Source organism: Pteronotus mesoamericanus, unplaced genomic scaffold (genome assembly GCF_021234165.1).
Source record: "Pteronotus mesoamericanus isolate MK-2021 breed Mesoamerican mustached bat unplaced genomic scaffold, CSHL_Meso_final scaffold_36, whole genome shotgun sequence".
In the NCBI taxonomy this organism is placed as follows: Eukaryota; Metazoa; Chordata; class Mammalia; order Chiroptera; family Mormoopidae; genus Pteronotus; species Pteronotus mesoamericanus.
The window spans coordinates 18,167,305-18,239,393 of NW_026555313.1; the positions used below are offsets into that span (position 1 = coordinate 18,167,305).

The 72,089-nt window shown below is 38.8% G+C and overlaps 2 protein-coding genes across 2 annotated transcripts; one reads left to right on the forward strand and one right to left on the reverse strand.

Moving 5' to 3' along the window:
• Window positions 1-11,981: 11,981 nt before the first annotated feature.
• Window positions 11,982-44,501, reverse strand: ZW10 (zw10 kinetochore protein). The gene is made up of 16 exons (XM_054592261.1): window positions 44,314-44,501; window positions 42,409-42,543; window positions 37,123-37,224; window positions 36,860-36,937; window positions 36,551-36,710; window positions 35,100-35,252; window positions 34,319-34,510; window positions 26,827-26,990; window positions 25,592-25,774; window positions 22,167-22,405; window positions 19,721-19,792; window positions 17,455-17,624; window positions 16,516-16,646; window positions 15,856-15,987; window positions 14,887-15,089; window positions 11,982-12,522 (listed from the first exon to the last, which is right to left on the reverse strand). Exons 1-16 carry the CDS (start codon window positions 44,416-44,418, stop codon window positions 12,402-12,404), a joined length of 2,340 nt encoding a protein of 779 aa, XP_054448236.1. The 5' UTR covers window positions 44,419-44,501; the 3' UTR covers window positions 11,982-12,401.
• A 2,735-nt stretch (window positions 44,502-47,236) lies between these two features.
• On the forward strand, window positions 47,237-49,549 carry CLDN25 (claudin 25). Its single transcript, XM_054592614.1, is given in 4 exon segments — window positions 47,237-47,254; window positions 47,621-47,739; window positions 48,891-49,470; window positions 49,472-49,549. Coding segments are annotated over 4 exon segments (795 nt in total).
• The last annotated feature ends 22,540 nt before the right edge of the window (window positions 49,550-72,089 follow it).

Sequence of the window (72,089 nt, forward strand, 5' to 3'; positions counted from 1 at the left end):
TCACTTCTCTTTCCCCCATTTCTGGAATTCCAGTAGAGTTCGCATTTATCACTCTATAAATTTTTTCCCATAGCACTTAAAATCTTCAAACACAGTACCTAATTTACTTAGCTTATTACTGTCTTTGTCACTAGAATATAAACCAAAATAGGGAAAGGGGATTTTTGCCTGGGTGAAGGGGGTTGGTTGTTCACTGACCGGATCCATGCCTGGCACCCAGTAAATATACATAGAATGAATGTAGGAGGTTTTAAAACTACTTAGAAGGCTGCCCTGGCTGGTGTGGCTAAGTTGGTTGGAGCATCATCCCATAACCAAAAGGTTTCAGGTTCAATTCCCGGTCAGGGCACATACCTAGGTTGTGGGTTGATCCCTGGTCCAATCCGGCCCGGCCAGTGTGACCCCAGGTCCAGACCCATACAATCCCAGGTCTGGGTGCTAATCCCTGGTCTGGTTGTGTACCAAAGGCAACCAACTGATCCTTTTCTCTTGCTACAATGTTTCTCTATTTCCCTTCCCTTCTAAAAGCAATGGAAAAAAAAAGTCCTGGGGCGAGGATTAAAAAAACAAAACAAAACAAAAACACCAGAAAAACTACTTATAAGACTGAGACAAGGGAGGTCACAGGTGTCTTTGGCCTTGATAATAGTATCTTTAATAACTGGAGGAGCTGAGACCCACCTACTGCCACCTCACTCTCGCACTACACAAGAAATCTCAGGCACATGATTTCTAAGTGAAGACCTTCTACATAGCTCATCAGAATTATTGCCCTCCTCCCTGATGTAAGCAGAGGTTTAATAACTTGGTTTTGAAACATAAGGGTATCTCCAGTTATATCATGTGACATCACAAAATTCTTAACCGAACTCCTTATGACAAAGAAATTCCTGTCTAAACTATATAATTGAAAAACTTCTCAAAATTGGAGCTTTCAGGAAATTTCAAGCTTCAACAAAATGTGCATTTTTAAGAGGAAGTTATCACAAAACAAATGTTCAAAATCAGGTCTATGGTTAGGAAGAATGTGAGCATCAAAACCCAATTTGAAAAGACTACTTCTTGCCAAGACTTTTTGTATATGAGGCAATTTCCAATAGCCTTATCCCTGCCTGCATTTATAGCTGCCTCCCTCTGCTAAGAAGTTACTCCTATACACTTTATTTATCCAAGACACAAACTAGCAGTAGGGCTTGGACACACTACTTTTGGCCAGTTTTCTTATGACAAAAACACCATAGGTGTGTGTGTGCATATGTACACCATTCAGAACTTTCAGAATATAAACACAATCTTGGGAAATCTGATAAATAGAATAAAACCCCACAAAAAGCTGGGAATCATTGCCTTAAGTGATAGCCTAGGTATTTGCAAGCATGGAAAGGGGATTATCCATATCTCCTTTAACAATGTTATTAATCAAATACCTTTTGACCTGTTCACTAGTGATTGCTCAGCAACATGCTGTAGTTTACAGAATGGATGCTGTTCACAGGCTAGATGACCTCCCTGGGCTGACCAAGGCCAGAATAGAAGCCCCAGGTTACACAGACAAGCTCCTGGCTTCCATTTCCACAGACCAGGCATAGACGCCTGGAGATGCTCCCAGGCCTGAGGAAAGAGTGCCATCTGGAGGATCTCCGTTTTAGAGAGAAACCTCTGTGCATCATGACCATGGAACATGTCACCAACAATTCAGGATTCACATAGTAATAGTAGGAGCCATTATCAAGTCACTTTATGAATTTAAGTTGTTTGCAGTCTTGCCTTTTAACCAAAACTTCCCGTTTTACTAAAATCTTGGGAAACCTTTTCTTGAATTTCATTTCTCAGTCATTTTTACAGTTCTGTTATTTGGAAAGAGGTTTCTTCTAGTTGACCCACAGATTCACTAAATGAGTCAGCCTCTCCCATAATTATGGGAGATTCCTCCCATAATCTATATGTTCTTCCTAGAGATACAAGGTTTTACTCCCATGTCAACTAAAGGTCCCCGTAAGAGCTGCCAAACCCAACTTCCACATGTTCAATCAGATGGTCCCTAACCACAATAAGCATCCACGTACTCATTAAGTATCAACTGCCTTCGCCAGAGAAGATGGAGTGTGCCCATCTGCGTGCCATGGTACTCACACTGTTCATTAGAAGAGGTAGTCCCAAGGGACATTCTACTAGCCTCAAAAGAACTAATGCAGTTTTCCGTGCCACTGGGGTGGGGGAAGGAGCAAGGAGTATGCTTTTCAATTTTAAGAAATCCCACCCCCAAAGTGCTATACCTGTCAAGCAACAGAAATAGTTTCTATTAACAAAAGAAATTTGCTATTTTATTTAAAAGTCTTGTGATACATTTACTTCAGTTCTGTCCTTAGTTGCCCATTCTCTCAATTACGGAGAAAAAAAATACTACCTAAAATTGTGTCAATTTTCAAAAAGAGGTATTTCCTTTACCTGTGAAAATGGCCCATTCCTCCTCTCTCAAGAAAGACATCTTTCTTGTTCTCAAAAAACTAAAGTTGCTTCAGGCAATTTTTTTTTTCTGTGCCTTCTCATAGTAGGACATGCTGAGTATAGACAAATATCTTCACATGTTATAACCACACCAAGTTCTGTTATAAAAAGAACACCAGTCTTCCTCTTTCTTATTTGTTCTTCAATGATTCCTAAATAGATAAAAAGAAAAACTAAGCAACCAGAACGACTAGGGGCTGAGCCACAAGTAAGAATGAAAGGGCAAAAGCAGAACACTTGCAGGAGGAAAAACAATTTGTTCTGTGTGTGCCAGGGATCAGGGGTTGAGGCCTAAGGAAACATGCCCGCTATATTGAAAACTTCCGCCAGAAGGCATCTTCTTCAAAAGCACAGAAAGATCTCACTCTTGGCTTCTTTCACAAGAGGAAATCGTATTTCAGGAGGAAGAGACACAATCTGGAGTTCTACAGATTTCCAGGATAACCTTAAAATAATATATACCTCCAACGGCTGCAAAGAGTTAAAAACACAGTAAGACGAGCTGATGGATTACCTACTCCACCAAGAATTAGGCTACAGGGCCCAGACTTAGTGTCTCATGGCACATACATGCCAAAGGAATGTTGCCAATTTAAAACCTTTGCCATTGGATAAGATACAGAAACAGTGGAGCTAGAGAAAACCAAAACAAACAAAAAAAAACCCCCAAAAAACCCCCGAAAACCCAAAACATAGCTTTTCAGAAAGAGAAGGATCTCAGCTGCAGAGCTCCCCTCTAAGGAAAAGCCCCACACCAGGCTCCCCAACCAAGGACTCCAATGCCAAGAAGTCCCCATAACTTCTGGCTGTGAGAACCAGCTTCTGGAGTCCCAGGTGTTTCCCTTAAAGGGCCTGAGCACAGACTTAGTTGCTCATGGACTTACTTGCTCTGAGCTCCAGCACTAGGGCAGCAGCATGAACAGTGTCAGGGATATACAGGGGCCAGGAAGAGGAAGACTGAATTGACTAGCTTTAGGGCGAGGGCTAGAGGGACAGGAGTCAGGGCAGCTCACTCCAGGAACAGAAGAGCCGGCGGGCACCACTGTTCCTTTGTTGAGCCCCTCTCCCAAATCAACTGGCAGGTGCACTGGCAGGTGCAAATAGGCACCAAATCTCAGTCTCCCTCGGGCTGGTGTGGCTCAGTGGATTGAATGTCAGTCTGCAAGCCAAAAAAGGCCGCTGGTTCAATTCCAGGTCAGGGTACATGCCTCGGTTGCAGCCAGGTTCCCTGCTGCAAGTATGTGAGAAGCAACTGATCGATGTTTCTCTCGCTCATTGGGGTTTCCCACTCTTTCTCCCTCCTTTCCCCTCTCTCTGAAAATAAATAAAATCTTTAAAAAAAAAAAAATCTGAGTCCCCATCAACCTGGCAAACATTATTCATTCTATCCTGGTGATTTCCTGAGACCCCCCACATCACCTAAGTTGAGCACCTAACCCAAACTTTTTCCAGCAAAATTTCCACACAAATGGCCTGTCTCTTGTCATGCAGAAGAACTTCCTAAAATTTCTCAAAGGTGGACAAACTCCAAACAAGCAATGTATGACCTCAACAGGCCCTGTAACTCTGGATAGGTGGCCCCAAGCCCAGCAACAGTGGCACCTGGCCTAGGATTTCAGCTTAGCCTCTCCCAGACTCCTCCAAGCCCAAGAGAGGTGGCAACCATCTGCAGACCACGTTGTAGCTTCTACCAGGTGGCTCTTGGCCAGGCACAGGCAGCAGCTCACCTTTGCCTGCACAGTAGCTGACCCAAAGAGGCCCCAGAACCAACACACCCTGTGGCCAGCTTAAGACTATACAAGAAAACCACCCAACAACCTCCAAAAATGAAACATGCAAATAGCAAACTGAGCAAGCACCAGAGCCCAGCTGAAGGAAGTCCTCACACACCTCCTCCCTGAGGGTCTGCCCCTGCACAACTTATCTGCTAGAGTCACCGACCTATCCCTCAGAGCCAGTCAGCCTGAGGGTCAATCCCTCCCACTGATATGTCAACAGCAATCAAGGCTAAATACAACAGGAGGTCACATGTAGCCTACATAGGGACACTTCTGGAGTACCAAGATCAGGTGACAAGGGGAGACCATGCCATTGGACCCCACAGGACACCAACTAAATAAGGCAAGTCTATCAAGACAAGGACATCTACCTATGCATAAAACAAACACAAGGAAGCTGCCAAAATAAGAAAACAAAGAAACATGTACCAAATGAAAGAAGAGGACAAAACTCAAGAAAAAGAGCTAAATGAAATAGAGACAGGCAATCTACCAGATACAAAATTCAAAAAGCACTGGATATAAAGTGTTGAACAAACTCAGAACAGAGGAACTCAGTGAAAACTTTAAGAAAGACATGGGAAACATAAAAATGAAGATAGAAAGCATTAAAAAATATCAGAAATGAATACAATAATTGAAATGAAGAATACATTAAAGAGAATCAACAGATTAGGTGAAGCAGAGGATTGAATCAGTGATATAGAAAACAAAGTAGCAAAAAACACCCAGTCAAAAAAGCAAAAAGGAAAAAGAATTTCAAAAATGAGGAGAGATTAAGCATCCTCTGGGACCACATGAGCATACCAACATGCACAGAATAAGAAAGCAAGAGATTGAAAACCTATTTAAAGAAATAATGATGGGAAACTTCGTTAACTTAGAAAAATAGACATGTAAGTCCAGGAAGCACACAAGTCCCCAAAAAGAGGAACGCAAAGACACATTATAATTAAAACGCCAAGGTTAACAACAGAGGATCTTAAAAGCAGCAAGACAAACGTAGTTATCTACAACAAAGCTCCCATAAGACAGTCAGCTGATTTCTCAAGAGAAACCCTGCAGCCAGCCAGAAGGAATTGGCACAAAATATTGAAAGTGATGAAAAAGAAGGATATACTGCCAAGATTACTCTACCAAACAAGGCTGTTATTTCAAAGAGATAAAGAGCTCCTCAGACAAGAAAAAGCGATAGGAGTTCATCATTACCAAAGCAGTATTACAATAAATGTTAAAGGGACTTTAAGGGGAAAAAATAACAAATATAAATAATAAAATGACAGTAACAATGTACCTATCAATAATCACTTTAAACATAAATGAAATATATGCTTCAATTCAAAGACATAGAGTAGCTGAACAGATGATAAAAGAAGACCCATACATATATTACCTAAAAGACACACATCAGGTTGAAAGAAACAGACAAACTAAAAGTGAAAGGATAAAAAATGATATCCGATGAAAATGGAAACAACATAACAAAGCTGAAGTAGCAATATATATACCTGACAAAATAAACTTTAAAACAAAGGCTATAAGAAGAAGGAAAAAATACATTTCATAATGATAAAGGGAGCAATCAAACAATTAGATATAACCCTTGTAAACATTTATGCACCCAACACAGGAGCACCTAAATATGTAAAGCAAATCTTTGTGGACACTAAGGGAGAGCTTCACAGCAACATAGTCATAGTAGAGGATTTTAACAATCCATTGATATCACTGGATAAATCCTCCAGAAAAAAAATCAACAAGGAAACAGCAGCCTTTAATGGCACACTAGATCAGATGGATTTAATTAATATTTTCAGAGAATTTTACTCTAGAGCAGCAGAATATACATTCTCATCAAGTACACATAGAACATTCTTTAGGATAGACCATGTTAGAACACAAAACAACAAGAAACAAACTGAAAAACACACAAACAAATGGAGGCTAAATAACGTGTTACTGAAGAATGAATGGGTTAACAAGGAGATCAAGGAAGAAATCAAAAGATACTTTGAGACAAATGAAAATGACAACACAACACCAAATCTATGGAATATAGCAGCAGAAGTGATCCTAGGAGGGAAATTCACAGCAATACAGGTCTACCTCAAAAAACAAGAAAAAAATCTCAAATAAACAGCCCCCCCCCACACACCGGCCCCCACCCCCATCCCCCCTCCCCCGCCAGCAAAAGAATAACAAAGCTCAAAGTGAGCCTAAACACACACACACCCCCGCCCCCACACCTCCCCCAGCCCCCGCCAGCAAAAGAATAACAAAGATCAAAGTGAGTAGAAGGAAGGAAATAATAAAGATCAGAGCAAAAATAAATGAAAGAGTCTTTAAAAAAAATACAAAAGATTAATGAAAGCAAGAGCTGGTTCTTTCAAAAGATAAACAAAACTGATAAATCTTTAAGGAGACTCATCAAGGAAAAAAAGAGAGGACCCAAATAAACAAAATCAGAAATGAAAGAGAAGTGACAACTGACACATAGAAATACAAAAGCTTAACAGAAAATACTACAAACTATTATATGCCAACAAACTGAAAATCTGGAAGAAACAAATAAATTCCTATAAACACATGCTCTTCCAAGACCGAATCAAGAAGAAACAGAAAATCTGAACAGACCAATTACTACTAACAAAATCAAAGCAAGTAATCAAAAAATTCCCAACAAATAAAAGTCCTGGACCAGATAGCGTCACAAGTAAATTTTACCAAACATTCAAAAAACAATTAACACCGCTCCTTTTCAAACTATTCCAAAAAATTCAAGAGGAGGGAAGGCTCCAAAGCTCATTTTACAAAGCCAACATTACCCTGATTCCAAAATCAAAGACATTACAAAAAATGAAAATTATATGCCAATATCCCTGATAAACATATGTGAAAAATCCCCAAAAAGTTATTAGCAAACTGAATTCAGCAATACATTAAAAAGATTACACACCATCACCAAGTGAGATTTATTCCTGGATACAAGGTTGGTTCAGTATCTGCACATCAAACATAAACAAAATGAAAAATAAGAATGTGTGATAATATTGATACAGAAAAACATCTGACAAAATCCAGCATCCATTTATGATAAAAAAAAGAACTCAGCAAAAAGGGAATAGAGGAAACATACCTCAACATAATATTATAGGCCATATATGACCAACCCACAGACATCATCAATAGGGATAAGCTAAAAGTGTTTTCCTTAAGTTCAGGAACAAAATAAGGATGTCCGTTTTCACCACTTTTATTCAACATAGTATTGGAAGTCCTAACCACAAGAATCAGACAAGAAAAAGAGAAATTAAGAATACTGTGATTATTTGCAAATAACATACTTTGTACAGAAAACCCAAAAGACTCCACCAAAAAGAATTAGAGCTGATAAATGAATTCAGTAAAGGAGCAGGATACAAAATTAATATTCAGAAATTGATTGCATTTTATACATCAATAATAAACTACCACAAAGAGAAAATAAAACAACTCCACTCGTAACTGCATCAAAAAAAATAAAATGCCTAGGAACAAATTTAGCCAAAAGACCTGGTAAAAGACCTGTATTTGGGAAACTGTAAGATATTGAAGAAGGAAAATGAAGAATATACAAATAAACAGAAAGGCATACCATGCTCATGGAAAAATTAACACCATTAAAGTGTCAATACTATCCAAAGCGATTTATAAATTTAAAGCTCTATCAAAATACTGACTGCATTTTCCACAGAAATAGAAGTAGTAATCCAAAAACTTAGATAGGCCACAAAAGACTCCAAATAGCCACAGCAATCTTGAGAAGGAACAACAAAGTAGGAGGCATCACACTATATGATACCAAATTATACTACAAGGCTAAAATAATCAAAATGGCATTGGCATAAAAACACACACAGATCAATGGAACAGAATAAAGAATGCCAAAACAAAACCATGCCTATATGGTCAACAAATCTATGATAAAGGAGGCAAGAATATACAATTGGGTAAAGAGAGTCTATTCAATAAACAATGTTGATGAAATGGAACAGACACATGCAAAACAATGAAATTAGATCACTTTCTCACACCATATATAAGAATAACTCAAAATGGATTAATAAAGACTGAAATGTAAGATCTGAAATGTAAGACTGAAACCATAAAATTCCTAGAGGAAAACACGGGCAATAAGTTCTTTGTCATCGCTCAGTAATATTTCCATATATGCCTCCTTGCTTAAAGTAAATAAAAAAAGTAAACAAATGGACTTCTGGTCAAGATGGTGGCATAGGCAGACATGGCTCACCTCTTTGCACAACCACATCAAAATTACAACTAAAATATAGAACCATCATCACTCAGGAACATCAGAAATTGAGCTGAAAGTCTGACAACTATGAAGTCAAGGTGAATGGAAGTCTGAAAACTATGGAATTAAAGAAACCACATCCATCCAGCCTGGTAGGAACGGTGCAGACCCAGAATAGACTGGTCCAACACCTATGTGGATAAAAACTCCAGAGTGGTATCTTGATAGTGAGTAGTCCCAGACCCACACCATGCCCCCCCAACCAGGATTCCAGTGCCAGGAAGATAAGTCCCCACAACTACTAGCTGCAAAAACCAGTAGGGACTGAGTTGGTGGAAGAAACTTCTGGAGCTCCAAGCAGTTACTTTTTAAAGAACCTACACACAGACTCACCTACTCAGATTCACTCCCTCTGAGCTCCAGCACCACTGTAGCACCTTGAAAGGCATCAGTGGTATACAGGGAGAAACTGAAACGCCTGGCATCTGGGCGAGAGGAGGCCAATGTCCCTTTGCTAAACCCTCCCCCCTACATAACCTGCAAGCTGGTGCCATATCTAAGACTCCAATCAACCTGGCTAATACTGTTTGATGTGCCTTTGAGATCCAGAGACTCTTTCCACCCAACTTAAAAGCCCACCCAAGCTGCTTTCCCATCTGAATGGCTAGTCTTGGCTCCTGAATCTTATCAAACAAGCAACAGTTGGCTTCAGTGAGCACAGCAGCCAGAGCAGATTCACAGCTTGGCTTCCCACCAGAATATCCAAGTCCAGCACACAAGTAGCAGCCTTCTCAGATTGCCTTACAGCTTATGCAGGGTAGCCTTGGGAAAAACACAGGTGGAAGTTAACCTTGGCCTGTACCATCTGAGAAACCCCAGGACCAGTGCACCCAGTGGACAGATACATACCACATCGGAGCACCACCACCCAGCCCCTGCACAGCTGATCCTCCATGGAAAGTGGTGGTTGGTGGTCAGTAGTCACAACCAGCCTTTACAGCTGACTGGCCTAGGTAAACGCCTTCCATTGATCTGCCAAAAACCACCAAGGCTCAACTACAAAAGGAGGGTGTACTCAGCCCACACAAAGGGCGCATCTCTAGTACCCAGCCTGGGTGATAGGGGAAGCTGTGCCACCGGACCCTACAGCACACCTACTACAGTAGACCACACCACCAAGACATGGAGTCAAAGCAGCTCTAGGTAATAAACAGAAACGATCACAGGGAGGCTGCCAAAATGAGGAGACAAAGAAACATGGCTCGAATGAAAGAACACATCAAAACTCCAGAAAGAAGAGCTAAACAAAATGGAGATAAGCAATCTATCAGATGCAGAGTTCAAAATACTGGTTATAAGGATGCTTAAGGAACTTAGCAAGGACCTCAGAGGCAAAAAAAAGACCCAGCCAGAAACAAAGGATACACTAACTGAAATAAAGAAAAATTTAAAGGGAATCAACAGTAGAGTGGAGGAAGCCAAGAATCAAATCAATGATTTGGAACATAAGGAAGCAAAAACGACGACGCAAAACAAGAGGGAAAAAGAATCCGAAAAAAAATGAGGATAGCATAACAGCCTCTGGGACAACTTCAAGAGGTCCAACACTCGGATCACAGGGGTGCCAGAAAAGGAGCAAGAAGTTGGAAATCTATCTGAAAAAAATAGTAAAAGAAAACTTCCCTAATTTGGTGAAGGAAATAGACATGTAAGCCCAGGAAGCAGAGTCCCAATCATGAAAGATGCAAAGAGGTCCACTCCAAGACACACTATAATTAACAGGACAAAGGTTAAAGATAAAGAGAGACTCTTAAAAGCAGCAAAAGAAGTTAGTTACCACATGGATGCCAGATGGGAAGGAGCTGGGGGAGAATGGGTGAAGAGGTGAGGGGATTAAAAAGTACACACAAGTAGTTACAGAATAGCCATGGGGGTGTAGAGAATAAGAAATAGAGTAGCCAAAGAAGTTATAAGCATGACCCATGGACATGAACAATGGTGGAGGGACTGCCTGAGAGAGTACGGGGTGCTGGGTGGAGGGGAGCTAAGGGGAAAAAAATCAGGGCAACTGTAATAGCATAATCAATAAAATTTTTTAAAAAAAGAAATGACATCAAACTAAAACATTTTTGCATAGCAAACCATTAACAAAATGAAAAGATAACCTACTGAATTGGAAAAGATATCGGCTAATGATACATCTGATAAGGGTTAATATCCAAAATATATAAGGAATTCATACAACACAAAAAAAAAACCCCAGAGGAAACAATACAATTTCAAAAATGGACTGTAGCTCTGGATAGACATTTCTCCAAAGAGGACATACAGATGTCCAATAGGCATGTGAAAAGTTGTTCAACACACCTATCATCAGGGAAATACAAATTAAAGCCACAATGAGATATCATTTCATACCTGTCAGAATGGCTATCTTCAGTAAAACCACACACAAGTGTTGACCAAAATGAGGAGAAAAGGAAACCCTTGTGCACTGGTGGTGGCACTGTTATATTGGTGGCCACTGCGAAACAGTACAGATTCCTCAAAAAATTTAAAAACAGAATGACCACATAACCCAGAAATTCTACTTCTCGGTATTTATGCAAAAAAGCCTAAAACACGAATTCACTGGAAAAGATGTATGTACCCCTATGTTCACTGCAACATTATTTGCAATAGCCAAGATATGGAAGCTCCTTAAGTATCCATCCATAAAAGAATAAGGAAGATGTGAGATATATATATCTCAGACCTAAAGGGTATTATGCTAATGACATAAGTCAGACAGAGAAAGACAAGCATCCCATAATATGTGTGGAATCTAAAACACACAATAAATGAACAAACAAAACAGAACAAATTCATAGATACAGAGAACTAATCAATGATTGCCAGATGGGAGGGGGGGTTGGAGAGATGGGTTAAGAAAGTGAAGGGGTAAGGAGTAAGAAAGTGCTAGTTATAAAATTAGTCAAGGGGATCTAAAGTACATCACATAGAACATAATCAATAATATTGTAATAACTATATATGGTGTCAGGTGGGTACAAAACTTATGGGGAAGAGCACTTTGTAAAATATATAAATGTCTAATCACTATGCTGTACACCTAAAACTAATAATATTGTATGTCAGCTGTGGTTATAAAATTTAAAAAAATATTTTAAAAGAATTTAGTTCAAATTGTGAAAATGTCAAAAATTATACTAAAAGTCCTAGGAGTCCTGGGAATTCTGAGAAATTATCAGATAGCATTATGAAGGAAGAAAATAAAGTCAGTGAGCCCTTTGTGAGGGTCCTGTCAACAAGAGTGACATCGAACGTGAGAAAAATTGGTCTCTTTTGTCAAAGCCCGCATGTTATTAAAGACACTCACCCTTCAAAGTATTATTTATTGGAAAAAAATTTTAAAGGAATTCTTATTAATTCCTACAAGGCCAAATACGGTTCCCCTACCTCCCAAAATATATCTCCCATTTGCTCACAAATCTCCTGGACTCCTGGATTGAAGTCCAGGGCCTACATTTACAATTAATACAATTCCCAGAGGACATGGAAACAACACGAAACAATGCAGCCCCGCAATTCCTTATCAGGGTACTTATCAGGGTAGTTAGAAAGTCAACAAACTAAGGTGCTTCAACTTGAGGTCTTAACACCCACAGGCCATAAGGTAAGGCGTTCTTAGGTGAAATTGAACTTCCATTATATAAGGGTTCACCAAAACCAATGAGTAATTCCAAGAAGTCTTTAAAGAAGTAATTATGTCATGAGAGGAATCCACATAGTCAAGACACGGCTTTCTTAGGAATATAAAGCTATTTAATCTTAGCAAGGGCAGCTGCTCTTCTTTCTGTATTCTGGAACAAGGCACGAATTAAAGCTTTTACTTCACTGGAAGAGAACGCAGCTGCCAAAGGTCCTTTTCCATCTGCCCACCTGCAAAATAAAAGATAAAAGTCTATTTCCCATTATGTCTCTGAAGTATAAGCAAGATTTAAAAATTGCTTATTTAATCCCAAATACTTGTTTAAATAGCAATAAAACAAATCCTGGCATCCTTCCCCTTCTTTACGGATCTATCACTCAATCTCTTTGACCTCGTCTGCTTCTTGGCTACAGTCTGGTATCAGCACAGACAGATGAAGAGAGCAAGTTATAAAGATAAGACTATTTTCCCCAATTTTATACTCACTAAGCCCTATGTGAAATCTGTAATTATGACCATATCTTCATATGTTACATAGAGTACTGGGATCTGTAACTACTTTATAAAGTGAACCACAGACAACAAATTTCAACTGACAAAGAATTGGTATAAAAAATAGAGAACTCCCACAAATAATGAAATCACAAACAACCCATTGGAATAAAGGTCTTTTGATAGGAACACGTATTTTACAATAGAAGAAAAATGATCAGTAAAAAGATGCCCAACATCATTAGAATGTAAGGAAATGTAAATTACAATGACAATGAGCAAAAGTCACACCAATTATCAAAAATTTAAAGTCTGATAATACCAAGTACTGGTATAAATGTGAAGCAAATAGGATGAATCAATTATGAAATATCTATAATGCAATAAGATACAGCAGTGAAAATTAACTGCAGCTACATACACCATTGTGAATAAATTTCAAAAGCATAATACTGAACAAAAGAAGCAAGTTGTAGGAGAGTCCACTTATAGCAAGCTCAAAAACAGGCAAGTCTAAACTTTATATTGTTCAGGAATATGTGCAAATGTGGTAAAACTATAAAAAAAGGCAAGGAAATGACACAAAATTCAAGACAGTAGTTATCGCTGATGGGGAGAATTTGGAGAGTTATACAAGAGTCTTCAAAGCTACCAGCAATATTTTTCTTAAGTTGGATAATAGGTTTATGAACATTTATTTTACTTTTTTTTTTAAACTGTGAGTATATGTTACACATACTATACTCTTTGATATACACATTTTAAACTACACAATGTTTAAACTACACAAGTGGAGGTAGTTTCTTTGGTAAAAAAATTTTCTCAATTAGTTATTATCCTTATATTTATCGAAAGCTCTGGAAGAAAAAAAAAATCCTAGACAGGAAAAAGAAGCTAAGATATACCAGTATTATAATTTTTCTCATGACAAGAAATTAATGATCAATCTTAGGCTGTAAGACACCCCTTTAACAGCAAAAGAAAAATTACCTGCTGCCCTCTGGTGTCTTAAAGGCATTTCTTATTACCAAGAACTTGTAAATAGCAAATAAATAAAACAAATTTTGTACTAAATATGTTCGAGGTATTTTGTTACGATTTTTTTCAAGTAGAAATCTCATTTACATTGTTTTAGAAAAGACAAGATTTGCTGAGAAAAATTCAGACCGATGTAGGTCTAATATAATTGAGGACTGTTAATAAACCAAACTAAAGCAGATAAACAAGTAGTTATAGAGATGGAAATGGACCTTAAAACCTATTCAGGGAACCCCGTATACAAGGTATACGTACTGGTTAATAATCTACCAAGACAATAAAGGCACCTGTGGACGTGTAACTAACCCACATCTATTCTGCTTTGTGTAGTATAAATGACCTCCACAACTCAGTGTGGTATGATACAGACAGCATACAATTACCAGAGAGCAATGTTAACTGACAGTGGTGAGATAAAACATCATCTACTACTTGTATGGTGCTTAATCTTTAAACCTACTGTACTCCCTGCAGAAAAACTGCTGTTCAGTCAAATGGTTTGAGGTTGAATAATACAAATAAAAGTCACTTCTCTATTAACATGTCAAAGCCAATGTTAAAAATGCATTCACTGTTGATTAAAATGGGCAACAATTTCCATCTAGGTGTCAGAAGGTGTACTTCACAAATCCAAGACTGCAAAGCAACACGTTCAAGGCCACAATCATGTGAAACAAAAATCTTATTTCACATGATTATCTATGCACATTATGATAGACAATGCAAAGGCCCCAACTACTGCTACTGAATATGAAACTCTTTCCTCTTAACATTAAGAAATAGGGATATTAATTATAGTAACTACACATAGTATCAGGTGGGTAGTATACTTAATCGGGAAGATCACTTTGTAAATTATACAAATGTCTAATCACTGCGTTGTACACCTGAAACTACTATAATGTTGTATGTCAGCTGTAACTGAAAAATTTTTAAAAAATCTTAAATAAATAAAAATAATCTTCCCATGGAAGGAAGGAAGGAGAGAGAAAGAGGGGCAAAGCATTGTTGTTAATGGCACTAAGACTCTTGGTTTCTATGAAAAGACATACGCCTCTACCCACCGATCCCCAATTTCTTGCAGGCTGGCCTGTAACATCATCATCAGTTCTTTGAATGGCATCCATTTTGGCACATAGACTGGAACTTCTTCTTGATACTTCCTGTTCTTGCTTTCTTCAGACAGAGGTGCAAATACTTGGGGTCCATCATCCATAACTGTTTTGCATAAGGAATATAATCTATCACCATCTTCAGTAGAGATGTCCTGGTTTTGCACAAATGGAACACAAGAGAATAGAATTGGGCCAATTTAGCAGAAAGGCAAGGGTAGATCTTTGGTGCACATCGTCCAGGCAGTCAGCTACAGCAAGGTATTTTCCAAACAATTGAGCACATCTTAATAGACACTAGATTCATCAACTCTCTGATAACATTCCTTAAGCTAGAATGACACAAAATATGTTTCAACAGATTGTTAGTAATTCAGTTTGCCTACATGAAAGAGCCCATTTCTCCATAGAATGCAGCACAGCTTGCTGGAAAGCAAGGGATGTTATTACAAATAAGGGTTTAGCCAATCTATCCTTTAGAGGCATGAGATGGATCACACATATAATCCCACCTGCAGGAGTGTGTTAGAAAAGTGGTACCTGCACGAGCCTGTGTTTCATTTTACTAAATTAAATTATTTAACTCACTTGCAAATTAAATAAATATATGAATTCATACTTTACAATCCATCTCAGGACTACTCAGTTTCCAGCCTCCTCATTCATAATACTGGATGCAGAAGTAGTATAATCGTACTTCCTTATATAGGTATGAAAGATAGAGATTACCTAGTCTCTAGAGCAGAACAGAATTAAGACAAAACTGAAAAGAAAAATGACTGTATAATGAGTTAGACATAAAACATGAAGAATTTCTTTTACCATCTGTGTTGACTGAAAAATGAGACTTAACAACACTTTCTTAGTAATCTAGGACAAGAACTGCATATCAAGTCTGGTGAGGCATCTAATGACTCTTACCTCTAGGGCAGTGATTCTGCCGATAATCTCAGAAATTGCTGTATTGAGTAAAGTCCCCATAGCCTTACAATATATATTCACTGGTAGGACATCCTGCCACACAAGTCCAAGTCTCTTCAGTTGATGCAGTACCTGTCAGAAGAACACAGCTATTTACATAGAAGAGAAATTGTTGCAACTTCTTTTCAGATTTACATTCATCACCTGTGTGTTTATGAGAGAAGAGTCATTATATAAAGGTGACATAAAATAAAAAATAATCAAGAATATGTGCTTCTTGAATATTAAACCTTAGTGATAGCCTGCTACATGAAAAACAGATATACTCAGAACAGGAAAAACTGCACTAAAAAGAATAAATCATGTAGGAAAGAGAAGCATTAAGATGAAAGCTAGTATTTCAAATTTCCCAAACCCAAGTTCATGGGTTAAATATTTGCTATGACAGACTCAATGACTTGTCACATTAGTGAGGTGATGGAAAAGTAGCTTCCTATTGGCTTGGTTGGGAAAGATGGTAAATATGACTGTAACATGTATCCAGATTTTCCAGTGGGGGTTGTGTGGAATCAACTGTTACATATTCTTTGCTGTTTAAAAAACAAGGGGGGAATATCTAAAGATAAAGTACAAATTCCAGAGTTAACAAAAGACTCCCACCTGACGGACTGCTTTGCTTGCTGCAGAATAGTTCTCTTCATCATCCATGTTTGAAAAGTTCCTAGCACTTGATAATCTTTCTAGAAGTTCGCCTTTCTGTGCCCGCATTTGGGCCAAAAAACACTCTGTCCCTATGAGGAGAAATGAGAATAAATAATTCTAAAAGTTGTTCAACAACACACTGCAAACTACATGAGAGAATCATGTACCACATATTTGTTCTGCTTAAAGCTACCCTAAGATTACTAAAAACCATCACTTCTATCACATTACCCGACTCCTCCAAACCCACCCTCAGGATAATAAGTCTTTCCAAATAGTTTGTTCAGAGTCAGACATGAAAAAGTTACTTATATAGAAGCAGTAGCCATTTATTTTTCTGATACATCTATACTACCTAAGGGAAAAGTCAGGTGAAAAGCTAAATGAGTTATATGGAGTCTCTGCTTTTTTTAGGCTATCATTATAGTAAACATACTGATTTACTCCACATTTCATTTCTTCTGTTTTTCAATAATCCCAATAAAGCTAAAGGAGGTAGAAGAGGATGGAGCTGTCTTAGGTTTTGCAAAATAATAAGCACTGACATTAATGAGTTCTCACCAACAATGCAAATAGAACTGTCACAATATAAATCTTATCATTAGTCATTCTACTGACCTAACTCTGATTTGGTGAATTCCCTGCACACCAGCAATGCAGTTTGGAACTCTAATGTACCATGAGAGCATGTCATGAAAAGTAATGCTTCCACAAAGACTGTATTCACTTTATAAAATTAAATAACTAGGAACACATGCAAATTAAATGCCCTCCTACGTTCCAATATAGCTCAGGACCACCATCTAATTTCTAACTGCCTCATTCATAAATTACAAAGATACTAGGCTGAGAAGCCGCATAATCAATATGCTTTACTAAATTCAAGGTATGAGTTACCAAGTCTCCTGAAGCCAGGCACAAGATCCACAAAAGTAGTAGTGCCATCACAAAGAATGGGTGCAAGACGTAATCTGAACTGATGCCCGAGGGTCAGCAAGTGATGAGCAATATACATACAGTTGTTGTGGTGAATGGCAGCCAACTGGGGTAGTTTTTGAAGATTCTCCCTATTATAGGAAGAGAGATAGAAGAAAGAAATCACCTGTAACTGAGGTTAGAGTTGATGAAGTTACTACTCTTGTAATTATTTCTAGGCATTAATCACTGTCTACTGTATAAATGCTGGACATAACAAGATATAATCTCAATCACTCCCACTCACATTCAGTCAGAAAGAAGTTGTTCTGCCTGAATGTGACCTTATCCTATAAAACTATCCCAGTGATTAACAAGAAGTAAGGAAATTAAGATGTTTACCTGTATCGACTCTGTATTGGAAACCTAGCATAGCTATACATAATAAATCCCTTGAAATTTATTTGATCGGTCTGTAGAAAAACAGATTTACTTCTCCTTTCTCCAAATTCCTATTTCATTATATAATGAAGCACTTAACTATATTCTAATTCACTAGTCTTCAAAGCTGGCTACAGATTAAACTGGGAAATTTAAAACAGATACAGGTTTAACCTTCACCCCACACAAATTAAATCACAACCTCTGAGTGAAGCCAGGGCATTTATGTTTTAAATCTTCCCATGTAATTTTATTTTCCATACAAAATCAGAAATCACTGTTCTAAATCTTCCACATATATTAGTCCCCTTACCCAACTCGGGAAGAGCTCTTATGTTTCTGCTCCACATCCTCCGAGCAGTCCTTCAACTAATATTTTCTAGTTTGCTGATTTAATTAATGTTAGGCTAAGTATACAATGTCAGAAACTAACAATCTTAGACAGTTGTCCACATTTTGAGCAACACATCAGAATAATTTATATGGCTTTAAAAAACCATAGATGTGTGGGTCTTAAACCAGACCTATAAATCAAAATCTCTAAGGGGAGGACCTAGGCAGATATATATCTTCGTAAATTTTCATAAGTGATTCTAAAATATTGCCAAAGCTGAGAACTCTAGTCTAAAACAATGGTTCTCACAGTGTGGTCGCCTGACAAGCAACATCAGCATCACCTGAAAATTTGCTTAAAATTCCAGGCTTTATCCCAGTCCTACTACATCAAGAAATTTTGGACATGAAATCTAGCAATCTGTATTCTAACGAGGCTTCCTGGTAATTATGATGCACATTCTAGTTTGAAAGCATTGGTCCAGCACAAGGTTCCAAGATCATATAAAAGTAAATCTAACTTCATACTAGTGTGAAAAATGTTTCTAAGCATGGAACTCCCAAGCCAACATGTCTCCAAAGACATGGCTATTAGCTGACCCAGAGGTGTTTTCCTTTTTCCTTTACTTGACTAAGTAGAAAGTGAAATAAAAATTTTAAACCACAGTAAAGGAAATGTAAATAAAAATAAGGTTCACAATATATAAATTTTATAACAAAAACAACAGATGGACCTACTTAAAAACATCTCAAATGTTCAAAAATCTGAACTAAAAATACTAACCAATTTTTTAGTTGAATTAGTATTCAACTAAATTGAATTAGAAAAAGTAATCAACTAATTTTTTTCTTTGAAACCAGAATCCTCAACTAGGGAATAGCTTTGCTGATATAATATTTAAAATATTCATAAAAGAAATTCAAAAACACTTAATGTGTGTAACAGAGAGAGTTCCTGGAGGCTTAAAGCTGTAACTTTTCAGATTAGTATTAAAAGAAACTTTTAAAAATCCAAAACATTAAGTAAATACAGCCAAAGATAGCTAGGAAGAATGGCTGACCATATTTAACAGTTTAATGGCAGTCCCTTGTGGTAGAAGGTCTGCAAAGCCAAGAGAAAATGTAACTTGCTTAATAGATAGCCATATGGAGTGATGGCCTTTTTGTTTTATAGCCAAGTAAAGTGAGGCATATCTAAAAACATCTACCATCAAAAACAGACAAGTTCTTTTGAGTTTTAAAATTTCCATCACCCATTACACTGCAACATTATAGTACCCTTATTAACTTATTAATAAATGGCCTGTGTCCTTCCTATAAACATGTATTTTAAATGGTTTATTGCATTTCATTGTAAAAATTTTAGTAACAAAAATATCTTTGGTGGTAACATAAGATTACTGCTTTTAACATGACTTACAAACATTTTAGACATACAACATTATACAGAAATAAGATATAGTACTTATCTTACTTATGATATGTTGGTACGACATCATGGAACAAATGGAAGATATTTCTCACTGAGTAGAAAAGTTGAACAGCACTAAGAAGAAAACAGTTTCAACAGAAATGCATAAGGATATACTGGAAATGAGAAAAAAATTCAAAACTAAGTGTACCTTAGGTGAGAGTCATCAGCCAAAATTATAATTTGAGAGAACACCTGCCTTGGTCACTGCTGAAAACATCATTAATGTAGATAGAAATACAGGGTCTGGCACAAATAACTCCCCTTTTTTGTTACAAAATCTCTTATTACAAAATTATAAACATGTAATTCTGTAACACAACAATATCACACTCAAGCACACCGTATCACATTTTAGGAGAAATGTTCAAATTAAATGTATAAATTATTACACCCATATTAATACCCTACTAACCACACTCAAGCAAGCATTACTCCTGCCAGACCCTGTATATTCTCAGCCAGTATTTACTAAGTATATTGCAATCCTAAAAACCTGGATCCCTTAATAATTTTAAGAATAGCAGCATTCAACCCAAAGCCTTTTTTCCATTTATCAATTTGTTTTCTGCCAGTACGCAGAGTATCCCTTCAGTAACAAATGGAGCTAAGCCTCAAGCAAATGTTACCTACTCACTGACGCACTCTGCAAAGGGCAAGATATCAATAAAGGCATTTACTTGGTTCTTTTAGAATCAGTCTGACTTTCAGCTTTCACCTTTTCTCCTTCTTACCTCAATGCAAAGAGAGGAATCAACATTTCTAGAATAGAATTTAACCTCAAGTGTTTTTGCCCTTTATATCTGGCCTTAGAATACCTAAAGATTATTATTAAAATGCACTTAGAAAGAGTAAATATAAGTAAGGTTTGTGTACTTAGTTCTACAAGAGTATCTTAAACTATGTACCTTGAATACCTCACAGGAATTTCACAAACATTTAAGAAAGTAAGTTATGATCACTATACCCCAAAACATTGTTACTACTTGATTACTATAATACTTGATTATTTCATTGTATTTTTGATGCATGTTGTTCTTTGATGTTTAATAATAGAGAAGTGTGTTACTGCAGTGTAGTTGTGTTTTTATATGTCCTGTTAAAAACTATTTCTTTTAGTGAAAGAATGCTCATAGATATTCAGTATACAAAAATATTACTGGGTGTTCTCTATTCTCAAATAATTTAGGAAATATTGTCTTGCATCCCCAATTTCTTATCTGATATATTTCAGGTGAATGCCATGTGAAGAAATAGTCACTCCTATATATACTTTGCCAAAGGAGTCTGTACTTTTCACATGTATTTTTCTTCCTATTTATATTTAAAAATGGGTACACTCCTGAATGTAATGATTCATTAAAGTCACGGAAGTATCTTGAGAAACATGTTCTTTCTGGAGCAGAATAAAATAAAGGGGTTTGTTTACACGTGGAGGTAAAAAATGAAACTCTGGGAGCCTATCTGAAGGTGCAATTTGATTAAGTCCACCCCTAAGTGAAACTGTTTTATACTATCACAATGAGAAGTAAAAAACTGCTACATATAAATACAAACTAGAGAGGCTTTTGTGAATCTGTTCTGCAATCAACTTGGGCTACAGCCTGCCATTTTCTCTTCAATTTAGTCTAGGAGTAGGGAAGTGTATAAGAAGAGATTCTGTGGAATAGAATTTAGGGTGATCTCTGGTACATTCCATTCTTTTCTTTCTAATTTTGGCTGCCCAACAAACTATTATTACTTTAGAAAATAAACACTTAAAATGTAAATTAATTAAGGCCCTGGCTATGTAGCCCAGCTGGTTAAAGCATCTCCCAGATACATCAAGGTTGAGGGTCCAGTTAGGACACATGTAAGAATCAACCAATGAATGCATAAATAAGTGGATCACCAAATCGATCTTTCTCTCTCTCTCTCCCCTGCTTCCTCTAAAATCAATTTTTAAAAATGTAAATTAATTAGGGCCTAGATATCAAAAGGTAAAAAAAAAAAAAAAGTTAAGCTAAAGGGCTAGAGCAAGCTGGAGTAGATGATACAACTATTACCGCTACCATCAACAATAAAAAATATGTATCAATAATTTTCCAAGTAGCATTCTAAGTCCCTTAAATGTGCTTTCCCATGTAATATCGTTCAAAACAAATAAAAAATAAACAAATATTAAAGCTTTTTGTTAAAAATAATTAACAATTTTTAACATCAAAAAAACCCCTTAGTCCATCCATATACATGCTTCTTTTTCTTATGCCTTGCTGTAAGATGTATGTTACTGTAAAGAAGAGTTAATTACCAATATATATCTATGTGCTGTGCTGTTGTTTTAGAGAATAAATATTAACTAATGGGATAAGAAAACCCAAAAGATTCTAACTAGTTTTTTTAATAAATGTCAGTTTAGATATCCATTTAGCCAAGTCATTGCCACTTTCACATGACTCAGAACTCTTACCATTGATCACTGCTGGTTGTTGCCTCTAGTAAAGTCTGATAGGCAAGTTCCATTAATTTCTTCACAGATTCACTGATACGGCATGTAGGCAAAGAAAAGGAATGTTGGTCCAAAGTATTTTCAGGCTGTAAATTCACCACTTCATTCTGCTGAGTTGTGGACATTTTCTGTACCTGTAGCTTGTCATCCTCATCAGGGGTGGGTAAGTCAGGCACACTAATCTTAGAACCAGGAGTAATCTAAGATTCAAACACAGAAACATAGAAAACGCACTATCCTCAGAATAATTCAAATGCAGGCATACAGCAAGGAATAAGGTAGTGGTTGCTTCCATAATGATAAAGCTGTGGCTCTACAGGGTATTTAAGAGATTCGAGTATATACAGCAGTATTTTAATGATTGCTCAATCTTGGGTTGAGAGCATGTCACAAGAAATAAGCAACCCCCTTTACTATTTACTACAATTCTTCCAATTCTTCTGTGTACTCCTAATCTTGATGAAAAGAGCAAAGCTGTGAAATGGGCCCAAAATTTCAGGTAAATCAAAGAACCTTCAAAATCATCCTTCTCAGACTAAACTATTAGATTTTTGCAAACCAGTATGATTTTGCATTCTTGAAATTAAACAAATCATCTCCCACCAGAAACATGGGTTGGCTTAGTCAAAGAAATAACTCATTCAGGATAGCATATTCTTCCCTTAAAAATCCCAACTGAAAGCAAAACAAGCCTCCCTAACATTTATACAGAATGAAAATTACCAGACTTTGTCAAAACTAAAGGAAAGAACACTTGGCTGCCTGTCTTTTTACCCTAACTTTTGACAAAGTCATTTAACCCCTCTGGACCTCAATTTTCTCCCTGTACAAGGAAGAGAAATTGTACTGCAATAATGGTTTTCAAACCTTGCTCCTTAAAGGTGCCTCAGGGGCCAAAACAAGAAGATATTAAGCAGGCAGAGGTAGCAAGTTCCCTAACCCCACTGCAAGAAGTGTGGCTCTGCTCTGCACATACTGGACCTCTATAGAAAATTTATGATAGAAAAAGTTCGCTCTAATAGAAATGTTCAAGTCATCAGACTTGCTTTCCTAATCTGTAAAATCACATATTATCTAATTCATAGAAATGTTATCAAGTTTAAATAAGAACAAAAATGTCAGGGACCTAGCAGTCAAAATTATGGCTAAGATTAGAAAGCAGAAGAAAAAATATAATTACAGAGATGATTAAAATAATAATAGTGTTTGTCTGAAAACTAGTGTACCCAGAATACACATGACTCAAAACAATGACTTCAAGAGAGGGTGAGAGAAGCTCAAGATGGAAGAATGTAAGATATAATATAATATGTCAGGTTAAAATATAAAAACAAAACAAACAACAAAACACAAATTTAGATCTTTTGCAAAAATAGTGGGTACACATAGGCAATTGGTTGAGAAAATTTAGATGAAGACTATGACAGACAAATTAAATTTAAATGATTTATGAAAAAAGGAAGATGAGCTTTTCAAAGTTGGCAGTTTAAAAGATCGAATTCTGGGGTCTAAATGCTAAGAAAGAAAACGTTAGAATCTAGAGCAAAGGTTCTCTACTAAGAACAATTTTTGCCCTCCAGGAAATACTTGACAATGTCTGGAGATATTTTTGGTTATCACAACTGGGAGAGTTGCCACTGGCATCTGTGAGAAGAGGTTAGGGATGCTACTACAATTCCTACAGACCAATCCCCCCGCAACAAAGAATTATCTGGCCCAAAATATCAATAGTGCCAATGTTGGGAAACCCTGATCTAGAAGAAGCTAACTATTAGAATTTGGGTACTCAGGAAAAAAATGTATTTTTGTAGAAAGTCAGAATTAGTTGAATAGAGAGCTCAAAAATTATCTAGTTCAATTCTGTCATGTTACTGAAAGAAAAATGAGGTCCAACAAGGTTAACGGATTTAGCCCAGAGGCACAGAGCAATACAGTAACAATCCTATTTACATCAAGGAGTTAGGCTAGAGACAAGAGTGGTATATGTTAATTAATTTACTAAATACTGACTGACCACTAAGCACATAGTAGTATGCAACAGGTATTTTCTTGGTGCTAGAGATAAACAGTAAAGAAAAAACCCAAACCCAGCCCTTATGGAGCTTGTTTTCTAGAGAGGGAGAAACAATAAATAATTCATAGAGAAAGTTCATTGATAAGTGATATGAAGGAAAATAAAGCAAGGAAAGAGTAGAGGAAATAGGAGAGGTCACAATTTTTAAAAGAGTGGTCAGGAAAGGGAATGAATGTTGTATGACTTGTGGTAAAAATGTTCCAAGCACAGAGAACAACAGGTTCAAAGGTTCTGAACCAAGTGGTTCAAGCGAATTCAGGGAACAGCAATGACCGAAGAATTTAACAAGACAGAGAGTTAGAGAGGCAAGGGGGGAAAGATCATGGAAGGTCTTACAGGCCTATAAGGCTACTGCGTCTTTCTCTAAGATGGGAAGCCACTGGATTTTGTACAGAAGAGTGACATAATCAAGTGATATTTATGTTTAAAAGAAAACAAAACCCACAGCACAATTCCTGGCAGTAAGATTTCAGCTCCCTTAATCCAAAATTACCTCAAAATGTGTTAATATATATGACCTCCAATGGCTAATTAAATATTGTGCTCTGAAGTAGACACAGTACCATGACACCACAAGAAAAATGAGAGGAAGGCAGAAAAGGGATAGAGGGACAAAGAGCTTAATACCTGCAGTGATAGAAGAAAAATGGCTGAAAAATTTTCTAGTAAGAGATTACCTTAGTCTTTATGTTGCTTTAATCTAATAATACCTTACATTTACCAAATATTATATTACATATGTAAGAAAAGTAAAAAGGACAGAAGAAAATACACAGAATTATCTAAGGTCAAAGGAGTAAACTACCCTCAGTGCAAATTAATTAGCCCATTAACTTTGCAGATAATTTGATTACACTTTACACAAATCACACATTTTTTGTTTTATTATTTTAACTTCAAAACTAGTGCTTCTATTAGCCTAAAAGATGAAATCAACATTTTCACAATAGGATATAACCTCTGAACATACAGAATACCTAATTATACCTGTCAAAAATTGTGTACTAAAAATTCAAATTAAAAAGTCGAGAAAAACCTATAGGTTGACATATTATCTAATTTCAACAACAGTGATCCATTACATTTATGTAGTCTTCTTCAACTTATACAATGCTTTCATGTGCATTATCTTATCTGAATCTCATAATACCTTATGAAAGAGGTAAATATTAGGACCACTCTAAAGAAGAGAAAATTAATATTCAGAAGATTAGTAACTTCCTCAGTGAGCTCAGCAATTGTCATGCTCTTCCAGTCTACTACATTCTTCTGAAAAATGAGTTGCTTCTTGAACATAATATAACTCCAATACCTTCACAGTGTTGTGAATTTCAGAGGTCATTAGGTTTCTAGCTGCCACAATCACATCCTGACACTTCTTGTTAGCAAAATGAGAATTGATATTACGAGCATATTTCAGCAAATCAGTAGTATCTCCTTTTAAAAACCTCATCTCCTTTAAGGCATTTTCAAACTCTTCAGTAGATTGTATGATCTGAGAAAAAGAAAAAAAAATTATATACACGTCATCCATTTTAATATTAAAATGTCAAACGGAGTATAGAAAAGAACAAGGACCAGTAGGTCATTTAAGTTTTAGAACAACTCAGCAATTATGAGGTATAAAACTATTATACATTTTTCCTGCAGGAAATAGGGAGAGGTCACAATTTTAAAAAGGGTGGTCAGGGAAGGGAACAAATGTTCTATGCCTTGTGGTAAAAATGTTCCAAGCAGAGGGAACAACAGGTTAGAAGGTTCTGAACCAAGTGGTCCCAGCAAATTCAAGGAACAGCATGACAGAAGACTGTAACAGGACAGAGGGACAATCGGAGGACAGATCATGTAAGGCATTTTAGGCTATTATGAGGCTACTGCATCTTTCTCTAAGATGGGAAGCCACTGAATTTTGTGCAGAAGAGTGAAATAAATTCATCAGAAAGAATATCTTCAATAGAAATTTCTGACTATACTTGAATAAGGTACAAAGTCCTTTAAAAATAAATATACTTATTTAAGTGTTCAAGGAAACACTAAGAAGAAACAAAAAAGTAAAGTGTCACATAGTAACTACTATCACTGACACAAGTGCAAAAAAGGACAGCCCTGGCTGGTGTGCCTCAATGGATTGGACGTTGGTCTGCAAACCAAAGGTTTTCTGGTTTAAGTCCTACTGAGGGCACGTGCCTGGGTTGTGGACCAGGTCCCCAGTAGGGGCCACACAAGAGGCAACCACACACTGATGTTTCTCTCCCTCTCTTTCTCCCTCCCTTCCCCTCTCTCTATAAATAAATAAATAAAATCTTTTTAAAAGTAAATAAAGGATGTTTTTCAAAACTTTATTACTAAAGAAAATACACTTAGTAAAAATAAGATACTTCTCAATCAAATGGTAGGAAGCCAGGAGGAAAGAAAGCTATGGGGAATTTGCTTCTATTCGTTATTAATAATTTCCTTAAAAATGTCACTAAAGAACAAAAAGGTCTCAAAAAAAGGATACCAATAAGAACCTAGTCTCTTAAAACCTTTTGATATCTTTTCTCTTACCTCCTCATATTGCTGTAACTTGCTGCTATTTGTTGGGATAGAATAAACCAAACAGTTTTTAATGAGGCATTCAGACAAGTCCTCCCAGATCATGTCTCCAAGCATCTCAGCCAAAATGATCTTAGGTGTTTTTTCATTTTCTAGATCAGTATCAAGAGGCAAATCTGAATTCAAAAGAAAAAGTTTTAAATAAGAAACTATTCACAGTCTGGATTATTCTCAAGTTCCCAAATTTTCTAGAATCCTTTAATTGTAAGATGATGAGGAAGAAAACATCACAGATAATTCTACAGCTATCTGAACTGACTGCATGGGGAACAAAACATGACATACAATTATGACTTTATTTTCACTGCTCAAATGAATAGTATGCACTGTATTATTGCCTGTACTCTATTATAACAATAAGGTATTAAGCCATCTACGTTATAGTCACCTACTGCTACTCTACTGGTCTGATTATATGACAAGCACTCCGAAGTTCTACACAAGAAGTTGAAATTACTTTAGAATAAAATCCAAGTTCTTTAATAATAAAGAAACACACTTTTTTATCTCTGCATAGGACTTGAGTGTTTATCCTATGTAAAATACCAATAAACACCTTACATTATAGCATATCTAGTCTAGCAAACAGAGTATTTCAATACCTCTTCTATAGTATACCTTACATGGTAGGCTTTTTCCAACACACTTTGAGGGAATTATATTTAGAATATTCTATTATATTAAGAAATGTAATACTTATCTTCAAGATTTTCTTGGAACAAAAGTCACAGATATAATAAGAGTTGATATTGAAATTAAACCTTTACATTACACAAATCAATAACATCATTTTTCTAACAAAACTCAAAATACGTAAGGTTTTAATTGTAAAAATAACAAAAGAATTTAAGTTTTACTTGATTAAAAAATGAATTTAAAGATCCTTTGTTGATATTGATAATTTAGGTGTGTGTTTTTTTTTTAAAGATTTTATTTATTTATTTTTAGAGAGGGGAGGGGAGGGAGAAAGAGAGAGAAACATCAGAGTGTAGTTGCCTCTCAAGCTCCCCCTACTGGGGACCAGGCCCGGAACCCAAGCATGTTCCCTAACTGCGAATGAAACCGGCAACCCTTTGGTTCGCAGGCCAGCACTCAATCCACTGAACCACACCAGCCAGGGATGGTTTTTAAAAATTTATGCAAAAGCATTTTGAATTCCATATTAACAGCAGTAATTTGATATATGGGTTAGTGAACTTGCTACACTCAGTTTTGAAACTGATAGGTTTTTGCTTCAAAGTAAATTAATTCATTTAAAAGGGATGTAGGTGAGAATATAAAAGGGAAAAAAAATTTTTGGTACACAATACAGGTACTGGAAATTTTTCAATATGTTTGGAACAACTTAGATATAGAACCTACTTTGCCAACTGTAAATTTTATAACATCTAAATACAGATCAAGTATTTATAGGGAGAATTTGCATCTGAACTGAGATATACTTAGAAGTATAAAATATCAAATTTGGAAAAATTTTTTAAAAAATGTAAAATAGCTCATTAATAATTTTCATATTGATTATATGTTGAAATGATATTTTGGATATATTGGGCTAAATAAAATATTAAGTCATAGCTTGTTTAACATTTTTTTAATGTGGTCACTAGAAATTTTACATTAAATTATGTACCTTGCATTTTAGTTCTATTAGACAATGCAGATCTAGATCATAGACCCTAAATGCAGCTAGCACCTTAATCAAGTGGTATAAGCAGCTGGTACATTGCCTTGTTCTATAAAGATTTGTTGAATGAATATATGCATACATACCAAAGAAGAAACAGTTTGTATACTATGTGTGATCACACTATATAAACCATTTTGCACCTTTCCCCCTTAAGATCACATCGTAAACATTTCACCAAACTATTAAAATGTATTACATTCCTATTTTGCTTATTTTTTTATTAGTGAAGGACACTACATTTTGGCATAATTTTCCATAGCTAATGACATAACATAATGAACTGTTTGACAGCTTTCTTATGCTGAACCATCTATGCACTCCTAAAATAAACCCTTGGTCGGTCACAATGTGTCCTTTTTAAAGGTACTTTTTAATTTAACTTACGTTTTTTATGTTTGCATTTATAAGTCACAAGTAAAGTCATTCTATACTGTTTTATCTGTGAGTAAGCTACCATTATTATATTTTGTATTAAATTTATTCTGGTTTTTAAAAATTTTATTACGGTAGTTCTCACCTTTTTCTAGTGACCAAAGGGCCAGATTAAAAAAGGTATTATCTGGAATTTGAAGAACACATAGAATTTAGTGATAAATCTTTGGTGCCTGATGGTGGCCTTTTTAGTGCCAAGTCTTTAATAACCTTTTAAATTTCTTATTTAATTATTTGTATGTTCAGAGTTTCTGATTCTTGATAAGTTTTAGTAATTTATACCTTCTAGAAAATCATGGCAAAAGCAAAACATGCTTGCTGTGACAAGACCAACCAACACCACTAAGGTTTATAATGAAAAACACCCAAATTTACCCTCTCCTCTCCTTGCCCAAGTGGCCGACTGCAAATTTGGTTGGTATTCTTCCTCTGATTCATACCAAAAATAAACAAACTTGCAAAATACACACACACTCCTGCAAGCACACATACACATTTGATATAGCCTGAATTGTGTCCCACCCCCACTTATTGAAGCCCTAACCCCCAGTTTGACTGCATTTGGAGATATGGGCTAACCTTTAAATAAATAATTAAGGTTAAATAAGATCATAAGGGTGGGGCCCTAATCCAATATGACTAGTGTCCTTACAAGAAAAGGAAAAGACACAGCAATATGCAGCAGAGAGGAAAGACCATGTGGAGACACAGCGAGAAGACGCTCCAGGCAATGGGAGAGGGACCAGGAGAAACCAAACTTGCCTACACTTTAATCTTGAACTTCCAGCCTCCAGAACTGTGAGAAAATAAATTTCTATTATTTAACCCACCCAGCCTGCAGCATTTTGTTATGGCAGCTCTAACAAACTAATACAATACTCATGAAAGGGGCTGCTTTCTTTTTAATAACAATGGCCTCATGTCACAGATTTTACACTTAATTTTTGTCACTTAAAAACAGATTATGAACCTCTGTTAGGGTAATATATCTAGCTCTATTTCATTTCTTTTTAATAGTTGCGTAATATTCCACAGTATGGCTCAACCATACATTACACACCCATTCCTCAATGGACAGTCCAGCATGCAAGTATATACACTACTCACACATACAAACATATACACTATGGATACCACTTCTGTAAGGAATGAAAAAGTGGAATACCTGGGTCAAAGGAATGTATATTTTAAACTGTATTATACAACTTCAGAGATTGCTTTCTAAAAAACTCACCAAAAGCAGACTATCTTTCTACACATTTATTAGAACAGATCTTTTAATTCTGTCAACTCTAAGGGTAAAAAGTTCTACTTTGATAGTGTGATTTCCACTGCCCTACTAACAAGGCTAAACAACACATTTTTATTAACAAATTTTCTTCCATGAATTGCCTATTTATATTTTTTTGCCCATTTTTCTATTATGGTTTTCTATTTTTAAAAAATCCATATATTAACTCCTTGTCTATCCAATGTATTGCAAATATTTTCTCCCAGTAAGTACTTTCATTTAACTTTGTTTATGGTACTCTTTGCCAAACAGAATTTAACATTTACATACAGGTAAATGTGTCAATTCTTTCCTTTATGCACTCTGAGCTTCCTAAGACTATTCAAGACTTATGAATTTTCTTGTAATATTTTTATTGTTTTACTTTTTTGCATATAAGGCTTTAATTCATCTGGAATTTATTTCTGTATGAAGTATGAAGCAGGAATCCATCTTTAGCCAATTTTGCTAGTACCATTATTAAAATGTCTGCCTCCTAAACTGAATGTGACTTTGATCAAACGTGAAATTCTCATTTATTCTTGGCTCTCCTTTGGACTCTTTTTCATTCCACTGATCTTGTACCAAAACATAGTTTTAATTATAAAATCCACCCATTACTGTTTTTTAAATATATTAGCAATACTCACAAATATATTTTTGATGTAAGCTTCAGACTAAGTTTTTTCAGTTTGAAAAATATATAACAGAATCTGATTGGAAATTTATTAAATTTATGTAATTTTGGAATGAATTGACAATTTTATGAAACTGCTTTCTACTCCAAGACAGCCTCCCTTTTTTTCGGGTCTTACTTTATGACCTCAAGTAAGTTTTATGGTTATATATGGTTTCATATATACTCTCTTTTCTTATTAACCTTTAAGAATTTTATATATTTTGTTGCCATTATAAATATCTTTATATTTTAATTTATAGCTGATTATTACTAGTTTAGAGAAAAGTTATCAAATTTTATATATTTATAATGAATCTAGACAACTGAGTAAATTTCTTAATTATAAAAGTTTTAGTAGAGTCTTTTGGTTTTCTAGGTGTGTATCATTTACAGGTAAAATAATCTCTTCTCTTTATTCTAATATTCATACTCATTTTACTTTCTCTTCTTTGCATCAGCCATAACACCTAAAACAAAGTCAAAGCATATTTATGATAGTGTACATTCCTGACATAACTGATTTTAATGGAAATAGTTTTTAATCCTTGTTGCTGGCTTTTTAAAAGCAATTGATTTTAAAACCTTTACCTTTAAAAAAAGCAATAAAGTATAATAATTATGTAAAGTGGCCTATTGTATAACTAAATAATTTACTTAATCATTTCCCTATTATTCAAGATTTCATTTCTTTCCAGTATTTCAGTATTATAAGTAACATTGTAATGAACATCCTTATACATAAAGGGTTTTATGTATTTCAGATTATTTCATTAGGGCCAAATCCTAGAAACTGAAATCCTGGTTTAAAAGATATAAACATTTTAAGGTTTTTTATACATTTGCCAAATTCTTTCCAAAAGATTTTTCATTCTCCTCTTTTCAAAGCTCCTTTGTTGTTGATGTAATGATGTTTAATAAGAAAATCGGAAACAAAAAAAGTACATCTTCAAATGTAAAAGGATAGGTAAAAGTCTTTATGAAGTTTAAGAACAGCTAAAATCCAAAGACAGTAGAGTATTCCAAAAAGAACTAAGGAGTCTAAATATGACTTCAGGTTACATTTAGAGCAATAAGATGAAGGAAGGGAATGATGCTTGATGGATATCAAAGAGAACTTAAGATTCCTAAACTCCTGCTTTGCCACCATTTTGTTTGCCAAAGACAATAATCTCTGAGCCAGAAGGGAAAACTAAAGCCTAAAATGCATAGATGTATTAGAAGAGCACCTAGCAACACTGCTCTCCCTTCTGCTCTGAATATCGTAGGTACTAAGAAAACTTACAAATAAAATAAAAGGTTGAGTACTCATTAATTTAATGAACTAGTGTCAAACTGTAAAGTGGTTTCTACTAGAATTCCCTAAAACACCCACCTCCTCAGGCCCTATTCTAGGCAATAGTATCATCACTAACTTCAAATGAACTATAGGAAAACATGGTTATTGCCCTGGCTTGTGTGGCTCATGGACTGAGTGCCAGCCTGCAAAATAAAAGGCAGCCAGTTCAATTCCCAGTCAGGGTACATGCCTGGGTTGTGGGCCAGGTCCCCAGTTGGGGGTGTGCAAGAGGCAACCAATGGATGTTTCCCTCTCACACTGATGCTTCTCTCTCTCTCCCCTCCACCTCTCTAAAAATAAGTAAAATCTTAAAAAGAAAACATGGTTATCAATTATGCACTCAAATGAAGGAGAAAGAATAGTAAACACATTGCAAAAACTGTATGAAGTAAAATTTAGCAAAGATTAATGTTAATTCCAAAAACATCAAGTACAAATGTTAGATGAAAAAGCAGCAATTTGCACTGTGTATGGCATAGGATTTACATTTATGTTAAGCTCACTGAGTTAACTGTGTAATAGACTTTGGCTATGTGACAAGAACCATGGGACTAAGAATTAGAGTATAAATGCTTCCACAGTATTATGATTTGGCTCAGACTATATGTAGAATGCTTGTTCTGTTTTGAACACTACACTTTAGTAGGATTACAAAAAAAAAAAAAAAAGGAATATATTCAGAGAACATCAATGAAGATAAGAACTTAAAACTCTATCATTAAAAAAAAGGATGTTTATATTGTTAAGATATAGGGGAAATAACAGCTACTATAAAGAATTTTCAAGTCTATCATGTGTAATAGGAATTAGACTTGCTCTATATAGCTTCATACAGAAGAAATAGCTTCAATAAAGCACACATGACAGGACAATATATTTCAATAAAATTTTTTAATAACCACCCTAAAGATTTAATTTTGTAAAATGAGGATTTTGGTAATAGTATTTAATATAGACAGAGACATGATTTAAAAACAAACAAACAAAAACTTCACAGCATTCAGAGTTGCCCAGAGGTAGGACAAAATGCCTTCAGAGGAAGTGACCCTCTCACTAAGGTGCTCAGCTTGGTTATATGGCCAGCTGAGGGGAGTGTTACAGAGGACATTTAAGCATAGAGGTATTTGGATTAAATCACTTCTCTGGTTCCTTCTAATCCTTAGATATTTGGTTTATAGCTTTGCTTATATCTAATAAAAATAAAAGTGTATTATCTCCTTAAGTGAAGCAACAAAAAAACTACCTTGGATTTTGGTAATTTATACTAGCCTTAAGACTTTTTTCTTCTCTGCTACTATCAAAATTAGAAAGTATTCCTTGCATATTTATTCCCCAAATAAACTACATGACTGCCAGGAAAGCATATGAAAAATAGCAAAATTTCTTTTTTATTTTCTCCACAGCAATAATGCTTGATTTGACTATTAAATATACAACTGAGAAAACCTAAAAGACAGCAAATCAAACAAACTATAAAAACAAACCCCCCCCAAAAAACAGTATTGAAATAAAACACCAGAATAAACTTTACTTTTAATAGTATGACAACCAAAAAGTGATTTAAACAACAAAGAAACTGGCTATTTCAAGTGTGAATACATAAAGATCTAAACAATGGTTTAAGTTGGATGTCATTCATTTCCAATGTTAAATCTAATTTATGTCAGATTAAGGTATTTTCCCACTGAAATAGTAAAACAGCACTTAGTTAATTTCTCCTATAATAAAAGCAAGAGTCCCAAAATGTGATGTTTACTAGAAATCAAGTGAGAGAAGGAATCCTGGAATTCAACTCAACATTATAAATATAGAAGCTGGGGTATCCTGATAACCCTGCTTGTCAAGATAGGGCAGAGGAGGAATGCCAAAGAGAGCAAGAAATAAGAAATTAACTACTTTGTTCCCATGACATAATCTACTCACCTCTGATCCTCTGCACATTCAGACTGTGTGCGTTTTTATCTACTTTGAAATAATATTTACTTTCAAAAACCAAATGACTTTTCCAAAATATAAAAGCACTACCTTGGAGATACATACCTAGAAGATGCTTCTGGAGCACTTCCAGTACCAGCCTGACCTTTGCAAAAACTTCAGATGGCGACGGATGTTCCAAGTCAGTCGTCATAGATTCAAAACGAATGATAATGATATTAGGCTGGCTTTCTACCACAGCAAAAAGGGAGGGGCAAGATGCCAGAGGCCTAAGGATATACTTCAGCAACATCTGTCCTGAAAAATTACATGAACTCTCATCAAAAATAACTAGAACTTTTATATAAAAGCATATATAAAAAAAAGATGATGGAATCTAACAACAAAAAATACATATATCATGTCCTAGCCAGGTAGCTAAGTTGGTTGGAGTGTCATCCTCATACACCAAGGTTTGTGGGTTCAATCCCTGGTCAAGGCACACACAAGAATCAACCAAAGAATGCACAAATAAGTGGAACGACATATCAATGTTTCTTTCTCTCCCCTTTCCTCTTTCTCTAAAATTAATTTTAAAAATACATATTATAATGACATTACAAACCACACACTATGTACTGCAGGTTTTCCCACTGAAGTTTCCTATCTACAAATTTTTTAATTATTCCAAAAGTCAGATAAACATCAGCAGCTGGTTTAAAAAGAAAAATATCTAAGCCCATAATAAAAAGACTAATATTTATGACAATTCCATTTGATGAATCATGAGGCCAAACCCTATGATCCATCATCACTGTTATCCAAAGAATATTATTTTTTACTGTCATTCCTTTAACACTGGATCTTCTGAGATTTCATGTAACTGAAACAAAGTAGTGTGCCTTACCAAATAATTTAAGTCTGGTATGTAGCTCTCCAAGAATGGAAAATGCCAAGAGAACAGAGCAGGTTTGTGGCACAGAGGTCTTCTCTTCATTGTGAGATTGTCCAGTGCATAAATGGAGTTCTGTTTGCAAGCAAGATTCCAAGTTGCTGGTATCTATGAAAATATATATATATTTATATAAGCTGTCTCAGCAAAGTAAGATGTTCCCACTTGTACTCCTCAGAGCCCTTCTCTTCTGAGAGTCCTAAATATGTTTCATTACAGTACACTTCCAATGCAATTAAATATTAACTATGACATAAGTGTCCCTGGCATCACTTTAAAACAATTACTTTAGCATGTTCAAATAATCGAACTAAGTGCAAAAGCAAGATGATGTGCCTAAAATTAGCGCTTATTTAGTATGTTTTGAAACAGTGAATGAAGGGAAGAAATCAAAGTTAAGACCCTAGTTTCACTTAAGACCTCCTCTTTTTTGTTCTTTCTTATAAAGAGAACAGCCTGCCAAACAAGTTTAACAGGAAGGGTGTGTTATAACAAAGAATATATCTGCCATCTTCTCGTAATTTTAGTAAGCTTGGAAGTGGAATCTAAAATTTTCCATATTATTTCAAGTATCTAAAATACATACGTGTGTTTATGTGTGTGTACACACATACATGTATAATGTATTTGGAGACCAAAGTGGATATTAAAAAGGCAACAAGGAGAGACTGTGAGGTTCCCCCCAAAAAAGACTAAATTTTAAGATTCAGGGTTGGCAAACATATATAACAGGTTTAATGGCACGTCCTTTACATAAATTCTCAGGGGTTTCACTTTGTATACACAAGATATCAAAGAGGGCTCATGCACAGGTGGCAGGCAGACTGAGAGCTAAGTAGTACAAATAAGTGCCAAGGCCAGAGTTATCCTGTTTGTTCATCTTGCAAAGCACCCCCATCTCATGATTCTGTCACCATTTTACCCCAAGGGCTGAGAAAAATTGACCCAAACCCATCTCAATGATCTCCTGTCTTCTTTCCTCAGCAAGAGAGAGAATAGTTGAACAGATTATTTAAGATTTCTATCCAAGACAAACTGTTGGGATTAGGACTGCTGGGAATGGGATAATCCTACTATGCAATGGAAACTTTGTATGGTCTTAAATCGCTACCATCTCCTCTATCATACCCTTCACTCCATGGATCCCCACCTACCCAATAATCTTCCCTCTTCTCTGCTCCTTCCTTCTGAAAGGAACAGAGGGAGAGATGTAAGGGAAGTAAAGTGAGGACACTTTAGATAGCCAGAGTTGGTTCTAACAAGCATTTTGCCTAATATGAGAACTCAATATCAACTTGCAAGATTAATAACTGAAACCTTCTCAATACAAAATATTTAGAACATATTCAGAAGCCAAATTAGTTCAGGCAGATTAAGCAAAGCAGTCCACCTGAGGTCAGCAGCACCTTTTGATGGTGGGAAGTTCCATACAATCAGCTTCTGCCACTCTTCACCAAGGTGATAAAGTATGTTCTGTTTCTGTATCGTGAGCTCCATGCTGAGAGATTTCAAGATTTTTAAATCAAAGCATTTTCTGGCTTTTAATAACTTCAAGCATTTCTGTGCCTGGTAGTGAAATGGAGTCATCGTTAAACATTCCATCCTGACTCAGGACAATCAGAATACAAGTGTATACTGTTAATATACAGAACACAAAATTTACTAAAAACAAGAATAGTACTAATTGTTCATGCTTTGGAGAAAGCAATTCATACCTCTTCTATATGCTGAGCAGCAGTGACATACTTCTTCTCTGCTAATGCACAATTATATTCTTCAATAGCTGTAGAAAACTGAACAGATAAATATAGTTATTAGGTATTTAATTTTATACATCTTATTATTTCAAGTCTGTCTGCTTGTTTTTAAATTATGAAAAATACCATCATAGTCAGGGGATACAGATTTAATGAGACCAATGCAGGGGGCAAAACCTTTCTCACCACGAAAACACTGAATTTGATTTGAAGTTACTAACCTCTTGTAGCTGTTTAAGCAAACTTAGGACTACTGAGTCTCTTTCCAATTGTTGCTTCAGGTCTGTAAATTCAGCAGTTGATACATGAAGATCCCGGCGGACCTAATTCACACATCAAAGACAAGTATACTTTTAAGCTATACTATATCTAAGAAATAAAACATTCATAGCTAATCAATAAGCTTTATTACATGAATATAACTTCTGTTGAAATTTAAATGCTGGTTAAGACTGGGATGTAGTAGGAAGAAACTTGCGGTCCACTTAGTCCAAACCCTTATCCTATGCAGGAATGCCCATCCCCATCAACGTAATATCCTTATGTCACCATGTATTCTTAGTTTACATTGTTATCTATCATCAGAGAGTTCATCTGCCTAGATTACTAGACAGGTATCCCCAGTGCCAATTCATTCTACAGTAGGATAGCTCTATTAGGAAGACTTTCTCATGAGTCAGAATCCACTTTCCATTCTGTCTCACCTTTTCAGGGACTTTGCAGTATCGATTATTTCCTTTCCTCTCTATATCTTTACCTTTCCCTATTTCATCCTTCCTTTATGAAATATATATATATATATATTGATTAAATACCTACAAAGGCATGGCTCCTCCCATCAGATTTAAGCATGTTAAAATTTCCCCCACCTTTAAGAAAAAATTTCCTCCATCTCAGCAACCATCCTATTGCTTAGTAGCTACCTTATTTTATTCCTCCTTGTCACAAACAAGTTTCTTGCAAGATTGATCCATACTCACTGTCTTGACTTTCTCATAACCTCTCGTTCACTCTATAACTCACAGTGATCTGGTTTCTATCCCCACCTTTACACCAAAACTATTTCAAAACAGTTGATGCCGATCCAACTTGTTGTTAAATCCAAAACATGTATCATCAATTTTAACTATTTATCAGTACACTGTTACTTTCCTTTCCTTAGCTCTATGACACCATTCTCTACTGATTTTCCTCCTTTTCTTTAGCCATTCCTTCTCATTTTCTCTTGTGAGCTTCATTTTTCCTCTGGCCACTTCATACCTACTGATAATCCTTTCTCCCTGGCCTTCTTACTCTGAACCAGTGGTTCTCAAAAAATAAAACTTTTTTTTGCTCTACCTCCATCCAAGGATATTTGACAATATCTGGAGACATTCTGGCTTGTCAAAACTGAAAGAGCTCTGGCATTTAATGAGTAGAGATCAGGGATACTGCTAAACATCTTACAATGTACAGGATAGGTCCCACAACAAAGATTGTCCAGCTCCAAGTATCAACAGTGCCTAGGTTGAGAAACAATGCTCCATACACTCTCTCTGGGCAACCTCATCCATTCCCATGGCTTCAATTTCTATTCACAGCTACTGCTGTGAATAATAAATTGTCCTTCATCACACATCCAAGGAGTCTCATGGCTTCAAACAGCATCCATGAAACAGTGGCAGGCTATCTCAAGTCCACATCATTTTCCTACCTTCCACACATGTATATGGATGGGGTGATGTGCAAGCTGTTTCACTCCCACTCTTCCACAGTTACAGCACATTGCAACCCAACTAGACTAAATGTTCCAGCATCCTTCACAATTAGCTGTGACCATGTGTCTAAGAGATTACCAGTGGAATATAAGCAGAAGTGATGTGCACCATTTCCAAGTCTGGATCTTAAGAAAATGGATGTGCCTCCTCTGTGCATTCTCTTTGCCCTTAATCTCTAGTTATAACCTGCACCTAGGGAAAAGGCCAACTTCAACCATGCAAATAACAACAAAATCCTAGAGTAGTGCTTCTCAAACTGGAAAGTACATACATAACACTTGGTGAATCATATTAAACATTAATTCTGATTCAGTAGATCTGGGATGGGCCTCAGAGCCTCCATTTCGAACAACCCGCCAGAAGCTGCCAATTCTGCTGCTCTACTGTTGAAGACAATTCTGTAGGGGTCTCTGACATTACTACCCTTGCAAGTGAAACAATAACTACCTTTAGTTCTAGACTATCTTTTAAGAATGTTTATGTAGTAAGCAACTTGGAAAATAGAGATGATGTTTCCCTCCAAAGCAAAAAGCAGACATGCTTACTACCCGTAACAGGAGATTTAGGTTCCCTAAACTCAGTTCTCTTCTATAGTGTAATCCACTGCACAATGACCTTTAGGAACTGGGGCTCAGGACCCTGCAAAAATGCTCATATTCTGGCTACTGCTATGAAAACAAAACTGTCCTTCACCTGACACCCAAGGAGTGTCATGGCTTCTAACAGTATCCATGAAACAGTGGCAGGGTAACTTGCTCACTTGCAAATAGGTTAAAACCTCAGATCCCTTTCACAGTTCTTGTCACAGATGTCTAGAGTAGCGAGGTCCTAGGTTTCAGAATCAGCCTGCTAACCTAAACTACTAATATTAAAATAAATTTATCTGCCCTCACTGATGTGGCTCAGTGGTTTGAGCACCCTACCACAAACCAAAATCACCAGTTTGATTCCCTGTCAAGGCACATGCCTGGGTTGTGGACCAGGTCCCGCAATGAGGGCATGCAAGAGATGGATGTTTCTCTCTTTCCCCCTCCCTTCCTCTCTCTCTAAAAATAAAATCTTTTTTTAAAAAAGATTTATTTATTTTAAGAGAGGGGGAAGGGAGGAAGAAAGAGAGGGAGAGTAACGTCAATGTGTGGTTGCCTCTCATACACCCCCAACCAGGGACCTAACCCACAACCCAGGCATGTGCCCTACACTGGAAATCAAACCAGCGACCCTTTGGTTCACAGGCCGGCACTCAATCCACTAAGCCACACCAGCCAGGGCAAATAAATAAATAAATAAATAAATCTTAAAAAAAATTTTTTTTTCTTGTTTGGGCCATAGCATCTCAAGTTTGTTTACTCCCACTCTCTCACACACTCTATCTCCCCTGCACTGTCTCTCTTTACAAGTCTATTCTTCATCTTAATACAATCCAACTGTGAGCTTTATTTGCATATTCCTTAGATAACCCATACTTACACTCACTTCCCCTACAAAAACCTACTCCTTCTCTAGATTCTCTATTTCAATGAATGGCACATCAGTGACCAAGTTCCCCATTTATTCGTGATTTCTCCATCTTTCTCTCCCCATTATCAACAAATCCCAAAGATTCTATCTCTTAAATGTCACTAGGATTTGTCTACTTTTCTCCATCTCCATTGCCATTGACTTTAGAGCAGGTCACCATCCAGTCCTGCCTGGTTACTTTAACTGTCTTCTCATTTCCCACTCTCACTTCCTTCATGCCCTTTCTTCAAACTGCAAGCAAAATGGGATTCCTAAAATTCAAATCTGATGTCACTCCTTCCTTAAAATCCTCCATTGCTTCCACAGTCCATCAAGACAACATCCATACTACTTAAACTGAAACACAAGGTACTTGTTTATCTTTATAATCTCATCACATGTTCCTTCCCACCATACTCTCTAAATTCCGTCAGACAGAATACTTGCAGCTCTCCAAAAGTGACAGCTCTCCATTAAATCCATGCCTCTGCAATGCTGTCCCCTCTGCCTAACTAAAACACTCTTCTGTCCTGTTTTGCCTAATTACCTGTAACTTCAGGTTTTGGTTCGAACACAATTTCCTGAAGAAAATCATCCTTAGCTACATCTCTCTCTAACTGGATTATTCCTATTTAGTATGTATCGCACTGTTTTACTCATCTATAGCAGGTGTAAGTTCACATCTTAAAATAAAAAAACTCTAGTTCTGCAACTATCACAGTGTCCGGCACCTTGTAGATGTTCAATAAATACACCAAATGTCTGAATAAACCCCAGTATCCACCTACTGAATCTAATTCGTCTTCTCTAGCCATAAATTTGAATCCCTCTTCCATGCAATAGGGCTTCAAATCTTTAAAGTGTTTCTTTCTAAGGCTTTAACCCCTAAGTGTTTAACCCTTAGCTTCTTTTCACTGTTCTTCAGATGGTATGGTGTTCAGCCCTAGATCTTCTCATCTAGATGAGCCGTCTTTCAAAATACAACAAACAGAACTGAATAGATTTCACCAGCTATAATCTGGCCAGCAAAACATACAGAGCCCGTTAATGTCTTGCTGCAGACACTTCATTTCTAAATGTGTAGTCTTAAGACTGCAGTATTGATTTGTTGATCAAACACAGACTGAAAATACTACTTGAACTGCACCAAAGTTGCAGAGCAACAGACTTATTTTTATTAAAACCTCTAATCAGAAAGAGTGGTTAACTGGCTATTAAATGTCTTTTTCTAGATAAACTAGTGGTTTCCCCACTCGTGACTCAAGTTTCACAGAGAACTTTTGCAAACACATCTGTTCACTTTCGTTCTTTGGTAACTACCAAAAAGAAAAGAGAGTTGGTGTCTTTTCTTAAGGACCTTTAGATTACCTCAACATCCTAATTTTGGAGGTCAACAGGCCGAGTGATAACTTAGAAATAGATGTAGAAGATACCTAAGATCAGACTGTGTTTAAATCTCTAGTATTGGTTTGACTTCTTTCAACTGCCTATTTTTCTTAAAAGGAAACTGAAAGGGAAAAATCTTGGTGAGGTAATGGTAGTGAAAAATGTTAAAATTATAAAGCAGACATTTGTTTCCAGACTGGCTTACTTCTTATTGTGATGACAGAACTCTGGCAAACACAGTACACATTCTTAAAACCTGCCAGACTTTCAGAAGACCTTTTTAGCAAGCACTAGTTCCAAAATGACCCAGTACAAAATAGGCAATAATTCTCTGTGTGTCTAGGGAAAGTGGCTTTATACAGGAAGTAAAGTGTCTGTGATTGGCAAATCAAGCCAATTTTCCAGAATAAGGCCAAAAGACAAAGATTACACTAAAGTGTGAATGTGTTAAGGCCAGCTGCAGATAAGAGACTGCTGGCCATTAAGAGATTCAAATATTTAAACTAAGAAGTGACACAACAAGAGGCCAAATGATCCAGTTCCAAGCTTCATCTGATTTTATCTTATTATGAAGACAATAAAATCCTGAGATTTTTTTTTTTAATTTATAAAGTCCTAGTCAAGTGCAAGACATTATTATTATAGCCAAAAACAAAATGCTACCATAAAAAGAATTTTTTAAATTATATTTTTGGAAAAGATTCCTATTTTAAAGTTGAAAGTCACCCTAAAATCATCTAATTCAACTTCCATTTACCAATAAAAAAAGTGAAGCCTTGAAAAGTTGTACAGAAATGAATTGTCTTAGGAATCAGGGAACTGAACTGCTTCCCTACAAACCTACTCAATGTAACAAACTATTCTTACCTCACTCTCTATCCTGGATTTCAGCAGATCAATATCATCAGACAGCTTATCCACTTGGGCAACCAGGTCCTGTGCACTTTGCATGCTAGGCAGGAATTCACTATACTTCTTGCTGATCATACTGCACACCTCACCCTGTAAGGCAGAAAAACATCAAAGAGATGAGTAGGGAACTCTGTTAAAAATATACATCTTCTATGTTGGAACCTTCTTGCCAGTTACCACACCCATTCACTTTCCCTCCAAGACAATGAGTTTCTTTGAAAAACACATTTCTCCTACTGTTAAAGGTCCCATAACATTATTAGGGTACAAAAAAATAATGATCAACAAATCCCAACAGTGCCCAAGAGTTATACAAATGCTGAAAAAGAGAAAGGCAGCACCAGATGTTCTCACGTTGAACTACTATAAACTCAGATTATAGCCACCAAATTAAAGCATGTATCTAATTGAAAACAAGTGGGTAAATTAAATCTATAATCCATTTGCTTCACTCAACTTATGAATTTCTATCTTCTTGCTTATAAAACTTAAGGCCTAATTTTATAACCCTAAATTGATGAGCTCCATCTCTTTTAATCTAAAATAATTTAATAAACAAGTTACTGAATGCTTTTCACTGAATTAGTCGATGCTTTGGAAGATACAAGAATAAATTATGCTTGCCCAGAAATAAGTGCCTTTTATGCAGGGAAGATAGTATACACTTAAGAAACCAGAATACAGAAATGTAATAGAACAACAGAATTAATGTCCTCCAGGAGAACTGAGAAAGACATCACCTCGGCCTGAGGGAAAATGGGGATATTTCTCATTCAGGAAACATGTGAGATGGAACACTTGAAAAATAGGTAAAAATACTACAGGTAAAGTATGGAGAAATGGCAACACAAGCAAAATCTGAGAACCAGGAAAATACAACTGGGCCTGCTTGGAGTACAGAAAGTAATTATCAATTGACTGAAGATTCAAGTTGGGAAAAGAAACCCATGAGAAAGGGTAAGTCAGGTCCCGAACACACAGAAAGGAGCCGCGCTACAGCAGATTAGTATCGACTCCTCGTTCCATCATATAAAAGTGATGTAAAATTCTAAAGCCATGTTAAAGAAAAAATGCCAATGACTTTAATACCTAAACTTTCAGAAACTATTTTTGTAAAATAAAACCATTTTTGTGCCTTTATGACACAATGTCAAACTTGCTCTCTTAAATCCAGATGTATGCGGTACACCATTTTGTAAATGGAAGCAACAAAGAAGTGGGCAAATACTGGCAAGGTAATAACAGCAGTACAAAGTGGAACTGTGTGTGGCTATGTGACTTTTGTTTCTGTATCAATCTCAAAACAGGGTCCACAGAAGTGCCATTTGCATGCTTTCAACACTCAGCACAGCCTCAAGGGCCTAGGGAATACAGAAAAGAGTTCAACAGATCTACTGATAGGTTTCAACAAGAGAAGTTTCGCGGAGAATGGTTTCAAAGCTATTATACTCATCCACAAATTGTACAAGAGGAGTGGGCGGAGGAAATAAACCTTCACGGATGGGGAGGAGTCCTGTCCTCATTTCAGTCCCTCTAAAGTCCTCCCTCCCTGGGCACCTTCCCACCCCAGCTCCCAGCTCCGCAGGTCTCCTCAGTCTCTCTCCTCTTCCCCCAGCCACCACCTCTTCCTTTCCCCCGTCCCAGGCCTTCTAGGTCCCCAAACCTTGTCTGGGCTCCCCTCCGAGCTCCCTCTCCCTCCTCAGCCTACAGACTTCCAGCCTCCCTAAGCCTTATTCTCACACAGACCACACCTGACTGCTCGGACCCACTCGGTCGGTTCTTAGCGTCCTCTCCGCCCCCTCCCGTCACACAAGGATCCCGGGTCCCATTTTAGTCAGCCAAGGGCTGCCCCGCCTACACCTTGATCTCCTCCACCCGCCGGGTCAGGTGGCTAATCCGAGTTCCCAGATCCTCCTTCTCCAGGGTCCCCGAGTGTGCCAGAATTTCCGTCACGAATGAAGCCATCGCCACGACAGCAACCAAGGCTCAGAGGTTTACTCTCCCGGAGCCAGCGCGGCCGCTCCAATCCCGCCAGAGGCCTCGGCGCGCAGCCTGCCGGGAAACGAAGTCTCGCGGGATCCCGACTGCCACACGGATTAAGGACAGCTGCACTACAACTCCCAGCAGGCCCCGCCACTCTTCTAGCCTGCAATTTCCACGGCGTCTCGTAGTTGGCAAACTTGGTAAGCGCGTTTCTTCAGTCGCTGTTGACGATGTTTCTTCCCGACCAGTCCTAACTGAACTTTTCTCAATTCCAAAACGCTTACCTATGAAATTTATCTATCCAGAAGACCCAACAAGCCCATCTTGAACTTTTCTCGTTAAATATTCACTCTCATGGGCCGCAGTGACCATGAGAGTCTAAATGAATAATGTCCTCTAGAGTTGTGCAAAGAAGTGGCGTCACTTCCTTATAAATAAAAGTCTGCCTATACTTGCTGCTTTATATTGCATAGTTTATATTACATCTATATACATATATACATGTATACTACATCCTTGTACACATAACTATACACATATTACACATACATAACACACCACATGTTTATATTACCTAGGTACCAGTAACAGCATTGTATGGACTAGAACAAGATATTCAGCAATTTTTATCAGAATACAAACCAATTTTATAATAAGCTTTTAAAAAATTGTTTCATTATTTAAATGTTACATACCGAAAGATGTTCACAATGTACGTACAGTATAATTCCTTTTTTAAAAAATAGATATAAATACACATATAGAAGTAAAGGATGTATACCAAATTATTCTCTCTAATTTTCTGTTTTTCTGCAAAAAAAAGTACTGCTTTAATTAAAATGTTATTTTTAATTTTTTAAAATTTGTCTTTGATAGTTGACCCCAAGTATATGCTGATCCTAAGATCCTTGTCAATTTTAAGTGTCTGTGGGACAATCTGCTTATTCTAGTGAGGCAAGGGCAGCTTCCTGTGACACGAGCAAAGGAAACGAAGTGGAGGTTGAGGCGGGAGGTACAAAGAACAGCCATAACATTCTAAAAAGCTCCTCTCTATAGAAAACCAAATCAACTTCTATTTGGTAGACATGGCAGTCTCACTTTGAATTCCAAATACTATTAATAATAAATGCCCAGTTGAAACCATAGGGCAACAGAGTCTGGGGCTCAGGCTGCCTGTCACCACTCAGCAAAAAAACAGAGACAGGGATTGCTTTATAATTGTACTTTTATTAATATCAGGGGCCAGCAATCTGAGAAGGTGGTGGGTAAAAACCCTAACATCCACCTTCCCATTGAGCTTTCAGAAGCAAGTTTAAGTAGGGGAAATGTGTGAATTTGGAAAGGGAAATTCCTATGGGGAGCTCAGACATATCCTTACTCTTGGGAATAAGGGTAGGAGGAGCTGGAAGGGGAGTTCTGAAGCTTCTTCCCAAGCTAGATGGATCCCTTTTTTGCGCTGTTATTTCTCCATTTGCAGTAACATTCCTCTCTTCCCTGGAACCTGTGGTTTATGGCTTCTGAAGCTTTGTACACTCTGGTTAGGGAGAAGTATGAACCATTTGCTTTCAAGTGTCCTTGGTTAGGGGAAATAAGGTCTTACAATTCACCAGCTAGCTATAAATTGCTCAAACTGTTTGGCCTTGTTTAATTTTCTTGTCTGAGTTTCCTCATTCCACTTGCCCAGGAACTTTTGTAGCTTCTTACTTTCCTGTCTCACAGTGAGAAAGAAGGACCTGAAGACAAAGTTCCTGAAAACTTGCCTTACATATTTATTGAGCAACTGCTATATGGCAGACATTGTGCTAGGCTGGGAATCCAAATATGTGAATAAATAATCTCAGGAAAATATGATCATTACTACTTTGGAGGTAGATGAGAGATGGATCCATATTTTGTGGGATCTAAATCTTACAAAGTTGCTGGAAGGAGGAGGGCTGTTTAAGGAAGGGAATATAAAATAACAAATATTGTATAAAATAAGGGGCAGGCCTTGAAAGGGGCCTGTGCAACTAACAGGCCCTGAGGCTTAATCCACCTCTGAGAAAGGCACAAAGAGCAGGGGAGGAGCATCTGGTCTCTGATTAAATCAAGGAGGTTTCACAGCAGGAAGGAATCTGAACTGAGAATGGAAGAAGGTGTCACCATGAGGTTGAGGTTCTGGGAACTTCCCCTAGGAAACACATCCATGTGTACCCACAAACACAACTACAGAAGCTCCTCCTCTCTCTGGGCCACTGTGTAAACTGAGGGCCATTCCTCAGGGTTCCAGAAAAAGATAGGGAAGAGCCAGAGTTAGGCTAAGGCAAGAAAAGAAAGGACATCAGGGAGGGAATGAAAGTGCTACACAGACAGTCAATACATGCAAGTATGAATGAATAAGTGAATAAATTAAAAATTAATAGATGAATAGATTCTGTCTTCCCTCACTAACCTGACCTTCTTCATAATTCATACTTATCATGGTTTATATGTTTCCCAACTCATGGATTCTCACAAATCATCAAGAAAGGGCTCTTGAAGAAAAGTCAAGGAAATAAGGAGAAATGTCTGAATGGGTTTCCCCTGACTTATCATGGCTCACACACATGAGGCCTGCCTGTTTTCAGGGAGAAAGTATCAAACACAAACCTGGATGGGTATATAGCACCAGCAGGCAGTGTTTCCAAGGATGTGCATTTTGCCATTGTGTTGATTAGAACCTGTCATTGTTATAAGAGCAGCAGAAGGATCCTACAGTTTGACAGAGTTTCCCATTTGCTTCAAAAGAGTATTAAGGGAGGGACAGGGAGTGGGCGCAGGCATGGATGAAGCCAGATTGGTATGAGTGGATAATTCCTGAAGTAGGTGATGGGACATGATATTTCTTCATGTGTTCTACTTTTGTATATGTTGAAATTTTCCTATGATAAAACATAAAAGAAAAAAGAGCATTCCAGGTAATTTTGCTTGCCTCCTTCCACCTTCCCATCGCTAATAATCTAATCAGACTGCTTAAGTGTTGAGGCATCGTGCAGATAAATCAGGATGCTGCTTTCTCCTTGCTAACAGTCCCACCCCTTTGCCTTCACTTCCTAGTGTACCACGCGGTAATCAGTAGATTAAATATGACTAGGGGAATACATTGGTCAACATTTATGTCTTTAATATAATAAATCCCAATTTTCTTCTGTGTTTTTCCATAAAGATTAACCTCACCTGGTGTCACCTGGTGACACAGCATGCTGCAGGTGCAGTGCAGGAAGAATCACTGCTGCAGCCTGGGGACAACATGAAATGTCACGGTCCCAGCCACCTGGCTCAGGAGTTGGGTCTGTTGCTTACTTGTTGGGGAACCTTGTCAAATTACCTAACATGGATCTCTCAGTAATGATGTGAAAATTAAATAAAGGTAAAATATCTAACCAAAGTCTGGGATTTAGCCACACTCAGTAAATGCAAATTATTTCTTTTCCTGTCAAACCTGCCTCTTGGCAGCAGCAACAAGTAGGGGTGGAAGCTGGTATGACTGCTGCCTATTTGCAGGTGCTGTCCTAGCAGCAACAGGAGGCTGGGGAGGGAGCACTTCCCTTCTGGTACATTCTGGGTCTGGATGGGTGTCTTGGCTTGGAGAATTTTTTTATTTTTTCTGCTTATAAAAATACTAAGTGGTAAATTTATAAAGTAGACAAGCACAAATAAGGAAATAAAAACTACATATAATTCTTTCACTAAAATAAGCATGGTTAACATTTTGTAATATGTGATATAGAGAGATATAAATACAGATATTCACATGTGTGGTATATTATATATAGAAATATAGATATCCATGTAAATATGCATATATATGCACTACTTACGAAAGTGAAATTGTATTCTATATACTGTTTGGTCACCTGCTATTCTCCATTAACAACATATTAAAAATATTCTTCATGTCATTAAACTTTCTTATATCACGTTAAAATTGCTGCCTAGAATTAAACAAAATGTACATTTATTAACAATATTTCAGTGGACATTTTCATAAATATTTGTATATTTTCACAGTACATTAGGGTAAGTTCCTGGAGGTAGCATACTGGGTCAAAGTATGCACGTATTTGAGAGTATGAACCATGAAGTTACTCTCCAAAGTGAGTACATTAATGGATAGTCCCAGAACTTCATACTTGTCATCTTAAAACCTGAGATTTATGAATTTTCTCGTTAAATATTTATCGATGTCTCATTGTCTGGCTTTTGCCTCTCATGGGACCCTCCCCCAGAATCCACACCCACATCTAATCTTGAGCACTGCCCCTAAATTCAAACATTGCAGAGCTCCTGGCACCTGCTTCAGCTGCTGCCTAAGGAACTGAAACAAAAACCCTCTCCAAATGTGAAAGACCTTCTGCTCAGGCCTCCCAAAAGTCCTCCCCACTAACCAGTCACTGAGACACCTCTTTTTCTTTCTGCCTCCGTGGTGGGAGCAGCCACGCCTGTGCTGTCTGTGGGAAAGCCCAGCCCGGGGGACGGCTCCTCTCTCTCCTCAGCTGGATCTACTCCTGTGTCACCACCACTCTGCCTCAGCGGAAGACTCTCAGCCTGGATCTGAATGAAACTGAGACCTGGATCATGGGCCTTTGGGAGGTCTGCATGAATCAGGAGGAAGTTGCCACTGTGTGCCAGGCTTTTGAGTCCTTCTTATCTCTGCCGCAGGAGCTCCAGGCATCCCGCATCCTCATGGTGGTCTCCCATGGGCTGGGATTATTGGGGCTTCTGCTCTCGGGCTTTGGATCCGAATGCTACCAGTTTCACAGGATCAAATGGGAATTTAAGAGGCAGCTTTGCATCCTCGGAGGAACTTTGGAGGCATCAGCTTCAGCCAAGACCCTCTTTTCAGTCTCCTGGGTGGCCTATGCCACAATTCAAGACTTCTAGGATGACAGCATCTCTGAGATTGTGCCTCGGTGGGAGTTTGGAGATGCCCTCTGCTTGGGCTGGGCCACCGGTATTTTCCTGGCTCTTGCTGGGTTACTCCTCATCTGCTTGACCTGCAGGGGAAAAGAAGTGCCCTTTTCCCCAGGTGGCTGGTCCTACAGCGCACCACACTGTGCTCCAATTGAGGAGTCTGATGGGTCCTTCCATCTAATACCAAGATCTAGGAACCTGTTCATGTAGGACTAGTACTGTCTGCCAAGGAATCTCGAATAAAAGAATGTCAGTAGAATCCTTTCCCTTCCTTACCCTTCCTCACTCTGGATTTGCATGCCTCATTTTGGGGGTGGTGGTAACTGCCTTGTTTGTCAACAGTTTGACTATCTTTGTGATACAATGTTCCTAATTTCAGAATGAAAAATCAAGTCACAGTTTCTAACAAACACGTTTCTCTGATTTAGACCTTATTTATATAAAATGCTTTTAAACTCATAACATTAATGATATACTTGATTCTTTGTTACTAAGAAAAACACATGATAAAATTGTACCCCTCATAGAAAAATCAAGTGTGAATAGTCAGAGTATATATAGCTAGAAAAGCTGAAGAATATGCCTTGGCAAATGAAAATGAACTATTGACCTAACATAGTACATTAGGCTAGGAAGCCTCCTTGTGTCTATTTTCAGCATTAGGAGAACAATTTAATGGGGAGTTTCACAATATATATTTGGTGTTTTGTAGATACTTATTATCCCAAAGACATACTCTTATTTCTGCTTTGTTATGAGACCATGAGCGGTCTTCTCTGCCTTTCCAGCATGCAGGTAAGAAAAAGAGTGTGTGAGTGTGGTAGGGTGACCGGCCATCCTGGTTTGCCCAGAACAGGGCTCTTTTAGTGGGAAAACTGGGAAAGTCCCAGGTAAACCAAGACCAGCTGGTTACCCCACAGTGGCTATGCCCAAAAACTGCCTTCAGAAATATGTTTTACCATAAATAAAATCATGTTATAAATCCTTAACTTTCAACCTAAATAAATGTTAGCAGGCCTAACCAGGCTGTGGCTATAAATTAAGTTCCTCTCACAGCAATGACCAGAGTTCTTTGCTTGTGCCACCTGCACAGTCCGGCCCTGTGCCCTGACTTCCCCCACAGGTTTTCCTCAAGGAGAAGCGTCATGCTTGTGCACAAACCCGTCTGTCAGCAGAGAACACCCTGTGCCATCCCCACTGCTCCTCTGACTCCACTAACTGGATGAAAAAGAGTCACCATCGACCCTGTCGGCAATCCCACAACTAATAGGGGAGGAAAACTAAGGGTGATGACTCCCAATGTCCCCGAATAGGTGACTTTTCCCAGTTTGGATGCCTGCTGGATTGCTTGCAAAACTGAGACTCCTCCCTCCCTCCCTGGATGCTGCCCCTTGCCAGTTCAGCTCGGAATCCCCCACTGCCTGTGCTCAGACATGTCCAGCTTCTCTATAAAACAGCTCTGACATAGCCCTGGCAAGATGGCCGCTGCTGAAGCAAACACACACACACACACATACACACACACACACCCCCTCCCCCCAACACAAGAATAAACACTTTTGCCAGCATAGTCCAGGCCAAGTCCTCCTTAAAAAATTAACCTTTCTACTTGCTCTGAGAAAACAAGTTTGCGAGATGCAACTCCATCTTCAGCAACTTTTACCTTTTTGCCCAGAGTAGGAGTCACGGTTTTTCCAGAGAGCTCCTTTCCCTTTTAAGTATGACCTTTTGTGTATGTCCACTTGCCATACACAAATCCACATGACTTTTAGGTAAATAAATTTCTGAGTATAAAGGGCAGTTAGCATCAAAGTTGTATTCTGGCCTTCTCTGTTTCCAATGCTTATTTTATCATCTACCTCTACTCAATAAAGTTTCAAAGCTCTTTGGGCCAAGTCTGAATCTGGGGTAAGGTTCATATACCCAAGTTATCCTTGGATCCAAGAAGGACCAAGTTCATCATTCATCCATCTGATCATTTATTCACACATTTAGCAAAATTTTTTTAGCACCTAACATGCCAGGCATTATGCTAGAAACGAGGAATAGACAGTGAGACAAAATTTATTCCTGCCCCTCAGATAGGCAAATAGAGGAGACCAATAGTGATGCGAAATCACTTAAATAAATGGAAATTGTAACCGTGACACATGTTACAAATTTGGAAAGGTACATGGTTCTATAAAATCATACAATAGGAAAATTTTAACCTTGTCAAGGAGTCATGAATGGGTACCCTAAGGAGGTGATAATTGGCTAAAATATAAGGGATGGATAACAATTTTAGATAGAAAAAAATGTATAAGACCAAGCTGCTGAGCTAGGAAGGACCCAGATGTTGCAGGGCCTGTAGGTCAGATTGAAGAGGTGGTTTCTATTGTCAGAACCACAGGAAGCCAAGCATGTGGCCAGGTAGTAGGAGCTCAGCTCCTAGCTGACAGCAGCAGTAACCCGCTCCCCTTCACTAACACCTTGTCCTTGTGCAGTTTCCCTGTCACACATGTGGGTAGGGTTTAATAGTTTGCAAAGAACTTTTACATATTTTTATTCACATAGATTTATTTAACACATCTTGAGGTTTATTTGTTTTTTGAGGTTGGGAGAACAGATTTTTCTTCTAACAAGAAAAATGATATTCAAAGAATTTAGGCAACATGCCTGTGGCAGGTAATTAGCCGGTATAACCTTGAACCCCATGTTTTGAGGCCATGGCAGTCTCTCGTCACCCCATCCTGTTGCTTCATGGGGATGAAGCATCGTCAAGACAATCCACTAAACCATGGGAAAAACTAGCACCAAGCAGAAAGAAAAGCAGAAAGAAAAACCAAAGATCTACAAAGAAAAATGCTGTCCTTTGTGCCTTTGTCGAGGTTTAAACAGGGTCTTTGTTGCTAGGTGGTTCACCTGGGCCTGCTGGTGGCTTGCAGCCCTCACCCTAATCCCATATTTGCAAGTGCTGATATTTTTCATCAGCATGTGATTATGCCTTCCCCTGGGGAAAAAACCCACAAACTTAAGATTTAAGAAAATAGTCTGTCTGCCTAACTCTCCTTATAAAAGAGACAAAGGCATTTTTTAAAAAATAGGGGTGGAGCAGGAACTGTTAATTGATTCCCAAGTGGCCAACAGTATGTCATTCTCCAGAAAGGAATATGATTTGCATTCTGGCCAGAAGCCACTTTTAGAGAGAGTCTAAAGAAAAAAATGCTTTTCATCTAAAATGACCACTGTTTTTATCTACCGACTTCGTAGGGGAAATAATGAGGCATAAAAATAGAAATAATTAAGTTTTATCTCCAACTCAGCCTTTTCTCATCTATTTGTGGCAAATTATTTTAACAGTGAAAACATTTCTTTATTGTGGTTACACATGGAGAAGCCTGTTGCCATATGTATTAGAAACAGAGAAGAACATCAATCAAAATTTCAAGACAAAAGTTTTTCTTGTGTGCAAGGCATTGGAAGAAAATAACTCAAGGGCTCATCAGTTTTGATGCAGTTAGAATTTGTAATGTTTGGTGCTATCTCTTCTAACAGTCTACCTCTTGAGTCTGAAAATGTCACCATTGGCAGATAAGGCATTCCAGGAAGTCCTTAATAAAATACTCATCATTTACCCTTCTGAGCCTCTGACACTAGCTCTCAGGGAAAAAGTCCCCAGTGTGGTCTAGACACATTTTGGGATGGGAGGGAAGTCAGAGATGGTTTAATGGCCTTCCGGACAGCAGAAGTGTCTTAGCAGCCAGGGTGAGGACAATAGGAAATGAGGAGCTGGGAGAATGTTTGCAGTCACTGGCCTCTGATACGGAACTGGAAGCAACTGAGTTCACTTTCCACTCTACTAGATGATGGATCATTTTTTTAAGCCAGTCATTCTTTTTACCACCTCATCCACATTTATACGATGTGGAATAGACTATTTTACTGCCAAGAATTTTGAATACAGCCTCTAAGCCAAGTCCCATGGGTGATATATGCCCCAGGAGCTGCTAAGAAGTAGGCAAACAGGTCGACCTTCACACCAATAGCATCCAGGAGAGAAACACAGAGATTGATTAGGGAGGATTCCAAAAAGGGAACTCATAACAGTTGGAAGTAGCATGATGTTCCCTACCCTTCCCTGTGAGGAAAGGAGGGGGAGATGGACCTCAAGAGAACGGCTCAGAAATGGGAGTTATTCCCAGAAGAGAAGACCACCATCTGAAACACACGCACCTCACCTCTGCTGAGCTGCAGAAACTCCTGGTCTAGTCCTGCTGCCATCAAGACAATATCCAAGAAGGTTCTTGAAAAAAATCAGAGGTGAGTGCCTGACCATGCCTGGAGGAACCTGTAGCAGGGGGAGGGCTGGAGCAGGGCACGGCAGCAACATCTGCACTTCTATCTTTTACTGGGCACGGGTGGTGAACTTGCCCAAATGGATGCTGAGGAAAGCAGCTTAGGTGACATTGCCCCAGGACACTGCCCCGAGATGTGAATGACTAGGGCAGGAGCTGAGAAGGACTCTAGGAGGTCAACCAGGAAGTCCAAAAGCCACATCAGGGACAATGTAGAGGTTTTCTATAAGGTTCTCTGAAGAACCCATAAAATGCCCCACAAAAGGCCTAGCAATTGGATTCTTGCCATAACAAAAGATGTTTGAGAACTGAGAGAGTATATTAAGTCCTCACTTAAGTCGTCTATAGGTTCTTGGACCTGCAGAGAAGCAATGTATAATGAAACCAATTTTTACCATAGGTAAACTGATATAAACAAGAGTTGAGTTCCTACTGCATCTCATCAACATTACAACAAAATGACTTTATTCAAGGGTCTACTGTATTACAAACAAAACTGTTTCTTTAAAAAATTAAGGAAGTCGTTTGCCTTCTTTTCCAGTAAACCCTCCTCCCCCAGGCTTTAGGGCAGCCAGAAGGGGTGGGAGATCAAGGGAATGAAGCAAGGAGAGTGCAAGAATATCCAACGGCTCCTTCCTTATGCTGGTCCCTGAACCTCAGGCAGAGGCCTGACCAAGGTGAGGGGAGAAATGCTGAAACAAATGAATGAGAGTTAAATTTGTTTTAGTTTATTTATTTATTCACTTACAGTTGACATTCAATATTATTTCAATTTCAGGTATACAGCATAGTGGTTAGACATTTATTAAATATATAATTTACCAAGTGATCCCCCTGATAAGTCTAGTGCCTACCTGGCACCATACATAGGTATTACAATATTATTGACTATGTTCCCTATGCGGTACTTTACACCCCAATGACTATTTTGGGAACTAACAATTTACACTAATTCATCCCTTTACATTTTTCAGCCAGCCTTCCAACCCCCACCCCATGCCCCATATAACAACCATCAGTCTTTTCTCTATAAGTCTGTTTGTGTTCTTTTTGTTCATTTATTTTGTTCTTTAGATTCCACATATAAGTAAATTCATATGGTATTTTTTGGTCTGACTTATTTCACTTAGCATAATACCTTCAAGGTCCATCCATACCATCACAAATGGTAAGATTTCATTCTTGAGTAATATTTTCCATTGTATATATGTACCACTTCTTCTTCATCCAATTGTCTATCGATTAGATTGCTTCCAAATCTTGGCTGTTATATATAATGCTGCAACGAACATAGGAGTGCCTATATTTTTTTCAAATTAGTGTTTTGAATTTCTTTGGATAAATACCCAGAAGCAGAATCTCTGGGTTATAAAGCAGTTTCATTTTTAATTTTTTGAGGAATCTCCATTCTGTTTTCCATAGTGGCTGCACCAATTAGTAGTCCCACCAACAATGCACGAGGGTTCCCTTTTCTCCACATCCTTGCCAACGCTTGTTTGTTGATTTATTGATAATAGCCATTCTGATGGATATGAGATAATATCTCTGTGATTTTAATTAACATTTCTCTGATAATTAGTAACATTGAGCATCTTTTCATTTATCTATTGGCCATCTGTATGTCCTCTTTGGAGAAATATTTATTCAGGTTCTCTGCCTATTTTTAATTGGGTTGTTCATTTTTGGAGTGTGTGTTAAATTGTATGGGTTCTTAGTAGATTTTGGATATTTACTCCTTATCAGATGTATTATTAGCAAATATCTTCTTCTAATTGGTAGGTTGTCTTTTTATTTTGTTGATGGTTTTAGTTTGATGTAGTTCAATTTGTTTATTCTTTTGTTTCTCTTGCCTGAGTAGGCCTATAAAAAAAAAATACCAAGGGCAATGTCAGAGAGCTTACTGCCCATGGTTTTTTCTTTCTTTTTTTTTTTTTTTTAGATTTTATTTAATATTTTTAGAGCAAAGGGAAGGGAGGGAGAAAGAGAGGGAGAGAAACAGCCATGTGTGGTTTCCTCTCTCATGCCCCCTTCTGGGGACCTGGCCCACAACCCAGGCCTGTACCCTGACTAGAAATCGAACCAGCGACCCTTTGGTTCACAGGCCGGTGCTCAGTTCACTGAGCTACATCAGCCAGGGCTGCCCATGTTTTTTTTTTCTAGGAGTTTTATGGTTTCAAGTCTACAGACACCTTGGTTGACACTAAGAGTTAACATTTAACTCTCTAATCTATTTTGAGTTTATTCTTGCATATGGTGTAAGAAGGTGGTAATCATTTTTTTGCATGTATCTACCCAATATTCCTAACATCATTTATTGAAGAGACTGTCTTTATGCCATTGTATATTCTTGCCTCTTTTGTCATAGATTAATTGACCATATAAGCATGGGTTTATTTCTGGGCTCTCTGTGCAGTTCCATTGATCTTTGTGTCTGTTTTTATGCCAGTACCATGTCATTTTGGTTACAATAGACTTATAGTGTATAGTTTGATATCAAGTACCATTATACCTTCAACTTTGTTCTTCTTTCTCAAGATTTCTATGGCTATTCTAGGACTTTCATGGTTCCATACAAATTTTAGAATTGTTTCCCCCACTTCTGTGAAAAATGTCATTGGTATTTTGATAGAGATTGCATTAAATCTATAGACTGTTTTGGGTAGTATGACATTTTAATAATGTTAATTCTTCCTATTCATGAGCATGGTATATGCTTCCATTTATTGTATATTCTTCAATGTCTTATAATTTTCTAAGTACAAGACTTATTACCTCTTTAGTTAAATTTATTCCTAGATATTTTATGTTTTGATGCACTTGTAAATGGGATTGTTTTTTAATTTCTCTTGCTAATAGTTCATTATTGCTGCAAAAAATGAAACCAATTTCTGAATATTAATTTTGTATCCTGCTACTTTACTCAATTCATTTATCAGTTCAGGTTTTTTGGTGGAATCTTTATAGTTCTCTGTATATACTATCATGTCATTTGCAAATGATGACAGTTTTACTTCTTCCTTTCCAATTTGAATGCTTTTATTTCTCTTTATTGTCTGATTGATGTGGCTAGGACTTCCAGTACTATGTTGAAAGAAAATGGTGAAAGTGGACATTCTTATCTTGTTTCTATTCTTAAGGAAAAAGTTTTTAGCTTATCCTTATTGAGTATGATGCTAGCTATGAGTTGGTCATTTATGGCCTTTATTATGTTGTGGTATGTTCCATCTATTCCCACTTTGCTGAAAGTTTTTATCAAAAATGGATGCTGGATTTTGTCAAATGCTTTTCTGCATCTATGGATGTGATCATTATTTTTATTCTTCATTTTTATGTGGTATATCATGTTAATTGATTTGTGGATATTGAACCAAACTTGCATCCCAGGAATTACTCCACTTTGTCAAGGTATGTGATCTCTTGAATGTATTGCCAAAGTGGGTTTGCTAATATTTTCTGAGGATTTATATATATATATATATATGTTCATCAGGATTAGTAGCCTATAATTTTATTTTTGGTAATGTCTCTTTCTGGTTTTGAAATCAGGGTAACACTGGCCTCATAAAATGAGCTTAGAAGACTTCCTTCCTCTTAATTTTTTGGAATAGTTTGAGAAGGGTAGGTGTTTATTCTTTGAATGTTTACTAAAATTCACCTTAGACGCCATCTGGTCCAGGACTTTTATTTTGGGGGAGTTTTTCTTAAATACTGCATCTATTTTGTTAGTAGTAATCAGTCTGTTCAGATTTTCTGTTTTTTTTTCTTGATTCCTTCTTGGAATATTGTACAATATGTTTCTAGGAATTACTCTATTGCAGATTGTCCAATTTGTTAGTATATAAGTGTTCATAGTATTTTCTTACAATCCTTTATATTTCTGTGTCAGTTGTCACTTCTCTTTCACTTCTGACTTCATTCATCTGGGTTCTTTCTTTCTTTCTTTATTTCTTTCTTTATTTATTTATTTTTGGTGAGTCTGGTTAAAGGTTCATCAGTCTTGTTTATCTTTTATTATCATTGATCTTTTGTATTTTTTTAGACTGTTTTATCAGAGTCAAGGGGTAACTAATATATGCTTCTGGTCTGAGCTCTCCAATCTGAATTTCATGATAGCAACCACTTGCAGAAATAAACTTGATTTTATATAATAGCAATAACCTGTCCAATTTAAAAAAAATAACAACACCATTTGTAACAATATCAATATTAAATACTTAAGGATAAATCTAAGAAAAAATACAGTCTTGTACAATAAAAAGTACAAAACATTGCAAGAATATTGAAGTTGAATAGATATCCTAGTTTGTGGTTAAAAATACCCAATTTTTAAATACCCAAAGATAATAGTTTTTCCCAAATTGAATAAAAAACTAACTGTAAGTTCTTCAGATAAAATGTACCTTCAATGAAGGATGAGACAGGAAATTTTAGCAAAGAAATGGAAACTGTAAGAAAAGACATACCCATATTTCACCATGTATAGGGGACACCCACATTTTTGTGCACATTATACACAGAATTATTACACCCATTATTATACCCATGGCATGTAATCATTATACCTATGTATTATGCACATCCTTATTTTCCTGTCAAAAATTTGGGAAAAAAAGTGTGCATTATACACAGCAAAATACAGTAGATGAAACAGTGTTCTGGAATAATTCTATGAGATCTATGAGATCTGCTGCATCTGAGAAAGGAGAGGTGAAGGGAGTAGATGTGAAGTTACAGGAACCACGTCAAGATGAGGCAGGGAAAGGAGGATGGAGGGACAGAGTGTGGGTGCAGGGGGCTTGAGCTGGATGCCACTGGGTGCTGAGCCTGTGGTGTCACCTGCAGAGTGCACCTGGGGTGACATGTTTGTAATCCTCACTTTACCCTAAACAGGACTATGTTATCTGCCACCTGCTGAGTGAGAATTCTGACCCAGAGGCTCCAAACAGAAGGGGATACATGTAATTCCAGGGTTCCTGATTTTATCTCTCTAGCAAGGGAGTGATCTTAAGAAATTGTTTCACATGATTGGAGACGCTGGCAAATCCAAAATCCACAGTGTGGGCTGGCAGGTTAGAGACCCAGGAAAGGCAGAGTAGATGATGTAGTTTGATTCTGAAGGCAGCCTGCTGACAGAATTCCTTTTTCCTGGGGAAGGCCACTATTTGCTTTACTGAATGGATGAGGCCCTCCCACCTTACGGATATAATCTGCTTTCATCAGTCTAATGATTTAAATATTAACACACTTGAAACATATTCACAGAAACTACTGGAATAAAGTTTGACCCAAAATCTGAGGTCATGGTCTATATAAACTGACAGAAAATTAACCGCCACAGGCCCCTCCTTTCCTCTGGCAGTGGAGTGGGATAACGGGTGTGGGGCTGCTCTGCCTTAGCCGCAGGCCTAGGGAGCAGGGTTTCAGGTTGTCTCTTCCACGTCCTGCATTCCCCTTGTCTTGACATTACATGCCACACAGGTAAAGGCTCCGTGAGGCTCATGTTCATGCAGGCATCCCTCCCCACTCAGCCCCACTCCCTTGCACTATAGACCCTGTCCCGTGCACACAGGCCCTTGCATCTCTCCCTGCTCACCCAGCCTCCTTCAGGGACTGGGACCCCAGGAGAGAAAGCCAAGCCTCCTTCACTTGCCACACTTCCCATCCTTTTTGGAAATCCCAAAATTTGTGCTACGATTCCTCAAATGAATTAAGCTGTGGACAAAGTGAGCAGGGATCCCCGAAAGCTCAGCTCTCTCCATTTTTCTATCTTTTAGATTCCTGCTTCCAGGCTATGCCAACACACCTGTCCACAATGTGGGAACAAAGTCATCTATAGCAGAAGGAGCAGCACCACAGAAATGGACAGTATAGCTTGGAAACAAAAGCATCCAGCAGCAGCCCTAGAGTGGTAGACCAGGGAGTTCTGTCTCAGCCATCCAAGGTAGAATCTCTGGCTTCGGGTCTGGCAAGGAATGCTTCCCATGGGTCTGTGAGACCTTGTCCCAAGAAAAGGCTGATAATTAGAATCATACATAGGGTGATCTCAACAATGTACTTCAGATCTGTTAAGAATGAAGGTACAACCTCTCCCCCTTCCTCTGCGGTCCTACCACTCTGTGGTCACTTCCTACATCTAACTTCACATCAGGGGTGACACTCCTGTTAAATCTGTTACCACCCCCTGAGGATCTGAAGACTTTCCAAGGGACCATGGCTTTAAAGACGGCTAAAATGTTTTCTAATTGCATATTATCAGCCTTTATAGGCAGAGACTTTATCTTGAGGACACAGTTTCCTTAAGGGTAATCGATGGAAGGATTACTGGGAGGTTGATGCCACTGTATTCAGCTCAGAAATTAAGAACCTACCAGAATCTGACCAAGTGAGACCCATATAATCTGATCTCTGGTCTTTGTCAAGAGCCCAAAGCAATGAGTACTTTTCCCTGCCTGTACCCAGCCCCTGCATGATGGCCCTCTGTGCTCCTGAGGCATGTGCCGTAAGCTTCCCTCCTGGTCCCCTGATTATGGCCTTCTGCTCTGGGCAAACATTCTCTCTATAAGCTCCCTCAGACACCAGGCTCTGTTGTAAAGACTGACCTTCCTGCAAAACAGGAAACCGGTACCAGTACTGAGTGTGTCCTTGTCCTCTGATCCTCTCTCTTCCTCTGTGTATCTCTCCTGACCTTCAGGGTCCTGGGCCCAGTTGTGCTGGCCCAGTAGTGTGCAGAGATTGAGAATGTGGGGTAGATGGGCACCACCTACTGCACTGGAAGCAGCATCAACATTGGGCTCAGGATGAGTCCTGTTATCAGCAGCAACAAGAAGTGCAACAAATGCCTCACCCGTGGTGCAGTGGTAGGCCCTCGGGTGTCAGGTGTCCCCCCTAGATTCTCAGGCTCTGGACAGATTCTCTCACTCCACAGACCTGACTTCTTAGTAAGTGGAATTGTCATCAACCTAATCTGGACTAAATTCTTCCTTCCTGCCTAAAATTCATCCTGGACCAAGGGAAGTGGTTTTCCAGACATGGCTTTATTTAACTGCAGGCTTCAGGACCCTGGAGGGCCTTACAAAGGACAAACCCTAAGGATGAGTTTGCATGGAGAACCACCCTCAGGGGACAGAGAGGATAGAGAAGGCACAGCAGGTCACTGGTTCTCGTGCTTGGATTCTGAGGGATAGGCTTCTTGAGGTTACATGTGTGGCAGAGTCTCTCTCTCCCCGACTTCCTCCTCTCTTTGAGAGAAAGGTATTTAAAAGAAAGTTATTAAATATATAAATACATATAAATTTATAAAAATATATATTTACATACACACAGCTCACTCTTCTCTCTGAGTACAAGTTGGTCTGGACAATGAGTTTTCAGGCTTCTCTCTCCCTCCTCAATGTCAGAGCCTTTAGGACTCAGAATCTCTCTCAGCTGGAAACACGAGGGGCTTGAGTGTAATTGAGGTCCTGTTACCAAGTCATCCAGGAAATGCTTTGAACACCTGAACACAAGATCACTCTGGGATCTTGAGCAAACTCATCCCTGCTCCCTGCTGGCAGTTTGGCCCTCCCAATCTTCTCCAGGCTCCAGTCAGCACAGGAGGCTGATCACGACATTTACTGCGGAACGGCAGCCTCAGGGCAGCTCCCACAGTGCTCACAGTACATGGCAACATGAAACACAGCCGCCCTGTTCTCTCTGGGCTGGGTCCTCACTCAGTCAGTCACCACTGTGACACCACCAGCCAGGCTGAACCTCTGCTGGAAAGTTTTATGTCCCAATCCAGGGCCACAGAGCCAGTGATATAAAGGACACAGTCCCCTCTTGTCCCTCAACCTTTTCATGACGCAGACATGGATCATAGACAGGAACTTCTGGGATCAATTGGCCTTGGGTGGTTGTCACTGGGTGTCCGAGTGGACAATTTCTCTATCTTAAAAATGCTGGACACAAGTGGCAGGGTCTATAGCTGTACCTGCCCCACAGACAAGTCTAAAACCAACACCACTCTGTCCTGGAACCTCTGTCTATGGTTGGTGTTTCCATTATTATGATGGCTCTGAAGTTCATAGAAAAAAAAACCTTCATGGGGTTTTATTGGGCACCAACTCAGGCTTTCAAATCTATAAGACCAGACCATAATACACCACTCACAAACTCATGACTAAAAAATAAAGTGACTTTAGAAAAACATTTATATACACCTATTCAATCAAGAACAGAAGGTATTTTCCCTGGCTGAGTGGTTGGTTAGAGCACCATCCCATACACCAAAAGGTTGCAGGTTCGATTCCCAGTCAGAGCACATACCAAGGTTGCAAGTTCGATCCCTGTTTGAGGTGCATACAAGAAACAACCAATCGATGTTTCTCTTTCACAATGATCTCTCTCTCTCTCTCTCTCTCTCTCTCTCTCTCTTTTCCCCTCTCTCTGTAATCCATGGACATATCCTCAGGTAAGAATCAAAAAAAAAAAAAAAGACAGAAGGCATTTCCAATGCTTTTCTATTGACATTTTAAAGCAAAATTTCCATCAATATTCATCATCATTGAAGTTTTAAATCAACTTTATTGAGGTGACTTTTATATACAACAACACATGCATTTTAAGTTGGGTAAGTGTTGACTAACACATTAACCCTTTTTAATAAAACCCTACCACAGCAATTTAAAAGTTTAACTCATTTTTTTCCTAGAACTTTCTGCATGTTTGCCCTTTTTACTCTCAGACAAATGCCACAACAATATCATTTAGCAAGGCCTCCAACCAACTTTTGACTGTGGGCTTGAGAATAGACTCCTAGGACGGAATCACTGTTCACAGTATGCGCAGATCTTTGGTTTCTTCCAGGTGGAAATATTGACAGAAAATAAAGATTTACACATCATCATTACCCACTAGGAATACTCATGAGGGTTTTCTCCCCTCAACCTCCCCTTCCCTAGACAAAAGGGCCCCCTGGCTCCTCAGTTCTGCTGGGGACCTACAGGGAAGATCTCTAACCACCAGGGATAAATCCATACAAGGAAAGAACCCATGTCCTGCACAGAAGGGGACATGCCTCCATGGGGCCAGGCACTGTTCTGGATTTAATATTGGTGTAAGAATTTGTATAAGAAACACCACCTCAGTCCTCACCACTGATCAGTCAAGGGAGCTGTGGACAGACTCACCTTAAAGACCCTGAATAGGGCATAAAATACCCTGAAGTGATGGGGAAGCCACAAGATGGAACACCTGGCCTGCCCCTAAGGCAAGGGGCAGTGTACAGAGCAGGGGGAAGGCAGAGGTTGCCCCCATGGGTTCTGGTTACACAGTGTTGTGTCTAAGCTTGGACACTAGAGGGCGCTTGGGGCTTGTTCTTGAGGGATCTGGGGTGCCCAGAGCAGAGACCAGCCATCTGGCAATGCCTAGTACCATCTGCTCAGGGCTCATAGTTGTGACTACCCAAAACCTATGCCCTACACAGCCCCACCCTTGCCAATACCAGTGGCCATCCTCGGGCAGAGGGAGCTAACCCAGGGCCCAGGGAGAGATCAAATAGATGGGGGGGGGAGGGCACTCATTTGCATGAATTGACCCTCCTTCTCTTAGAATATGAAGCGGGGAAGGGAGAGATTTGGGGATAACTCTGCTTCAACTGTGGAGCCACTGAAGGCAGAACACAGTGATGACCTCCACCTTGGCCTGGTCCCCTGTCCTCACCATCATTGCTCACTGCACAGGTGACTGGATATGGAGAATACAAAAGGGACCCTGGAAAGATGGGTGGGACCCAGCTTCTTCTTGTCTCTAGACCCAGAATCACCATCTCTGTGTCTCTCCCTCCTCCAGAGTCCTGGGCCCAGTCTGTGGTGACCTAGCGACCCTCAGTGTTTGGGGCTCCAGATCAGAGAGCCACCGTCTCCTGCGCTGGAAGCAGTGACAGCATCGGGGGAAGTTATGTGCACTGGTAACCAACTCCCAGGAGCAGCCCCCAAACTACTCATCTGTAGAAATAGCAATCAACCCTCAGGGATCCCTGATCAATTCTCTGGCTCCAAGTCCGGCAATTCGGGTTCTCTGACTATCAATAGGCTCCAGACTGAGGACGAGGCCAATTATTACTGCCAGACCTATGACAACCTCAGAGCTCACACAGTGGTCCAGGCCAGTGGGAAAGTGAGACAGAACCCCTCTCTCATCTGGGAGATGGGTGAACACTCTAGCAGCTACCTGCTCATGCCCAGCTTGTGACCTGTGACTTCTTCTTATTCTCTTGCAGATGTTTTGGGTCGAGGTTCATCCAGTAACACTGCCTGGGAGTGAAGGATCCCCCTCTCCCTTCTGTCTTCAAAGTCACTCACAGCGGCACTTTCCAAGACTAAAGGTCCTAAATAAAACTGAAAGTCCCTCTGCCTACCAGCTGGGGACAGTTTACAGACTGGTTTGTATTCATTTTTTCCCTTGTGATGTTAAAATAAATAAAACATTGTCTTGGGCCCCTGAGCCTATCATGGGGCTTCAGCACTGCTTGTGCTGTGCGTGAAGGGCAAGTCGGTCCTGTTTGCATCTCCTATAATGATTTACTTCACTTTAACCAGTGTTGACTAACTTTGGTTTGTTTTCTGAATTTTAGTACAAAATATGGCAATTTATGAGTATAAAATTATAACAGATTGGTGGTTACTAGAGGTGGGGGATGCAGGGGGTGGTCTAGACAGGCAAAGGGAGTCAAAGGGTACAAACTTCCAGTTGTGAAATAAATGGTTCTGGGGATCAACAGGATGGTGCCTACGGCAGAGAATGCTGAGATACTGTATATTTGCATGCTGCTAAAACAGTAGACTTTAAAAATTCTCAGCACAAGAAATAATAAAATTGTAACTATGTATAGTGACAAATGTCCATTAGACTTACTCTGGTGATGACTTTGCAATATATTGATTCTATATTGAATCATTATATTGTACTCCTGAAACTAATATAATGTATATCAGTTACACTCTAATAAAAAAATAAAAAAATAAAGTTATAAAAATAAATCCAAATCTTCTGTCCACAGAAAAGCTTGCACGTGAAAGTCTATAGTGACTTCATTAATAATCTCTAAACTGAAAGCAACTGCAAGTCTGCGCATTCCTGTCTGTTACAGCTGTACAGGTCATCACCCCGCACTGGAAGCCCCTATGATGTCCTCCAATAAGGAGCCCGTTTTTAAAAGGCAGTATTATTTAGAGTATGATTTTAATTATCTCACATTTTGGAAGAGGAAACACTCTAGATAGAGGATGAACATCCGATGAACAAAGTTTTTTAGTAAAAAAAGAATAGTTGACTATGTAAATACAAAGTATTTCTTTAGGAGTAATGGAATTTTTCTCTATATATTAGAATGGCACTTAAATGACACTATGACTTTGTCAAATTCATTGAAAATTTTACAGCACAATGACAGAACCTTAAGGTATGCATATTAAAGGTAATTTGGGAAGTTGAGGATCCCATGATGGAATGCAAAACATGACGAGAACCCATCTCTTTGCAGTATGAAAGTATGAGCCCAGTCTGGGCTCATTGGTGGTGTCAGGGAAAAAGGCACTGACCTAAGTACCTTTGACAGAGCCTGTAAAACTGAAAGCAACAGAAACTGTACATAAGCCCTGGGCTCCAGTTGACAAAGTGGCTTCCTTGGGGGTACAGGTTAATAACATTGGTGTGGCTGTGCTGTGTACTAGAATTTCACAATTAAATGAGTGGATGGGCACATCTGGGAGCCAGATTCCTCACTTGAGGAGTGAAAATTGACATTTATGACCAAGAGGAGGAAGCGTGACTGATCCCTATAGTGATACGTTACAGTTGGAGATAGCAGTATGAACCCATGTTTAGTTTCAGAGAGACAGAAAATTGCATATAGAAATACTTACAAATGTGCATATTCCTGCATTAGTTTATGCACATATATATTTTACCATTCTGTCTGTTTTGTGGAACTGTAAGTAATGATGCGCCATAGTGATGAGTCTGCTTTTTGCCAGATAGTGGCTTCTACACCATCCTCAAATAAAATACTGCAAGCTTCTTTGAAGAAATGTGCAATTCTAACATTGGGTATTATACAAGATAAGCATGGAGCATCTGGCAGCCCCAGAAATCAAAGAATCATTTAAAACAAACGCAAACGTATCTGTGCACATGCACGCGTGCGCACACACATACACAATGAAAGTGTGTCTAAGATCACTGGGATGATTTGAACAACCAAATAAACATAATAGTAGTGGGTTATAACTCAAATTATAAAATAAATGTTCATGATCCACACTATTAAACAACTAAATAAATCAATAAATCAAGAAGAGACACCCTTCCCATGCAGAAGAATTTGAAGTCATATGTGTAAATAGGTGGCCCTGAAGAATGTGAGGCATAATTCCCACATATTAAGTGTGGACAAAGATGCCTGAAACAAGGAAAATCTGAGAAATGGTCACAGTAAAAGAAGCCTAAGGGGACATGACTAATAAATGCAGTTAAGTATCCTGAGTGAGATCGTAGAACAGAAAAAAAGAACATTATGTAAAAACTCAGGATATCTAAATAAACCATGGACATAAATATTTATGGGCTTAATTGTGTCCCCTGTCATTCATGTAATGATATCCTGAGCATTCAATACCTCAGGGCATGACCTTATTTGGATTTAGGGCAGTCTGTGCCAGATTTAATTACTTAAGATGAGCCCAGCAAGCTATAGTCCCAGGTATTATAATTCTTTTCTCTTCTTGGTTTCCTTCTGATGCTTCGGTTAAGATGTGTTGATATATCTCAGTACTTTAGAGAACAGAGCCAATAAACCCAATGCTCATTATCATAGAGAACCCAATAATATAGAAAAAAATCTAGAAAGTTCCGTTGTCTTCTTACTGTCAAACCAAGCGGCATATGCCAAACAAACATGATCACAGACCAATATCGGTGGGACACCAGATCCTGGAGCGCCTTTATTTTAGGAATAGAAGAAGAAATTCTAAGAAGAGGGAATTCCCTTTTATAGCAATGGTTTATTTATGACAATCTTCATACTGAAAACTATAATAAAACTAGACTAATCACAGAAAAGTTAATCATAAATATATATACCATGAAGACACAAGAAAAAAAATCATGAATTTCTGGGCTAAATATGAAGGACAAATGAAAACACTGAGTGGAAAACATAAACAGAACATTTTATTCTCATGACAAATACAGGCACCAAATTGCAGAGCCTGTATGATGGGGATGATGGAACATAAAAGGAGACCCTTGCAACAACAAAATTTGTCAAAATCTAAGGATATTGACATAGACTTTTCATCGGGGATGAATGAACCAGCAGTCTTCCTGGAACACTGTGGGCCTTTACTTGTTTTAGGTTGCAAACTGATCATGACACCAGGCGCCTGGTATAAGCAGATTCAAATATCAGGTAGCCCTGAAATATCAGGAAATATAAACTGTTGGGAAACACCTGGCCTGGTTTCAGGAGCTGTAACCCTGCCAACAGGCTGGAGCGCCCTAAGGCTGGAAATAATCAGGAGGCCTTGGAGAAACAGGCTTCTGAGGAGACTTGGCCTGTCCTCACCCACCACTCCCCCCACAACCCCCCCCCCCCCCCCCCCGCAGGGGCATAGCCCCTGCCTCTCTGTTTCGCCTTGAAGAGTCCCCGATTGATTAGCCAATGACAAGTAAGTGACCTTGCACTGAGGTTTACCACCTAAGATAGGCGTCGGCCAATTTTGGCAGCAGATAAGAAATTGGGGGACACGGAGAAGGGGAGAAAAGGCCCCCTGCACCCCTCTGCTTAGCTGGGACATGGCTGGAGTCCTCATTGCAGCCAAGAAGCAGTCTCCTTAACCCTTGGTGGCTCCCTCCCTCGGCCTGGCTCAGGCTTGAAACAGTGCAGGAAAAACAGCCCTAAATCAGATCTGGAGGGTCCTAGGGTAATCAGGCCTAAAAGTAAATTCTTTAGAGTGTGCTCTGTTCCTCCCTCAGATCTCTGGTCAGCTCATGCTGCGAAGGACCTTTATTTAGACCCCTTACCTTGTTAAGACATTTGCTTTATTTACACCCCTTACCTGGTATCATTAAGACATTTACTTTATTTACACCTTTTACCCTTTATCTTTAAAGCACCTTTAAGTCTGCTTTCCCCTTATCTATAGTCTCTATTGTTGATTCTAGTCTCCTCTCGGACCTGTGTAAATCAATGTACTCCTGTCACTTGTCTTGTTAAAAGCATCATATATTCACTGTGAAACTTACCATACTGATGTGATAAAATAATGTATGCATTCCTGTTACATGCCCCACTGATAAGATTTTCAATAAAAGCCTTGGAACAAAGGACAACGGGGCATTCCCCACTAGAGGCCTTCTCCAGTAGGAGGGAAGTGCCCCTTCTGCTCTCCCGGCAAACAGAGCAGTGTTTGAGACGTTTTGTGTTTATTCCCGCTCATCCGCGACAACCCCAGGATGGGCTCTGCAGGTTTCAGAGCCCTGCTCCCCCCTCAGCTGGCCCCAGCCAGTTTCCCTCAGGTTTCAGGGAGCGCTGCGCTCTCTGCAGTGCTCCCCCGTGGCGGTGCGCCCCTATTGCCCCCGTGCAGTGCAACAATAAACTCTAAAATATAGACCCTGTATTTAGCGCCTGAATGTCATTGTATTCCTCATCTCCTGGGGGGTTTTCTAGGGGGAAGGGGTCCTCTTTTAAATTAAAGTTCTCATTTTTTCATGCTTTGTTCTCCTGTTATTGTTTACTTATCTATGTTCTTTTGTATCATTTGGTCTTCTTTAAGACGGTTATTTTGAATTCTTTGTCAGAACATCCACAGATCGCCATTTCTTTGGGGCCACTTAATGAATCTTTATTAGATTCCTTTGCTGCTGTCATATTTGTTTATTCTTCATGATCCTTGTGGTCTTGCACGGGTGTCTATACATTTGAAGGAGCAGTCAAGTCACCTTTGCAGTCTTTATGAACTGGATTCAGCAGGTCATTCTTCTACCCGCTCCCATAGGCTAATGGTATTGCCTCTGTGATCATGGTCAGGCAGGGTCTGTGCCCAATCATGTGACTGCACCTGGGTCTTTTTTGTTGGGTGCATGGCTGGCAGGCCTGTAACCAGGAGCTCAGGTGGGTGTTGCTCATGTCTTCTCACTGAGAGGACATGGCTGCCTCCTGAAGCTGCATCAGTAGGGCTGGTTCTGGAAGAAGAGCCTGTTTCAGAGCCCACAGTTTGGCCTGCTGTTGGCCTGTTCCCACATGTGGGGAGAGGTATGGTTCCCGGGGGTTCACAGTTCAGTACTTTCAGCGGACAGGATTTGCCCCTGGCCACATAGAAGAGGAGCTGTACTGAGTCAAATGGCTGCTTTAAATTCCACAGCTCATATAGAGTTCTGAAGATTCTGATGGGTGTGTCTCTCATCCGGTCTCTGGACAGGCAGTACTTGGTCCTGGACTGTGGCTAAGAGGGACTGGAATTGGGTCACAGGCTGCTTCAGGGTCCATAGCCAGAGCTGCTTCATCAAGCCTGCTACCTGGGTACCTTGGCAGATGATGCAGGTGTCACAAAGAAATCCAAAAAATCTGTAGTCATGTTCACAGGGACAGGGTTGGTCATGGGTTTGTAGCCAGACCATGGTTGGTAACCTGCCCCCTGAGCACAATCCTGCCTCCTCAAATCATCCCTCTTTAGTCTTAGGCTCTCCAGGACTTTTCCAGTCTCCTATCTGGACCCCAAAGCTCCCACAGAAGCACTTTTGCCTGAGAATTGCTGCCATGTTGATGTTGCTGACAGGAGTGGAGGGCCTACTATTCCAATAACTTGCTGATACATTTTTCCTGTTAAGCAAGTTTTAAAATTTTGATGTAGTCTAAATATTTTATGTCATATTTAGAATTTTTTATGTCCTGTCTGAGAAGACTTTGTATTTTTCAGGGACAAGATGCTGTGCTAGGGTCCAGGCTGTGTCCAGTGGCACATTTTACCCTCTGTGCTGTGCACCTGGCCAGGCCCAGCCAAAAGATACAGGCCGCCCCCGCTCCCCCTGCTGTTGCTGTGGCTGCTGCTGCTGGCCGGTTCCCCAGCCACCTCCTCACTGCCTTCCACCCTCCACCTCTGGCAGGCAGCTATTGGCCTACATGCCCTAGGGCTCCTACAAGTTGCTGCCTCATGTCCCAGAGGTGAGAGGCAGGCTGCAACACCTATGCTTCTACAGCCCTGTGAGGCTTCAGGTGTCAGTCACTCAGCTGTGCAGTGCTTGTCTGCAGGTGCCCCGGTGTACTATGTGTGATCCTTGGTGTACAGCTGCTCACACATATTTCCCATGCTGTTCAGTGCCTCCTGCCACTACTACCTGCTGCAAGACGTGCAAGGTAGAATGTGCCACTGTCTGTGCCTGTAGCTGCTGCTGCTGTGCAAGGATCTCATGCCACTGACCCAGTGTCCTCCTCCAGCCCACCAAGTGCTTGGCACTCCCCGCAGAGCTGGCTGGCACGCAGGAGATTGTGGTGGCCATGATGGCATGGGCCGCTCCATCTGTGCCATGCTTGTGGTCTAATGCCTGCTCATGACCTACATCACCAAGAGACTCATGCACTAGGCATCAGGTGCCCTGGCCTTCTGAAGCAGTGCTGAAGCTGAATGGCAGCCTGCATCCTGGGTCTCTGCCAACTAGTATGCAGGAGACCCTAAGCCTAGTCTCCCCTCTTCTTCCTCCTCTCTCCTTAGGACCTCTACACAGTGCCTGAGGGAGATGGATATGGCACCAGCTGGCCTATGCTAGGGCTTTGGTGTCATCATAGGACCTTCCCAGCCTAGGATCACCCTCTAGGCTGGCCCTTGGGCCTGGGCAGGGGTTCCAGCTGCATCCAGAGGTCTCCCCATCTCCAGAAGCCTTTATAGGGGACTTCAGGACATAGAGACCCTTCTAGCAAGAGCCATTGGCACCCCTGAGTCATCACCCTGCATATCCAGCCTGTGTCAAGTTGGAAAAACAAGGCTGTTGTCATTGCTTGGTCACTGTGTACTTTGCTGGGCTCGAGGCCCTTTTGGAGCCTGTCCTCTACCAACTCCACCCAGTGGGCTCAGGTTAGGTGGTTGAGAAGAGGGGGTTCTGGTGTGAAAGAGCAGTGATAGATCCAGAGGGCAGAATAGGTGCTAGCCTGGCCCAGCTGGACCTTCCACTGCGGTCTGGATCCCAAATCTCAGCCAAAGCATGACAGACAGCAGCACCCCGCCCCCTACTTGTGCTGAGGGCCAGGATCCCAGGATCTGTCAGTGATGCTGCTACACACACACCCACTGCAGACTGCAGACTGCAGGCTGGCCTTGCCCTTCTCCAGGCAGACCTAAGCACCCTGACCGAGGTTGTTCCCTGTACCTACCACCTGACAATGTCAGGGGCTGGGAAGGTTGAGGCATGCTGGCTCCTCCCGAGCTCCTCATTGTGACCACACTGGCACCTCTGGAATGACTGTAGCTAACCCCTCTCACATTTACGTCTGGGGCCAAGAGCAACCCCAGGCCCTGACCAGCACCCTGCCATCGCCCACTCTGTCTTTGCTCTGCCAGCCCTGGTGTGATGCTGGTCAGGTATGAGCCTGGTGCCAGTGTCTAAATGTCCACAGTTCTTAGACTAAAAGAAATGTTATTTTATAATTTTTCTAAAATCATTATATTTTTAGATTTTATATTTATGACTATGATTCAAGTCAAATTAAGTTCATTATTTCTATTCTTTCATTCTGTGATCTATTAAGTGAAAAAAAGTATTTCAATAGAAAAAAATTTTGATAAAAAAATGCAGGATTTGTTTGTGATTTTCAAGCAATCTCTCAGTAAACAGGAATCAAAGGGAATTCCAATACCCACATTTAAGTCATTAAAAATTAGTAATAATAATGATAAAATTTTTAAAAATCATTCTCAATGGTTTTATACTGGAAGTTTTCCATTTTAAACAGGGATAAAACATACCTCATGTGTCAAAGGAAGAAATCTCTTGGAGGTTTTTAAAAAGATTTTATTTATTTATTTGAGAGAGAGGGAAAGGGAGGGAGAAAGAGAGGGAGAGAAACATCAATGTGTAAGAGATACATCAATTGGTTGCCTATCACAGGCCCCCAAGAGGGGACCTGGCCCACAACCCACAGCAAGTGCTCTGGCTGGGAATTGAAGCAGAGACCCTTTGGTTTGCAAGCTGGTGCTCAATCCACTTGCCAGGGCGTCTTGGAGGTTTTTGAGAGTGTGGTGTCTTTGTGTCCTGAAAGGGACATGCTATATTAGAAGAATCACTCCACATGGAGGAAAGCCCATGTCTGTCTCAGTTTTCCAATTAAATGATCATAAAGAATAGTCTCCCATA

Coding starts and splice junctions, on each gene's coding strand:
- ZW10 (XM_054592261.1), bottom strand. CDS start 44,418: ATGGCTTCATTCGTGACGGAAATTCTGGCACACTCGGGGACCCTGGAG. Junction 42,544..44,313: donor GGCGGGTGGAGGAGATCAAG/GTGTAGGCGGGG, acceptor TCTGCCTTACAG/GGTGAGGTGTGCAGTATGAT. Junction 15,988..16,515: donor CAAGCAAAGCAGTCCGTCAG/GTGGGAGTCTTT, acceptor TTCTTCTGACAG/GTACTGCATCAACTGAAGAG.